This window comes from Astatotilapia calliptera, chromosome 20 (assembly GCF_964374335.1).
Source record: "Astatotilapia calliptera chromosome 20, fAstCal68.1, whole genome shotgun sequence".
Classification (NCBI taxonomy): Eukaryota; Metazoa; Chordata; class Actinopteri; order Cichliformes; family Cichlidae; genus Astatotilapia; species Astatotilapia calliptera.
In genome coordinates, this window is record NC_137441.1 from 34204872 (window position 1) to 34272309 (window position 67438).

General features: G+C 42.0%; 8 protein-coding genes across 15 annotated transcripts in view; 2 read left to right on the forward strand and 6 right to left on the reverse strand.

Annotated features, from left to right (window-relative positions):
• Positions 1-241: 241 nt before the first annotated feature.
• On the reverse strand, positions 242-3061 carry LOC113013546 (uncharacterized). 4 transcript variants are annotated; one of them, XM_026154546.2, is made up of 13 exons: positions 2864-3061; positions 2714-2777; positions 2569-2641; positions 2449-2476; positions 2050-2190; positions 1831-1962; positions 1548-1731; positions 1433-1473; positions 1282-1332; positions 1062-1195; positions 870-983; positions 531-641; positions 242-443 (listed from the first exon to the last, which is right to left on the reverse strand). In XM_026154546.2, the coding sequence occupies exons 1-13, from the start codon at positions 2873-2875 to the stop codon at positions 338-340; spliced, it is 1191 nt and encodes a 396-aa protein (XP_026010331.2). In that variant the 5' UTR covers positions 2876-3061; the 3' UTR covers positions 242-337. The 4 variants fall into 4 exon arrangements, with proteins under 4 accessions (XP_026010331.2, XP_026010332.2, XP_026010334.2 ...); XM_026154547.2 differs by having other exon boundaries at positions 1282-1329; positions 2864-3028; XM_026154549.2 differs by having other exon boundaries at positions 1282-1329; positions 1563-1731; positions 2864-3011.
• A 2430-nt stretch (positions 3062-5491) lies between these two features.
• On the reverse strand, positions 5492-7580 carry rpl10a (ribosomal protein L10a). Its single transcript, XM_026154870.2, has 6 exons — positions 7350-7580; positions 6848-6919; positions 6684-6764; positions 6057-6205; positions 5797-5969; positions 5492-5701 (listed from the first exon to the last, which is right to left on the reverse strand). Exons 1-6 carry the CDS (start codon positions 7352-7354, stop codon positions 5531-5533), a joined length of 651 nt encoding a protein of 216 aa, XP_026010655.1. The 5' UTR covers positions 7355-7580; the 3' UTR covers positions 5492-5530.
• Positions 7581-8863: 1283 nt separating this feature from the next.
• Positions 8864-18459, reverse strand: fance (FA complementation group E). 4 transcript variants are annotated; one of them, XM_080294278.1, is made up of 10 exons: positions 18050-18459; positions 17070-17631; positions 14180-14224; positions 14036-14092; positions 13416-13559; positions 13215-13338; positions 10252-10327; positions 10050-10125; positions 9834-9959; positions 8864-9135 (listed from the first exon to the last, which is right to left on the reverse strand). In XM_080294278.1, exons 1-10 carry the CDS (start codon positions 18397-18399, stop codon positions 9037-9039), a joined length of 1659 nt encoding a protein of 552 aa, XP_080150404.1. In that variant the 5' UTR covers positions 18400-18459; the 3' UTR covers positions 8864-9036. The 4 variants fall into 4 exon arrangements, with proteins under 4 accessions (XP_080150404.1, XP_080150405.1, XP_026010953.2 ...); XM_080294279.1 differs by having other exon boundaries at positions 10059-10125; positions 18050-18451; XM_026155168.2 differs by lacking the exon at positions 8864-9135 and adding an exon at positions 9559-9741 and having other exon boundaries at positions 18050-18445.
• A 372-nt stretch (positions 18460-18831) lies between these two features.
• On the reverse strand, positions 18832-23299 carry mkrn4 (makorin, ring finger protein, 4). 2 transcript variants are annotated; one of them, XM_026153967.2, is made up of 8 exons: positions 23112-23298; positions 22007-22135; positions 21680-21927; positions 21543-21610; positions 21201-21454; positions 21002-21109; positions 19730-19829; positions 18832-19627 (listed from the first exon to the last, which is right to left on the reverse strand). In XM_026153967.2, exons 1-8 carry the CDS (start codon positions 23183-23185, stop codon positions 19502-19504), a joined length of 1107 nt encoding a protein of 368 aa, XP_026009752.2. In that variant the 5' UTR covers positions 23186-23298; the 3' UTR covers positions 18832-19501. The 2 variants fall into 2 exon arrangements, with proteins under 2 accessions (XP_026009752.2, XP_026009754.2); XM_026153969.2 differs by having other exon boundaries at positions 19484-19627; positions 19712-19829; positions 23112-23299.
• An 880-nt stretch (positions 23300-24179) lies between these two features.
• On the reverse strand, positions 24180-32314 carry ppardb (peroxisome proliferator-activated receptor delta b). The gene is made up of 8 exons (XM_026153966.2): positions 31934-32314; positions 27894-28289; positions 27667-27818; positions 27439-27577; positions 26474-26676; positions 26168-26374; positions 25835-26078; positions 24180-25368 (listed from the first exon to the last, which is right to left on the reverse strand). Exons 2-8 carry the CDS (start codon positions 28228-28230, stop codon positions 25121-25123), a joined length of 1530 nt encoding a protein of 509 aa, XP_026009751.1. The 5' UTR covers positions 28231-28289; positions 31934-32314; the 3' UTR covers positions 24180-25120.
• A 2373-nt stretch (positions 32315-34687) lies between these two features.
• LOC113013851 (DEF6 guanine nucleotide exchange factor) lies at positions 34688-44275 on the reverse strand. The gene is made up of 11 exons (XM_026155054.2): positions 44083-44275; positions 42286-42426; positions 41986-42171; positions 40936-41163; positions 40697-40843; positions 37898-38006; positions 37508-37806; positions 37256-37422; positions 36749-36947; positions 35825-35915; positions 34688-35486 (listed from the first exon to the last, which is right to left on the reverse strand). The coding sequence occupies exons 1-11, from the start codon at positions 44176-44178 to the stop codon at positions 35296-35298; spliced, it is 1854 nt and encodes a 617-aa protein (XP_026010839.1). The 5' UTR covers positions 44179-44275; the 3' UTR covers positions 34688-35295.
• A 2045-nt stretch (positions 44276-46320) lies between these two features.
• Positions 46321-55780, forward strand: troap (trophinin associated protein). The gene is made up of 14 exons (XM_080294276.1): positions 46321-46341; positions 46583-46681; positions 46999-47236; positions 47329-47761; positions 47946-48064; positions 48185-48236; positions 48544-48689; positions 48796-48850; positions 48955-49043; positions 49139-49210; positions 51966-52061; positions 52162-52465; positions 52785-52987; positions 55371-55780. Exons 2-14 carry the CDS (start codon positions 46620-46622, stop codon positions 55431-55433), a joined length of 1932 nt encoding a protein of 643 aa, XP_080150402.1. The 5' UTR covers positions 46321-46341; positions 46583-46619; the 3' UTR covers positions 55434-55780.
• Positions 55781-58420: 2640 nt separating this feature from the next.
• The window catches only part of pfkma (phosphofructokinase, muscle a), a 17718-nt gene continuing 8700 nt past the window's right edge, over positions 58421-67438 (forward strand). The window contains exons 1-5 of the mRNA XM_080294282.1: positions 58421-58739; positions 60400-60520; positions 61480-61553; positions 61701-61778; positions 66823-67012. Coding sequence (XP_080150408.1) covers positions 60430-60520; positions 61480-61553; positions 61701-61778; positions 66823-67012 — 433 coding nt within the window. The 5' untranslated portion in view covers positions 58421-58739; positions 60400-60429. The remainder of the gene's footprint in view (positions 58740-60399; positions 60521-61479; positions 61554-61700; positions 61779-66822; positions 67013-67438) is intronic.

The window sequence follows — 67438 nt, forward strand, 5'->3', positions numbered from 1 at the left end:
TTGTAACTTGAAACTTGAGTGCAGAGTTTCATACGTACTTTTTGGCTAAGTCCACACACAAATCTTTTTTACGGACACACAAATTCTTTTTACACACACAAATCATGATTTACAAGTACAAGATTTATGACCACAATTTGAGCCCATATTTATGACAGCTGAACTGGATGAGCAGCAGAAAATGGATGGATGTTACCAAAATGTATGATTCCCTGTGACAAACACAATGAACGACCAAAAGCAGGGCATCAAAAACCATTTTATGTTTGTTTACAAATAGCCTTCAATTGTCGACGCACTAATTCACGTGAAGCACTGATGACTGTGTTTCATGAAACTACCACAAGAAGTAACTCAGTGTTACGACACAGAAAATCACAAACGTGCACAGGAGAACCAGCCGGCAGCGCTGCAGCCAGTGAGTCAGAGGATGTTGCCTCCACCTGAAGAGAGCAGTCGGTCAGTGTTTATCCAAAGTTATCAGAAATAATACACTTTTGAAAAAGAACAAACATGACGTGTCCACTTACATCCCCACTGTGGAGATCCGTCTGCAGATATTTGCCATCTTTTTCTCCCTTCCTTTGTTGGATAAGACTGCTTTGCCCCTGTGTCTGTGCCGCAAAGTATCCAGAGAGAAGCTGTAAATATAAAAGCACATTCCTCAGTTCCAACTTCTTGAAGCTTGTGATGCTTTTTTGTTGATAAAGTTGCTAATGCTGACTTTAGTAAGAGCTGTATTTGTCAAACTAGACACAGGCCCCAGGGCCAGCAGCAACCAATACTGACACGAAACGCTTCAGAAATTGGTCAATACTGCAGGCTGTTGTGCCTCTCAGTTAGTCCACCTCCTCTGAATAGTGCCATACTTTTTGTTCAGAGTCTTGCTGTTGTTCACTGGTTTTGATGGGGGGCTCTCTGGGGTTAGGATGGGAGCGGGTCCTGGAAGAGCTTCTGATGGAGTTTCATCTGGATTGTGCGGCCTGAAGTAAGACATGTTCGTGATAAATGTTACCATGTAGTTAGCATACCAAAAAATATGCCTGTTGGCTCTAGTTCACCTGTCCTCCACTGAGTATCTGTCGTCCTTGTTCATGAAAGAGCAGCTGGACTCTGAGCTCATGGGAGACGGGCAAAAAGGGACAGCCTTCTTGCTGGAAGAGAGACGCTTTCTGGAGTCTTGCTTTTTCCTATCCTGGAGACAAAGAAGACCCTCCCTGTGGTTTATGGCTGATAACATGAGAAAAAAGCAGGAAGGTTTATTCAGGAAACCTCCCTTACCTGAGTTTGGCTGGAAATTACTGATACACAGACCCTTCTACGGATGTGCTTCTTGTTAAAAAACAAACAAACACACAGATAAAAGGCAGATTCAAGTTCAAAAGATTGCTTAAACCTACATTAGACGTTACAAGTATCCAAATATGCATACCTGCTGAGTATCTTTCTTTATGTTGTCACTTTCCTCTTGATCTACAACAATAAATCCAGCAATTACTCAAACTTTGCACACAACTGCAGAAGAAAACAAGTGACAAGAAACACACCACTGATGCAGAAACCTGTGGAGGCTCTGGGATCTGTGATGTTTCTGCAGGAGCTCTGCTGCTGCTGCTGCTGCATCATCATCCTTCTGGCTTCTTCCAGCTCAGCTAGATTTCTGTCATATCGCTTCCTCAGGCGCTCCACGTGAGCCACCATGAGTTCCACTGCTCTACTCACTCGAGCCTCCTAAACAAAGCAGGAAATAAATAGAAAACTCCTACTCCCAGTGCTGGTCCCAATATAGCAGTGACACTTGTTTTTAACTGAGCCTGACCCATAGTGTACCTGATGCACGGCACCGAGCACCTCTGCTGTGTTAGAGATCCGTTCCACGGTGCCTCCGAGGATGTCCAGGGACAGCTCCAGCTTCTGCAGGATCTCGCTGCGCTTGTTGTCCAAACACAGGCTCTTCAGTATCTGAAATCCCACAGGATCACACTTGTATTTGCAGCCTGCTGGGACCAAAAGGACTCACTACAGATAATAGCCTGCTACGTACAGTACCTCCAGGGTCTCCCTGCCTCTGCTCAGCTCTAGCTGGATGTTCTCCTCAGCCAGGTTACGGGCGTGCTCCTCCGCCTGCAGCCTCTGCTTCAGGGTGTACTGATCACAGCGGAGAGACAAGGCGATCTGAGAGAAAGCTGTCTAGGAGAAGAAACAAAAATATAACAACTTCATTCAAGTTCTCAGCGTCCTCCTGCATTTCAGATACCAGTGGCTCTGCCTGCTGTTGAGATTTAAGGATAAATAAACTTTAATGAAACCGTAGCTGTTCAGAAATACAGAAATCTTGAACTTATAATCAAATAATCCTGTATGTAAATTTTCAAGTGCAGCACATTAAAAAACAAAGTTTAAAACCTACTGAATGGATTTAATGAAGGGGAAGTGTAGACTACTTACCTCCAAATCCTTCTCTGACATCTCTACACTGTTAGGAAACAAGAAGTCTGACAGTTTGATATCACTTCTAATTAAATCTGGCGGTTATCATTTGGTTGTATTTGTACGTATGAATGTCACCTATTGAGGCCGACGCGCTCTATGATGGGCAGCTCACTCCAGCTTGCGATTGGCGGCTCCTCTTGGCTAGTTTCTGTTAAAAAGTTCAAACTGATTTAGAAACTTTTTAGACCTTTTAAAAAAATTATTATTCTAAGCCATTAACCTTCTCCGCTGTCGTCACTGTCCGGCATGTTGGGCAGGTTGTAGCTGCTTATCTCTGCCTCTGGCTGAAAATATTTGAAAGACATTATCAGCCCTCCGAGGTGTTAAATGACTGATTAAAGGAACGGGTAGGACAGCTGGTTAGACTCACCTCAGCGCTCATTACTGCGTCAGCCTCTTTCACCAGAGTTAATCCAAATGTCAGAGAAAGCCTGATTACAGTATTCAGATTCACTTCAGAGTTCACAGTGGACTCTTCATCATTTGTGAAAGCACAAACATATTCTCACGGGTCAGTGTTTGGCTCATTTGCTCCTCAGCCTTTCTCCAGTCCTGAGAATAGATAATCCTATTAAGAGATCCACAATCAGACCAGAATAGGACGACTGGCCCAAGAGGCTCATGGGAAGCTGTGTTTTTGTATGTGGTAAATTAAAACTAGTGTTGTACCAGTTAATAAATCAAATGCACCAATTCCACAGTTCACCCTGCATCCATACTATATAATACACCATGTTATACTACACTCTATATTCTTGTAGGAGCAAAGGGAGTAGCTTGTTCACTTAATCTCATGAATAAATAATTAGGTTTTAAAGGTTTCAGCAGGACAGGACACAAGGGTACAGGGGTCCCATGAGGGGATTACATAGATCAGGAACCGTAGATCTTATTAACACTCCGCTTCCCTGCTCCTTGGCAGGTAGCTCCAAGCCCTCCTGGGTTTTAATTGCACCTTAGAACACATATGCATCAACACTACAATGAGCGGGTGGAGGGAGGTTTGGAGTCTTCTCCCACCCCCATTCTCTGCGGCCTGCTGGAGCGGGAGGGCTAGTAGGAGGAGTTGGCCGTCCGACTGCGGTCTGGGGTGTGGGGCCTCCCTGCTGCTGCGGAGTCGGGGTGGTCTGCCTCTCCCCACCGCAGGGAAAAGGGTAACACCACCTGGGTCTGGGTGCAATTCCCCCCTCCAGGGGCAAGGGTACCTAGACCCGGTTTGTAGAGTACGCTTGGGGAGTGTGATCGTGTGTACAACGTCTCTTTATGTCTGTCTCCACGTTGGTTGAGTGTGGAGTAAGTGCATATGAGAGCATGAGGGTGGGAATGGATGTTTGTATCTGTGTGTGCCTGTATGTCTGTGTCTATATGTCAGGTTGGGTATCAGACGCCACCTCTCTGGGGACACCTCAGGCCCTCCAAGGTTTGGAGGCCTATCTCCACCCACCACCACTTCCCCTGCCGGTGGCGGACTCCCTCAGGTGTCGGTGTGTTGGTGGTTCTTTGTATCTGGGGGTGGGCGTCCGGGTACACACCGGCTCACTCCTTGGCGGCCGCTTGTCGGGGCCTGGGGCCTGGGGCTCGCTCGGGCCCCTTTGGAGGTGGGGTGCCCCCGGCCTCTCGGCCTGGGGCTCGGTCACTCAGGCACAGCTGGGGGCCGGCGGAGCTCACGGGCGCGTCACTGCAACTCCCCCTGACTTCTGCTCCGCGGCTGCTGGGCGAGCCCTCATCTGGGACTCTCCTCAGCTCTTACTGGAACAGTGGCGCGGCTGCCCCTCTGTTGGTCTTCCATGGTCTCTTGTGTTCTGGGGGCCTCTGGATGTCTGGAGTTTTGATCTCCTCCATACCCGCTTCACACCCTGGAGGACGGGGCTGTGGCCCCCCCACACTCCCTAGCAGATCATTACATGGAGAAACCTTTGGAATGCAAGCATGCTGATCCACACAGGTATGCACACATGGGTATTCACAGACGCGGACTAAAGCTTTCTTGGCTGCTGCCTCAAAGCACACTGTGCGCTGTCTATCTTGCGTGCTGCACAATATCGTTTATTATTTAGTAAATATTGATATCTATGACTAGCTAGTTTATTGTGATGGTGCTTTGTTTTCTCTATTATTATGTTGCTCTTTGTTGTTTGCTGTCTCCTCTGTTTGTTTTTTTTTGTTTGTTTGTTTTTTTCTCCATACAGGTGACCCAGGAGTTCTTTTTTTTTTCTCTCTCTTCCCCCCCCTTCTCACCGTCTCTTCTCCCCTTTGGTTTTCTTTCTTTCTCTCCCCCTCTTTCTCTCATTCATTCCCCCTGTCCTATTTATTAAAAAAAAAAAAAAAAAAATGACAAAGGATGAACTGAAGCTCTGCCATCACATAATGTCGCATACTGCTGTTTCTGATGTCATTTAAAAAAAAAAAAAACAAAAAAAAAAAACACTCCGCTTCCCGTTTTTCACTCTACATACACATTTGTGATCTGCATCAGTCGAATATTAGACCTTTATTTACCCAAGGCCATTGGAGGACAGTTCAAGCTTTTTGCACTGTAGAGGCTGGTGAGAAAAAGTGTTTCATTTCAGGCTGTGTCCATACGAAATGACAAACATCTTGAGGTCCAGCTAATGCACGCCAAAGCAGACCAACAGAGACACCTAATGGCCATGCACCAAATATTTGGGATGAATACCCAGGCTCACTGGACTGGGTTGGTGGTTCAATCCCAGGGCACTCTGGTATTCCCGCTGAGCCCTGAGTTGGCCCTGATGTGTTCATAGAAGGGTGCATGTTGAGGGAAGAAGCTTAATGGTAGAATGAGGCATGAAAACCTGAGGCCCTTCCTGTAATTTCTCCCAAAACCTGAATTTCACTACATTATACAGACTAAAGTTAACAGAGTTATGTAACTATGTATTACACCGTTACACACAAGTGAATTTCAGATTATCAGTTAGTGATACAAGACCTCAGTAATGAAATCTAAAAAAATAAATCACTCAGAGCAGCCGACTTTGGAGAATCTCCACTTTTATTAATAGAAAAACTGTATTTAGTAGAGGCGCTGGGGTTTGCCCATGGTGCTCTTGACGTAGAGGGCACGCACGTTCTGCCAGTTCTTCTTCAGCAGCGACACCAGGAAGTTGACAGCCAGGTGGATGTTGTACACAAGTTCGTCTTCTGTCATCTTCACATGTCCTACGGCCACAGCCAGACAAAGCACCTACAACGAGCAGCAAGGTTACTCCACACTGATCAACTTCTTCAAACCAAGTGTTAGATAATGAAACCATAAAGCCAGGAAGCAGCAGAACACACCTTCTTCATCTGGAATTTGATGGTGGACTTGACTTCATCCACCTTTGTGTTCAGGTTCTCATTGTGGGTGAGCAGTGAGGGGAACTTGCCGGCCTTGTTCAGCCCAGGACCCAGGATACGAGGGATCTGCTTGATCAGAGACTCAGAGGCCAGGAAAGCATCATACTTCTTGGCTGGAAGAGGAAGAAACAAGCACGTTAGGAAGCCTTGACAGACTTTGGTCACAGATGAGGCAGTTTGTAATCTTGTGGACACCGTACCGAGCTTCTTGACCAGCTTCTTGTTCTTGTTGAGCTTCTTCAGAGCCTCGATGTCCATGTGTGGCATGTCGGCAGCTTTGGCCTCGTCGCAGTGCTGCTGGTCTCCCAGGATGCACACGGAGAACTTTGGCCTGGGGAGAGTCTTCAGCCTGCATGTCAACAAAACATTTTTAGTGACTGTGCTCACAACCACTTTTCAACCTCTGAGAAATAATCAACTCATTCAACATGTGATGATATAATTTGACCCTTTATGAGACCACCTGACTTTACTGTGGAGTAGAAAAAGTCTTACCCATACCACCACAGGGGCTGGCGTCCAGCTGACCTCTTAGGTGATACAAAGCAAAGTGGTCGGCATGAGGGCGTGAACTTAGCAGCTCAGCCACTCAAAGCCTCCCCTCATGTTTTAAGACCCAGGGTAGGGGTCCGCCTGCTTCGCCTTCCCCAGCAGAAAGCTGAGTAAGCTCAGTCAGACTACCCAGAGTACTTCTCCATGTCTGCTCCTGGCCTGTCTGGACTTTGATTTTTAATGTACTACATGGCCGTTAAACAGGCCGCTGTGATAATCAGACAGGGCTGGAGACGCACAGGGAAAAGGGTGGGTGAGACAGTAAAAGGTCGAACCTGACAGTGCCGGAGAAACGCTTGTCCTTCTGGGGATCATAGTTTTTCAGGCTGATCTGAAGCTCCACCGACTCCACAAACCTACAAAGAGATGACAGGTTACACACATGTCCGGTATTTTCAGTATTACACTTTGGTTATCACAGCTGTTCGGATCTGCTTACTTCCTCGGCTTGGCCACGGAGCCCTGCAGGACCTCCTTCACGGCTTCATATAAAGTATCCCTGGAGACCTTACTGTGATGTAGAAAACGTCAGGAAAAAAGTTAACGTCACTAGAAATGCCACCAAGACAAATAAGACGGCTAATGATGCTAAAGCACAGCGCTAAAAATTCACCAAGCAGCCACAAAAGTCGTGAAAAAAATATGTGCCGGTTATTTAAGAGCATTAAACTAAACAGCAGAGATTAGATGAAGACTGTAAATGTATTTTAAATACGCGGATGACGACGGATTACATTTGAGAAACTTAGCGCGCTGACGGTGCACCGGCGATGAACCGGTCCCATGCCGCACCTTTAACGTCAATAAACTACAACATACCATGAAATACAAACAAAGCCGGACAATATTACGACTCTACGTATCTAGAAGAATAACACAGTAGAGAAAAGCGCGTTTAAAATGAGGTTTTTAATCATTTATTGGGAAAAATGCGGCCTGACCTCATCTTGGTAGCTCGTCGCTCTCGTCGTGCTACGCTGGAAAAGGAAGTGACGTCGTACGTTACGCGACATAAAGGCGATCCGTGACGTCATCAGAAAGCGCGAGCTTTTTTCCCAATAGAAATCAACAAAATCTATATCATAAAACAGCAAGCATAAAAATATCTATTTAGTAGTAATTGAAAAATGTGTGCCTGTGAAGAAACATATACATAAAAATAAAATACCTGTAAAACTACATAAAGATTCTTACCTACTTATAAAGCTAAATAGTTACATAATAGCTACATAATTCAGCTGTCTTTGTCAAACTTTGTCATTACAGTTTTTATGCTGTTGTAAATTATAATATCAAAAGTTGAGCTCTGGCTGTTTCAGGTACTTTTTTTTGTTCCAAAATGATAGTCCTGTGAAAAATCCCTGACAATTTCTATAAGGATAAAGAGTGTAAATGACAACCAAGTGCTGTTAATCAGATGCATTTGCTTGAACTCCCTTATAAATCAGTTTTCTTGTGTGGAGCATTTAGGTATGTTAAACCAAACAACATATCGGCACAAACACCTCATACCAACTGGTGGAGTGATGATCTGTGCTTGTTTTGCAGCCACAGGAGCCTGGGCACCTTGCAGTCATTGAATCGACAATGAACTTCTCTGTATACCAAAGTATTCTAGAGTTAAATGCGAGGCCATTGATCTGACAGCTAAAGCTTGTCACAAATTGGGTCATGTGACAGAACAATGAGCCTAAACACATCAGCTAATCTGTAACAGAATGACTGAAAAAGAGTCAAGATGTTGCAATGGCCCAGTCAAAGTCCAAACTTCAACCTGATTGAGATGCTGTGGCAGGATTTTAAGAGAGCTCAATGAAGTGAAGCAACTTTAAAAAAACAAACAAAAAAACAGTGGGTCAGTATTCCTCCACAATATGAGATTCTGATAAAGCAAAACAAAGCAGAAAGACTTCAAGTTATTGCTGCTACAGGTGGTTCTAGAAGCTACTGAATTATGAGGTGTGTATTAATAGATTTTGAGGCGCTGTAAGACATTTTTTGGGAACCCCGAAATTTGAATAACTTTTTTTAACCTTTAAAAAAATGGAGGCTTTGAGACAGTGTGGTCACCCGAATGCCAATCACTCTCATATCTTTTGGACGTGTACACAATTGACCTCATTTTGGGACAGTATATCCAAGTTAACAGATGACATCATGTCCTATGCATCCCTAAGGATCTCAGGATCTTCCTACTGGGTTTGCTACCCAGTGATTTGATTCTAAAAAAGGAAAGATATATTTTTTAAATCCCGTTGATCGCATTTGAAAAGGCCATAACAAGGAAAATCCTTAAGAAGGATCCTTCCCGAGTAGAGCAAGTGCTAGAGATTATAGAGGAAATACATCTGATGGAGAGACTGACTTTCTTTGTACGACTTAAATGTCATCTTTTTCAACAACTTGGACTAAACGGCATAAATATAAGCACAGGCTTGAAGATTCTGTCACTTAATTCATGATGCTTGGAACAGTGCCCCAATTTGTTCCCCTTTTATTTTTGTTATATTCTTGTCACAATGAAAATTCAAAATAAAAAGTTGCAAAAAAACCCCTGAGGCTTTGAAAATGAATACAATTAATTGACATTATGATCTAATCCACCCATCCATTCAGCCTAGCTTCTGCTTATCCAAATTCAGGCTGTGGTGGCAGCAGGTTATGCAGGGCCCTTCTTCCCAGCAACACTTTCCACTTCCACACGGGGATTCTGAGGCATCCCCAGGTCTGAAGACAAGAAATACATGCAACAAATTTGAGGTCTACCCCAGGGTCTCCTTCTAGTTGAGTATGCCTGGAAACCATCCAATTGGAAGCCCCCATGAGGCATCCTCACCAGATGTATAAGCCAACTCAATGGAGCCAGTTATAATTTATAATAATTATAAAAATAAATACCATATAAGTAATAATAATGTTTGCTAAATGAGATATTGCAAAAAAAAATTGCAAATATTTGTAAAGACTGACCAATAAAAGTCTGCAGGTTACAGTAATTCAGTATCAACTTTGTCCTAATACTAGATTGAGTTAGATACATGGGTGTGTTGTATTCAGGAGTGCAAGGATTAGCATTTAGGAATCGTTATTGTAGGACCTGTGAACAGTCAGAGTAATAAAAAATAATATCAGCCCTGTCAGACTGGTGAATTAAGATTCTTCATTGTCAGTTTAATTTATTTATACAGGTTTTTTTTTTAATGTAAATTAGTTGAAAAGGTGGTGAGGTCATGTGTCTGCGATTCGTTTTAAAGCAGCTTGTAGAGACTTCTTCAGGAAGGTCTCATTTAACATCAGGCAGCTGGACAAGGAGTGTTTGTGTGCAGCAGTCACCTGGAAATGCAATCATTTATACACAGAAGGTTATCACACACCATTTCATCCACTGTACAGACGTTATCTGTGATCCCAATCTGCATACTTACATCAGTGCTGTATTTGGTGAGTACTGTGAGCATCATTTTTGCAAACTTCACAGACTTTGTGAAACGAGGAGCCTGACTGACGAGCTGTTCTGTGAACTGTGTGAAAAGTTCTTCATTCAAGACAGGCTGTTGGGGGGAAACAGGCAAAACAGGTGGCTCAGTGGCAGTGAGTATTATGACTAACAGCTCTTGCAGCTCTTTCCCATGAATAATCACCTGGATTACCTTTGAGTCTAGCAAGCTGTGGATAATAGACAGCACTGCCTCACTCCATGCAATCTTCAATGTCATTCTTTAAAAACAAAACATAAAAAAGCAGGAGTGTTAGTCATTTACTACTAACCATGTGTCCGTTATTATGCGAAGCTTCTTTGTCGCAGCAGTTACAAGTGAAAACAGAACGTAACTTTATACTTACTGAACCACCAGCAGTCTGTAGTGAGAATCCAGGCAGCTTTCTATCAGTCTGCTTAGCAGCTCAGCCTGTGGAGGCCCTGAAAACAAAACAATGTTCAAAAGGATTAATTCATGCTGGGAGCAAAGCCTGAGTAAAAGGAGCTCTATCACATCAAAGCATCTGTCCTGTTAATGTGTACTTAAACCAGAGCTCTGAATCCGTGCCTGCTCTGCTGCTCTGCAACTCTCCGATTTCCCTGAAGCAATCAGTGCACATACACGCTCACCAGCTGGGTCATGAGGTACATCTTTTCAACTGCTTGTTAGCATACATTATCAATCAGTATGAGCAATTGTATCCGTAGAGAGATGAACACATGACCCGCTGAAGTTATAACTGAGCATCGGAGTGAAGAAGAAAGGTTATTTTAGTGACTTTGAACGTGACATGGTAGTAGGTGCAAGCTGGTCTTGTCTGAGTATTTCAGAATCTGTTGATCCACTGAAACAGCTGGAATCAGAGGAGAATGGACAGACTGCTTCAAGCTGGGCACGGCAACAGTAATGTAAATAACCACTAATTGCAACCAAGGTATGCAGAAGAGCATCTCTGAATGCACACCACGATGAACTTTGAAGCAGATGGGCTACAGCAGCAGAAGACCACACTGGGTGTCACTCCTGTCAGTAATCTCCAAAAGTTGATTCTGTTCATCTGGACGTAGCGTTTTGTGGGAGAAACGTTTCGTCACTCATCCAAGTGACTTCTTCAGTCTCAGCTGACTGCAGGTTTCCCCAAATCTTATAAACAGTACATTTGCTGTCAGTAATAACAGGAAATGGGCTCAGCAACACTGGACAATAGGAGATTGGGAAAAATGTTGCCTGGTCTGATGAGTCTCGATTTCTGCTGCAACATTCAGATGGTAGGGGGAGAATTTGGTGTAAACAACATGAAAACACGGATCCATCCTGTCTCGTATCAACTGGTCAGGCTGGTGGAGATGGTGAAGTGATGCACTTTGCAGAAAAACTGATTGACATGTTGCATCACAGTATTAAGAAAAGTGCAGGACATATTTATCACTTTTGCACATGTCACACTGTTTTAACTGAGTGCTTGTAAATAGTGATGGGTCGTTCGCGAACGAAATGGCTCTTAGAGCCGGCTCTTTGACGTGAACGACGAGAGCCGGCTCCTTATCGCGAGCCGTGACGGCTCGTGGTTTTTTTTTTTTTTCTCTCAGCCTCTGTCTCGCACTTTTTTCCGCTTCACTCTGCACGCGAGCCTTGTGCTTTACGCTGGGCAGAGGGGGGAGGGGCGGTAGTTACACTCAGTAGCACAGGAACAGAGCCAGAGAGAGAGAAAGAGAGGCAGGGACAACAACATTAGAAAGGTATAGTAATCATCCACAACTATTTTCGGTTGCAGATGATAAAGGATTCAGAAAGTGCGGATTCATGCGGGCCCATATGACAGAATGTGCATGTTCTTTTTGTTTTCATATTATAATTTATATTTAATTGTGGTTTGCAGTGTTTTGTGTTGTTTTCACTTTAAATTTGTAAAAGGAAACAGCTGAAAATTTAAATAGTTAAAAGTTGAAATGTGAATAGTTGATTTTTGTATTATATGATTTATTTATTACATTTTATGTGGCGTGAATAAATAAAAGTATATTTACAGTGGTCCCTAGAGACAAAGCACATACAAACTTCAAATCACGTACGAACTCTGAAGCATGTACAAACTCCAAAACACGTAAAAACTCCAAAACACGTAAAAACACGTACAAACTCCGAAGCACGTAAAAACTCAAAACACTTACAAAAGACAACAGAAGTGCTCCAGGATGCTGGGCGCAGTGTTTAGCTTTTGTTATCTTGTGGCTACACAATCCAGCAAGTACCCAACGACCGGATTTGGTGTGTGATAGTAACAGGTAGATGAACTTTTTTTTAAATTATTTGAATATATTTGAGTGCCTGTGTATAAATACACAAACAATACACACATGCTTTCAATTGTGTAATTTAAGTGATCTAGTAGCTCTGCTTTGGAAGTTCAGTTCATGCTAGAAATGTGTTTTGGAGTTTGTACGTGTTTTCAGAATCAATCAGAATCAGAATACTTTATTGATCCCTGGGGGAAATTATTTTTTGTTACAGTGCTCCATTTTAAACCAACATTAAGACAAGACAGACAATACACTAAGAATAGTACAATATATACATATATATACATACATACATAAGTCACTCATAAATAAATAGTCGGAAAAGAAACATGTGTAGTTGTAGCAGCAAACAGTGTGTTAAGTGGATGCGTTGTACAGGGAGATGGCCACAGGCAGGAATGATTTCCTGTGTCGTTCAGTGGTGCTTTTCGGTAATCTCAGTCTCTCACTGAACGTGCTCCTGTGACTGACCAGCATGTCATGGAGAGGGTGGGAGGTGTTATCCAACATTGTCTTTATCTTGGACAGCATCCGCCTCTCCGACACCACCTTGAGGGTGTCCAGCTCCATCCCCACAACATTGCTGGCCTTACGGATTAGTTTATTAAGTCTGTTGGCATCTGCGACCCTCAGCCTGCTCCCCCAGCATGCAACAGCATAGAGGATTTTGTCTCTAGGGGCCACCGCATATATTTATATATAAACATATATAAATAAAACCACTTTTTTACGTTAGTAATTCCTTTTGTGCATAATTTTATATTATTGTGAATAATAAATTAATTAAAGCAACAAAACAACCTGAAGAGCCGGTTCGGAGCCGAAAGAGCCGGCTCTTTTTAGTGAGCCGAGCCGAAAGAGCCGGCTCTCTAAAAAGAGCCGGAAATCCCATCACTACTTGTAAACACCAGACCTTATTAAATCACATACCATCTTAGCATCTGACCAAGATCACAAACCCGAATGAAGGACATCATTAAGTCATTTCTGTAGTCACTTTCAGTGAAACGTTTTCCTTTCATCTCACCTATGTTCTCTTTCTCTAGTACTGGTCCGATTAGAGCCTGGCACACTGGTCTGGGATAGCGGCTACACAGTGATGTCACTGCGGTAACCAGACACCTGGAGGCCGGCTCTGACAGGGACAGCACCTGTAAGGTGAAACAATATTCTGTCAAGATGAAACACAGCAACACATGTTGCTTATTTTTCATATTCGGTGTTATACCTTCTCCAGCAGAAGGCTCTTGATGAGCGTTGCAGCAGTGCTGTAGCTGAGGTCAGGAGAGAGGGCCAAAACACTGCTGCACAGTTTAGGCAGCGCCTGGTCAGGTAAGCCCGGCAAATTCAGCATGCTGCATAACACCTCCACCTAAACAGGGCAGGTAAGGACCTGGGTTCAGTCCAATCACAACTGCAGATTATACATAAAATATTGATATATTCTCTGGAACCCAACAGAGACCAATAAGAAAATGCCTCTGATACTCACTTAATGGTCCCAACCACTGGTGTCAGTCCTATATTAAATATCTTTTATTCCTCCTATAAATATGATCTTGTTTATAGGAGTGTGTGCTTAAGATACACCCTCAGCTCAGCCCTAAGGATTTTAAATAGTATAACAGATTTAAAAGATTGCCCTGCACCTTCATTCTTTTTAATGAACAGCAGGGGGCGACTCTTCGGGTTGCAAAAAGCAACTCTGGTTTCATGGAAATGTGTGAAAACAGCTCTTTTGCACTTTAATCGACAGTTTCTATCTTGTTGAATAGTTTTATTTTGTAATTTAAGTCAAATCCACCCGTTTTCGAAGTAAAAGCGCAGGTTAAATTATTGAGGACATACTTGGTTTGAGTCACAGTTGTTCAGCACTTTGAACACATCTGTGGAGCTCTGGTCCCACTGAAACACACAAAAAGAATGACAGTGAGACTAAATGTCACTTACTGTCTGCACTGAATGAGCTAGAAGAAAATAAAATCTTCTTACCTCCGTCTGACTCTCCAACAACTCTTTTATCTGAGGAATACAGACCTAATAAACACAAAAACAGTAAATCAGCTCATCGTTTTACAACTTCTGCTTCTCTAAGGACAAAACAAACATTGGAATTTGCAGAAAAATTTCAGTGTGGAGAGGGTACCCTTCTTTGTATAGTGGTTTTTACCTTTTTTTTTTTTTAACTCTTTATTTTGTACTTTTTCCTTTGTATTACATACGGACAAGACAATAATAATAATAACACAACAACAAACACACAAAAAAAAACAAAACAAAAAAAAAAAAAAACGAGAGGTCCCGCCCTATAAGGCTGACTGAGACTTATAAATTATCCATTTTGTCCACTGTTTTCGGTGTTTGTCAGATTTCAGTCTCAGAGTGTAAGTCATTTTTTCCATTGTATATATGTCCTCGATTACGTCCATCCAGTCTTCCAGTTTTAAAGGATCGCTTTTCAGCCAATTCTTTGTTATCACCTTTTTGCTTGACAACAACATAATCTTAAACAAATACCAGTCCTCCTTTTTTACATTTTCCCATATTCCAAAATACATTACTCGTGCCTCACACAGTACTTCATACCCCAGCACCTTCGTCATTGTTGCCGCGATTCTTTCCCAATATGATTTAATATATTTACACTTCCAAAACACATGTGAGTGATTGGCGTTCCAGTCTCCACATAATCTCCAGCATTGTTGGGGTGTTTTCAACTGCTTGCTTTTGATATACGGAGTAATAAAAAACCTAATCACATTTTTCCAGCCATATTCTCTCCATCGTCTAGAGCTAGTGGAGTTATGCTGTGTGAGACATAAGGATCGCCAATCATCCTCTGACAACTCAATTTGTAGTTCCGATTCCCACTTTTGTTTAATATATAATGTTTCATTCCTATTCGAATTTTGTAGGCCATCATATAATTTCGACAGAATTCCTGATGGAAGATTTTTATATGCACCTGTTATTGTTCCTATTATACGATTTCTTTCTCTCGAGAGCTTCTTTCTAATTTCTGTATTGTAAAAGTGTCTTAATTGAAAGTACCTAAATAAATCTGATTTATCCAATCCGAATTGTTTCTGTAGATTCTCAAAAGATTTAAATGTTGTCCCATCTATTAATGTACACATTGCTGTAATTCCTTTATTGACCCATCTTAAAAATGTGCTATCCCATTGTCCACTTTGGAATTTTCGAGAGTATGCAGGCCAAATCAGCAATTTACAATCTTCTGTAATTCTATATTTCTTCATTATTGTCCACCAGAGTTTAATAGTAAATTCAGTGATGAGATTTTTGTTCGTGGGCTGGGTAGTTTCTTCTCCCAATCTTGCTTGTGGATGACATGATAGGCAATAATTTAACTCTATATGCTTCCATTTTGAAGTATATTCTGATGAACACCAGTAAACAGTATATCTCAGCTGGGCTGCATAGAAATATTCCTTGAAATTCGGGAGGGCAAGTCCTCCTTTTTCTTTTCCTGATTGGAGTATTTTAAATCTTATTCTTGGCTTTGTCCCTTTCCAAATAAATCTACTAACTAATTTATCCCATTTACCAAACTGTGCATCTGTTATTTGGACTGGTAATGAGGTGAATAGGTACAATAACCGGGGAAGCACATTCATTTTTATTACCTCTATTCTTGAGCTAAGGTCCTTGACAAGCGGAGCCCATTTAATCAGATCTTTTTGGATTGTGTTACTAAACTTCACATAGTTTGCCTCGTATAAAGTACTTGTATCACTAGTTAAATAGACACCTAAGTATTTGATCTTATTTGAATCCCATTTTAGTTTAAGTTCATTTTGTAATAATTCTTTGGGGAAATAATTCAGACAGAGTACTTGAGTCTTTACAATGTTTAGTTTATATCCTGCGTTTTTACCAAAATATTTTAATGCTTTAAACAGCCAAGGAAAGGTCGTATCAGGATCCTGTAGATATATAATTATATCATCTGCAAAAAGACCTATTCGTTGTTCAAGTTTGGAAACAAAAACCCCTTTTAAGTCTGTACTTTGCCGTATATACTGAGCCAAAGGCTCAATATACAAAGCAAAAAGAGCTGGACTCAAGCAGCAACCTTGCCTAGTTCCTCTAAAGAGCTCAAAGCTGTCTGTCAAGTCCCCATTTATTTTAACTCTAGCCATTGGCCTATGATACAGGGATTGTATACACTTGATGAAGATACTGTCAAAGCCCATTCTCTTCAAAACAGCAAAAAGAAATATCCAAGAGACTCTGTCAAAAGCCTTTTCAGCATCTAAACTCACTAAGGCTGTTGGGATTTTTTCTCTATTAACTTCATTAATTATATGCAATGTGCGTCGTATATTGTCTTGTGTCTGTCGCCCCTTAATGAACCCTGTCTGGTCTTCATCCACCAGGTCAGGAAGGAACAGCTCTAGGCGTCTTGTGATTATAGATGTAAATAGTTTATAATCAACATTTAAGATGGAGATTGGGCGATAAGAATCACAGTTTTCCTTGTTTTTACCTTCTTTCGGTAAGACTGAGATGATGGCCTCTTTCCAGGAAGGTGGAATTTTAGCGTGTTTTATTGTCCAATTAAAAGAATCTATCAAAATAGGGGCCAAAACCTCTTTGAAAGTCTTATACCACTCATTGGGGTACCCATCACTCCCTGGACTTTTATTCGTCTTCAATCTCCTTATTGCCTTATCCAGTTCTTCCTTTGTAATTGGTTTGGTTAATAGTTCATTTTGAGTTGTCCCTATTGAAGGGAGGTCTAACTGATCCAAAAACTCTACAATTTCTGGTCCATTTTTCTGATCCGGTTGACTATACAATGTTTTATAATATTCTTGAAAGGTGTTTTTTATCTGTGTTGGTTCATAGTGGTTTTTACCTTTATCTGTTCAGGCAGGCCACCACACGAACTGTCTGAGGCTGGAGTTTCTGCTGCAACATCACTTTCTGGCGCTCCCGACATTTCCTTGGGAACTCTCAGTTCTTCAGCTGTGACACACTCATTATCATCCATCTTTATCCGTTTACTCTGTGATCCTGTTTCTTCACCATCAGACCCCACGCTGACAAAACTGCCCTTTCTCTTCCTCTGTGTCCCCAGCTCAGATAAATCAGATGTACTCTGGGATTCAAATTCTGCCGTTTGACCACTGAAGCACTTGGTCCATCCTCCAGTTTCAGCAGATCCGATCAAACCCTGGGAGAGCTCCTTTAGTCTTTGGCTGCACGGTGTGGTGTACAGAGGCACCTCACGGTGGGTTTCCAGGTCTCTTTCGAGTTGTCTGCACAGAGCAGTCACCCACGGGTTTGGACGAGAGTCCTGGCTGAGACATTTGATCAGATGGAGTACAGCGGTCCGAGGAAGAACAGAATGCACCAGGTGGATGAATGACAGCAGGTTTTGTTTAAATAAAGGTGGAAACAGGCAGACTAGTGGTTTACTAGAAGAGGTAAGGAAAAACCAAAGAAACCGTCAGCTGGTCTCTGAAGTTGTGTAGACAAAGAAAAAGTTCATGTTTAAGAAAAAAGCAGGAGTTAGAAAAAAACATAAAACTGATTTGTGACTATCAGTATTTATGACACTTTTTTTCACAAATGTAAATCATTTTGGGGGAGATTTGTGCTTGCTAAATACTGATTAAAGGGACTTCTTAGAAAGGAATTTTGTGAATTTTTCTTAATCAGACTGCAATAAAAGCAAGGAAATGTGGCAAAGGACCCCAGATCTAAAACAAAAGAGGTTAGGAAACACTGATTTGATCTTCACCCTACTTTTCACACGTGTGTGTGTTTACCCTAGAATATCTATGTGAATACTAAACTAACTCTACACTGTTTTTTTCTGTGTACTTTACTCACACGGTTAGAAACTCAGTGTCAGCCTCGGTGTGGGTTATTTCGTCTCTGCACAGTGTTTCTATGAAGCCACACAGTGAGCTCTCGGGGTTAGCCCGTTGCTGCCTGTGGAAGACGCCCAGCGCTCTCGAGGCCCCGGAGGTTCCGGACATCAGTGACCGAAGCAGCAGCCTCGACTGCCCGTCAAATCCGCTAAGAAACATGCCGGAGTTCAGACAGCTGTGTGCCCCATCTCCGGGTTTGTCCTTGCCGTCTCGCCCAGACACCTGTGGCTTCATCCCAACCTCACTATACCGCCACTGCTGTTTACATTTCTTCTTCGACACCGGTAAAGGGCTAGATGAGTTCAACATCGCCACCTAGTGGTCAGATGTGCCACTGGCGACACAGCACGATTTATCCTGCGGCGTATACTAGTTAAACAAAAGCCAGAAATTCCTGAATAGAACGAGATTGCCATCATCTCTCAGTCGTTTCCACTTTAAGTCTTTATTTGGAGACCACAGTGGAGCTACTCAACAGCATAGATAAATGTATTTTTGTTTGCTTAAAGGTTAGACTCGTCCAACTAGCCCATACTTGCCTTTTTTTTTTTTTAAATGAAAATCCATTACGTGAATTCATTGTATGGTGTGATTTAGGCACATCCTGACCCCCAGGCCATGTGGGCATACCATTCAGGGAAATGCCCCGAATAGCACAGCACCAATGAAGAAAACAACACTTTAGTGAGACAAAGTGAATCAATGTTTTATTTTTTGTGTACAGGTACAATTTGGTTTAAAAAAAAAAAAAAAAAAAAAAAAAAGACATAAAATCATTTGTTCTTGCCAAAACTGGGAAGTGTGTGACAACTAATCATTTTTATACAGATATCAGACATTAGGACAGTACACTTTTTTTTTTTTTTAACCCTTGGGCAATTAAAACTACCATCGACATAACACTTTAAAAATATCTAAATGGCCCAAGCTACTAGGGAAATGTCTACATTGGCACGCTCAGAAGTTGGAAGAGAAGCTGACAGTTTGCTAAACACTTAACACATAACAGCTGTAGTATTTAAAAAAAAAAAAAAAAAAAAAATTATAAACCCCAACTAGAAACAAAGGTGTCTTACGCTGAGACCACTAGCCATGAGTTCTGGAGTGTCCAAGTGTGCACAGACTTGGAGACAGGTTCCTGTCTGAATTTAGGAGTCCTTTAAGTGAGATGTACTTTCCACTCGATGATCCTGAGTCAAAGCTACTCGTAGGCTGTTTCAGTAATAATTTCATGAAGACACAGGTGGTTTTTAAAAAGGAAAGAAGAAGAAGGAAAAAAAAAAAGGCAGCAGCCATGCATTTTCCAGGGACCAATGATGGTTATAGACCCCATTCAGTGGTTTCAAACACTGACCAAAAAAGGAAAAAAAAATAAAAGGGGGAGGGAGATGAGCACTCAAACTACACTGTTTTAGTAAGGTAAAAAAGTAAATTCAAGGTCGTCATCATCATCATCACCAAGAAGGGTCATGGCTATGAAGAAACTAATTAGATCCACTCCATCATCTTCATCCTCAAAGTCATCTTCTCCAAAATGCTGCAAGGACAAAGAGAGTGAGGGGAGAGTAAATACACCCTTATCTTAGACACACTAAGAGGGAGGAGAACGTAAAACACTCACGGATCACCATGTAGTTACCAGAAAGGACGCGCTGTGTCGACTTTTGTCATGTCGGTAAAGGCACTCGCTTTTGAAGGGGCAGCATTGGTATCGAGAATAGTAGGTGCAGGATTTCTTACTGGAATCAAACAAGAGGCAGCAGGGAGGGGTCAGTTAAATGTTTATACTGGCTTGAGATGACAAGCAATTTTAAAATCTAAAAAATAAAAAAATAGTGTGATTTAAGTGAAATATGCACAGGGCTTTGAGCAGTATATGCATATTTAATTTGTTGTGCATCAGCATTATAGATCTCCTTTCAATTAATACCTAGAGTTCTCCTTTGCTAAATTTTTCGTCATTACTTCTCTTCACACCGATTTCTGTTCCTTTTGCATAAATTTGATTCTAATTATCATGTTGTAAAAATCTGTGCTGAATCATTCACTCTGTAGCTCCCATTGTTAATTAGTTAGCAATGCTACACACCTGTGTTTCAGTACTCTTCCTTAGATATGACATCTGCTGCACACTCCATACTGTTAATATCAGAATGACCTATGACCTAATGAAAATCTTGAAAACTGGTGAACTGTGCTGAGTCGAGTACGTACTAATGGTAAAGGGACTTAAAGGCGCAATAAGCAAAAACAAAAGCAAGTTTTTGCTGAATGGGAGATCTGTAGCAGCTCAAGAGATTCAATTTATTGGGAGGAGTATATTTATTTAAAAAACAAAACAAACCTTTAGAAAGCAACTTTGGACCAAGTTACCATGGCCTAACCCATAGGTGTCAAACTCTGGCCCGCGGGCCAAATTTGGCCCACAGCCTAATTACATTTGGCCCGTGAAGCCATACCAAATTACTGTTAGAGCTGGCCTACTGGTATTATACAGCTAATATATATATATTGTTTAGTATTAAGCTTTGCTTGTTCCATATTCAGTTTTCCAGCAAAACTTATTTGAGTCCATAAGAAGAGATTCATTCTTATATCTGGAGGAAGATTTTTTTTTTCAATAAATATTAACATTAGCCCGCGACTTTGTTCCAGTTTTGAATTTTGGCCCACTGTGTATTTGAGTTTGACACCCCTGGCCTAACCAAAGGATTTAGATGAGTAGTTTAATTCAGGAACCTTAATCTACAGCAAGACTCACTATATAATTATTTTTTTTTTTAAAAATCTATCTATAGTAAGAAATCTGAAGAAAAGGCTGGACTATTGACACTAACATCCACACAACATACCCAGGAAGACAGACTCAAAGGATTTTCTAAACTCTGCGGACATGAGATCTATTCCTCACCTGAATTTTTGCTTGAACTCAGTAATTAGATCTTCCTTTTCTTGTCCTTCAACCCAGTATTTGTGCGGCACATAAAAGGCAGACCTCACGCGGCACTGTGGGCAGCGTCTGAGAAGAGGGAAAAAGTCAATCAGAATCACTTCGAGCCCTCTCTGGTTTTGTCAGATCCTGCTGCCTCCTAAATATTACAGAAACCTACTTTATCACATCCAGGCCGAGGTCTTTGGTCTTCCTCCAGGTCATTATGCATTGTAAACAGAAGGAGTGATTGCAGTTGGGCAAGATGCCAAAGACACCGCTTTTCAGATCAGTCTTTTCATACACTTTGTCCATGCAGATCCCACAGGTCACGTCTTTGCTCCTGAGGAAGGCCTCAGTTTCCTCCTCCCTTCCCTGAGAACCAGAAGCTGCAGCGGCAGCCCCATTCTCTGGGGTTTCAGATGGGGAGATCTCCTGAACATTAATAGAAGGCTTTGGGTTCAGCCAAGTTCTCCTGCTGAATGAGCATGCTTAAGATAACGCAGTCAAATTAAATGCAAACCTCATTTCTTCCATCGCAGGCACCTGCTTCAGCAGCTTCTGAGCTTTGAGACGATCCCAGACCAGATTCTGTAGAGGAAAAGCAAATTAATTAGATCAACTTCTACGTTCAGGTCCATCTACAAACTCATGCAATACCTTCTGACTGCTCCTCAGCGATATTCGCTGGCAGGTGCCCAGTGTCGCATTGAGGGTTTGAGGTATCAGCTGCCAACTCTGATCTGCTGCACTCTTGTTCAGATGTCACCTCAGCTTGCAGAACTGCAGGTTCTGACCCTCGCCTATCAGGTGACGCGTGAGCCACACTGGAGGAGGAGACCGTAGGTACTGAAGCCCTTCTTCCTACAACAGTTGTGCCAGCTTCAGACTGAAGAACATGGAAAAACCTAGCAGAGAAAAAATATAAGGGATTAAATGATGGATTTTCTTAAATAATAAACATGGGGGGAGGGGGGGGCAGCTTACCTGCAGCGCTCACCATACCAGCATCCACCTTTCTGATAATACCGACATATTTGGGATGAGTGTATGGTTGGCCATTCATGACGATAATTGCATCTTGAACCAAATCTGCAAGAGCCATTTATGAAACGCCTGCAATGAGGTGAAAACCACAAATCGCAAAGTAAATTTCTGCCACAAACCTTTTTTTTTTTTTTTTTTTTTTTAAGTAGCAAGATTGGTTTTACATGCCGCTCCAGTGATTTGAACTGTGATGACTGCTAGTGTTTATAGGGTTATTTAGAATGCAAGTTCATAACGATGAGCCGCTGGTATTTTATTCTTTATAAGTGAAGATGCTCAGATTTTTATTGAGTGTAACCAGAAAGTATAGGATTAGGAGTGGATCAGACAGCTCAGGCTGAGGTGTTTGGAGACAAAGTTTGAGAAGCAAGGATGAGATGTTTGGACATGTGAGTGAGCTGCTCTGGCCAAGCCTAAAGGAAGAAGCTGAAAAGAGTAGTCGAGCCGTTTTTATAGTTTAGTAAATTCTTACAGGTGGGAGAGAGACTGAAAGCCCTGCCTGACATTAACCAATTTTTTTTTTTTTTAATTTTTTTGACGTAGTAAAATTAATAATCTGACTTGAGCCTCAACTGCAGAACACATTACAAAGTAAAGAGCGAAAATTTTATACGTTGAAACAACATCGGTACTGTATATGCACATCATTAAACAGCTTCAAAAACCGTATTTGTCAATAATAATCATCGTGTACTGACGCGTTTCTGGATTAACTGACGGAGAAGGGCCAAATCCGACACAGAAGTGCGGTCGTAAATCCCACTTACCAACAGCCACTAACTCAGTTAGCTCAAGTTTTGGCTAACATTTCAACATTATATTTAGTCACCTAGCAACACAAAATTTGTACGAATGTACTCACACAGCAACATGGTCTACCACACTTTCTTCCTAAGTTGATGTAATCAAAAGTCACTATTTCACTTTAACGTGTATATTAGAACGCCACACGAAGGCATTAAACTCTGACAAGCTATTTCTCGGTGCTTGGTCCACACTTTCCTCATTTCTAACCCACTCTGTGGGACTGTGAGGGGCTGCTTACCGACAAATGTTTCTACTACGAGCCGAGTCCATCCTCCGTGTGTTTTGAACGAGCCGCCGCCAAGCCTTCACCATCCACGTTATCTAAATAGTTGACAGCTGGTTCCTCGTACCAATTAACCTGGCAACGAACCAATAGAAACGTGACGCTGACGTCAGCACGTTACGCACTCCATTCAGAGAGTTTATTGAAGGACGCCAATCACAGCAGGGAGCAACTTGAAAGAGTTGTATGATCCACCTCATGATAAAAAAAAATTCCAACAAAATAAAAAATAAAATAAAAATAAACCGAGAAAATCACCGTTGCCGCTTCTAATCAAGTTTATAAGTGAGAAATCACTAAACTAAACGTGCAGATAGGTTACATGTGACCATTAAGAAGAAATCATTTCAAGTTTTGAACAAATATGTCAGTCCATCACTTACACAGGCATAGAGGTAGCTTACATCAACTTCTTTTTTTTTCCTTTCTGTTTTTGGTGTAATTGCTCCTTTGCCAACTTGGCACACTGCACACCAGCCAGTAACATCAGGATTTCAATGTGTAGCAGGAATTTAAGGCAAAAATAATATATGTCAAGGATTAGATGAGACAGCGGAATAATGTCACAGATCATACATTAGAGGTAGATAGGGATCAAGACAGAATAAGAGCAAAAGAGGAGACCTGTGCTCACACCAGCAGGGACAGTAACAACAGAAAAGGGGAAGAAATGATTAGAAACGTCTGGATCCTGGCTACTGTATCGCAAGGCTTTTACACTCTATGCCTCACCTTTCAAGACACATCAGCCTGTACATAAAAAGAGCATTAATCTAGGACCGTGTCTATCTCCAATACAAAAGCACCCTACGATATTGGAAGATGTTCAATTTTCATCAAGTATCCCAGTAATAATGACATGGTTAAAAATGCTGGCTTAAGGTAATTCCTGCACATGAAACCATAAAATCCAAACTCCTCATTGGGGAGAGGTTTGATGGTATTCTTGGTGATATATTTGGTACAGTCTAAAACTAAAACAGGCAGGCATGTAATATGAAAGAACACATATGAACTAATATATGAAACAAGTTGATAAATTCATGTTTTGCCCTTAGAAATACAATCAAAAACTACAAATAATTTGTTACAGAATTACAAAGAATAACCTAACAAATATATTTAAATGGAAAATTCATTATATTTTGGATATCAAAAGGAAGAAAGAAAACATGCTGTCCCTTGTACTTCAATGGGTCATGTATGTATGCGTGTATAGTGTCAGATTCAGAAATAAAATCTTTGCAGCATAGTCCAACAGTTCACACTTGGCTAGATGGCTTTAAGACAAAACCTAAATAAACTGGATCTCACATTTATTGACAAATGGCAAAATGGTATTGCACACATTGCTGCATTAAGAGAGAGCTCTACACTGCTGGAGCCAGCCCAGTTTGTGTTCTTTATACCAAATGGCAAAGTGGTGGTCAGTGATAATGATGATGATGATGATGATGTAAACAAATACCAGCTGCTGCATCTCTCCCGTCAGTTAAGTCTGAAAACACAATACAATCACTTGTTTGTTTGAACGGTGCCACTGGTGTGAGAATGTGAAATGCTTTCCCTTTGCAGCACAAACACAGAGCTGAGGGGAGCGAGGATGAGCTCCCTCTGCACACTGCTCTGGGGTCAGCTTCGCTAACAGGATGAAACAGGAGCAGCCTCATTGAGAAAACATATCATTCTTCCTGTTACGTGACCGTTGTGGGAAACTGGGACTCGCAGCAAATGATTCCAGATGCTCGTCACATGCACGCGCACACAAACACACGCATAACTGTGCTGAGGGTTACGCTGACACTGCGAAGACTCTGCTGATTGTATTAGCACTACCAGGTGAATTTGCCTCATCTGCACCTTAGAAATCCATCCCGTACTACAGTGCTTGTACTGAATGCAGTGTTTCATTATAAAATTCAGTCTGTAACAGTATTGCTAAAAGCAGTTTGTGCTGGAGACTGCTAATACATGTCCTTGTAGATCTCCTGTAGTAGAGGGTGGAGCGAGGTCTCCGACTCAGTCTTTTTGATCTTTTGGACGAGCTGAGCGTTCTCTGTAACCAGCTGACGGAGGTCAGCCATCTTCTGAAGCAGTTTTGGGAAGAGGTAGACAGAGTCAGAGTGATTTGCGTGGAGGTGAAGGTCCAGGGCCTGAAGGATGTTGTCCTGACTCTGCTCCACCTGCTTCACGTTCATTAGCCCGGGACGATCTAGTGCAAAAAGAGGAAAAAGCCTGTGATGAGTCACAATTTATGCTGGGCAAACAAGACATGCAAAGACAAGTTAAAACCCGTTTTAGAATCTTACTGGCATGTAGCAACATGATAGATAACCAGTAGCTGTTATGTGGCTGGTTATAGACAATTTCTTTCTGGTGGAACCAGCCCCGAAAACAGACACCCTCTCTACTTTTAAGATTAGCCTTAAAACATTGCTGTAGGACAAAGCTTATAGTTACAACTGGATCAGCTGAACAACCCCTTAGTTGTGCTGCTACAGGCTCAGTGATTACTTTTAAATCACTGTCTTATCTTTTTCTGGATGCTATAAGACTCGAACCTTAATTGTACCTTCTAACAGTTTCAATGCAGCACTTTCAAAGAGGTTTCAAGAGCTACAGACACACTTCACAAGATTTGAATCTTCATACTTGATCAGAAAGCTGCTCAGGCTCACCTCCACAGAGAATAATGGCAGCAACAAACAAGGCCAGATCACTGTCATCCAGCTCCAGAGCATTGAACTTAACAGCAAACTCAAACTTTGGCTCCATGATCTCACTGAAGGGCTTCCGTAAGCTGCGCAGAAACTCCCGTGTCACAAAGCCTTTGCCATTGGCCACCAACAGTCCATCTTTGTTCATGAGAGATGGCAGCATGGCAAAAATAGCCTCGTGCACACCATACTTTAACAAAGTCACCTGCAGTAAGCACACAAACAGCTGTTTATTTGTGCTTTCCTAAACTTGGATATACTAATAATTCTTTGTTATATGAGACAGCGGCTTACCTGGTCATTAAGGAAGAGGTCCACAAACCCTGGAATGCACTTGGCAAACTCTGTAAGCTCTCGCACGGTCTCCACCGTGGTGCACTGACAGCGGTAGAACACATGAACCCCAATCTCCTTGGCCAGAGGCGCACCTGGAGTTAACTGGCTCCACACCAAACCACTCTCTGCTTTCCAGAGGGTGTCCACATCGTAGATCACAAATGGCTAAAAGGAAAATGTATTAAAGGGAGAAAGGTCTGAGGGAAAAATTCACATAACTGAGTTTTGCATAAAGCCAAGCACGGCTGAAAGACAGGAACATACTGAGGTGCTGCTGGTTTTGCCCATCAAGATGCTGCGGGCTCTCTTCTTGGTCATACTGAGGTTCTTCAGGTAGGCTGTATTGACTTGTTTGGCTAAAGTCTTCAGGTCTGAGCCACCTGGTTTGCTGACGTCCAGCTCCTCTGCGAGTATGCCTGCCACCAGCTTCTTCCTCTCCGCCTCAGGCATTCGTCCATATCTGATTGCTGAGCAAAAACACCCACAGAGACGGTGTTACTCTGAGAGGATATTTGCAACACTAATGAGTTCTGAAACCTCTTTGTGTTTTGGAACAACTCAGAGCATTAACAATGCAACACACCATCCATGTGCTACAAAAGATTGGAAAGGCTTTGACATGAAAACAGCGGATTTGTTTCCTCCTTTAGACACAATAAAACTCTTGGATCTCTCAGGCAGCCCATCTTCAGCTGGTCAAGAACGTAGAAGCTAGACTGGCTTCAGGTGAAATTCAAATTCATTTTAAGATTTTATTACTAGCATATAACGTCCTACATGGCCAGACTCATTCCTGTATAGCAGATATGATGACAGCTTATTCCAGCAGTTGGCCTTTCTGATCGTCTCATCCGGGTCTTTTAACTGATCCATGCTCTTATTTTAAAGCTAGTGATGACCACACTTTTGAGGCTGTCTCCCCTAAACTCTAGAACAGCCTTCGTCAGCACATCAGTTTGGCTGAATCTGTGGTTTGTTTTAAACAACTGCCCATTATTTTTGGCTCTTGTTCTTCTAATGCGTGTATAGAAGTGCACATGCAAGAATGAATGCATGACCACATGTTTGACTTTACATTTCTATGACTGGACATGCACAGTTATCTTTAATGTGCGGTTTTACTCAAACAGTGAAGCACTTTGTAACTGTGTTTTAAAAACTGCTATACAAATAAACTGATCATCATCTTAGTATTTTAAGTGAATCTCAGAAAACACTTAAGCCCTCACCATCGTGGGACATTCCCAAAGACAGGCACTTCTGGAAGCGACAATATTGGCACTTGTTACGATTTTTCTTCTGAATCTTGCAGGAACGCTCACAGCGCTCATATTCCAGTTTCATCCGCACAGTACGCCGGAAAAAGCCCTGCACAAAGCAAAGCACATCTAGTTAAGCAACTCACACAGAACTTCCCACTCAATAATCTGTTGTGGGTAAAAGAAAAAATGTTTTACCTTGCATCCTTCACAGGCATGTACGCCGTAGTGGAAGCCAGAGGCCTTGTCCCCGCAGACCTTACACTCCACACTGATCCCGGAGCTTGTGCTGTCCTCTTGGCCCAAACGCAGCTGTTCTGAGAGCGAAGGTGATGAGGTATGGGACAGGTCTGCATATAACAAAAAATAATAGCATTTCAGTTCAAGTACAGCTTCTGAAAATTTAAGAGAGTGGAAAGTCTTACCTGTGTAGCTCGATGATGCGCTGCTGTTTTTCTTGTTGCCACTGTTCTCCTGATCTTCCCCTTCTTTCCGTCTCTTCTTCTGGTCCCTTTTCGGGTATTTAGAAGCAGGGACTACCTCCTTCTCCTCCTTTTCCTCCTCATCTTCACTCTCCTTGCGCTTTAACTCTTTCAGATCTGCCACCTCGGAGACGCTTGTCGCACCACAACTGTCTGAGCCTACAGACTCTGCCTGCGGTGGCGTCCACCTGACGTCAGCTGCGTCCTGGGGGCACTTTGGCTCACAGTAGCCGTTCACCCCGTCATGCTCCTCTGGGGCAGTTTGTTGAAACCCGTCCATGGTTCCTGTTGCAGCTGATTCAGCAGCTCATCTCCTGTCACGTAGCCACCATAGTTGCACTATTTAAAAACAGAATCAATCTCCTTGAAATACACCTTACTAAAAAAATATATCTGTTAACATGAGGTTTATTTACACAACTAGAAAGAATAGCTAATCACACTTTAGAGCCCACATATCATCAAGGGTTCCATTTAATCCAGGATGCCAGCGGTTAAGAGTCCAGTTTCAGCTTGCCATAACAAACCAACAAAGCCAAAATAGAGCCCTATTTTTTTTAAATAAGCACACGGGTGAAACTCACATAAGTCTTGTATTCAGTTTAGTATAGCAATAATAAATGAGATGAATGCTGTTCAGTAATCTTCAATAGAGTTTGTTTAGGTGCCTTTCAGTCAGTTAGGTTTTGTTATAACAGCCAGGGAATGTCTTTTAAAGAAATAAGCTCATGACCTGAGACACAGATGTTATGGAATCACGCCTCAGTTACTTCAAAGCCAACGGAACAGACAGACAAGACAATAATAAGGATATATCTACATTTTCAATCCTGATTTAAAATATCACAGAGCACTTTACAGGAATATTAACACAGACACTGTTTGGGGTAACTGTTGCTAGGTTCGGTTAGATTTAAATACTTTATTATAAATGAAAGATTGATTTGCTTATTTGCAGCACTGTCCAGAAAAGCCTGTACATACATCCAGAGATGCCATCTCAGTATTACTCAGTAATTACGTATTAGTTAGCAGCATGTAGAACGAAGCCGTGTCTAACAGTCACACTTAAACAGGGGTTTTCCTGGCTCAAAAAGGGTGGACTGTGCACATAAGGACAAGTTAGAGCTGGGCGATATGAGATTTTTTCATATCACGATATGTTTTTTTCATTTCAGGCGATAACGATATCTATCACGATATAAGCCAAATAACTTGTAAGAATTTGTAAGATTTAAATGTGCTGTTGCTCACAAGTAAAATGTGAAATAATCAGCAGCTTGTTTTTATTTAAATATTTATTTCCCATAATAAGTTCAACAGGGTAGATGTACTTAAGGAACATGAGACTTTTTCAGATAAATAAAGGCAAATATTGCAAACTACACAAAAGGCAGCCGCTAAAGCGTTTAAGTTTCAAAATAGAACAAACGAAACAGACTAAATTGTCAATTCCACTTAGAAACAAAATATTAATTCTAAAAATAAATCTTAGTTTGTTTTACAGAAGAACAGACAAAACTGACTAACTTTTGTCAATATCAAATAAACTGAGAACTAAAAGGAAATTCTCAATCTCTCCTTGTTGTATAGCTGAGCTTTTCAAACAGTTTTAACAGTTACTTTAGTCTGACAAAAGCCGAATGACGAATTAGCGCTTCCAGTCAGAGACTGAGGCTACGTCCACACGTACACGGGTATTTTTGAAAACTGAGATTTTCCGTTTTCGTTTTAAAAAATAATCCCGTCCACACATAAAGGCAGAAATGAAGGAAAACGCTGCTATGAACATGCCAAAGCAGCAGGTGGCGCTAGATTCCTAACCGTGCAGAAATGTTGGCCAATCAGAAGTCTAGAAGCCTCGGTGGGAAAAAGTAAACAAAGCTGGGGCATAGAAGCAGAACCGAGTCGTATGTGTGGAGGGACAGTAACTGTGTGTATATGTAAGCATTTAAACACTGCAGAGAGTAGAATTAACAGTAACAGTATTGTAGAAATTCATTTCACTGAAACAATAACGTGGTGCACAGTGTGACGCATGCACCAGTTTATTGTATTTCCAGACTTGCTTTCGGCACAATTTACAGTGCATGCTACTCTGTTTTTGTCAGACTTGAAATAGCCGAAATACCTTCACACTACGGAACCTCTATGGCTCTTCCGTTCGACAATCTCTCCGGCATTGGAACCATCATCTGTTTTCTCTTCGGTCACACTCGGTTGATTTTTCTAGTCGGCACACTCATTTCCTCCATTACCCGCTGGCTGCTTCCCAAACAAACACACGTGCGGCTTGGCACTTTTGTGCTGTACGTAACAAGTCACGCGACGTGAGGCTGCGGCTGTGATTGGTTCAGCTCTGCGCTACTTAATTTGGATTGGCTGACCTTTTTTTTTTTTTTAAGAGGACAAGAGCGGCGAGGTCTATCGCGATAGCTTAATTTCTCTATCGAGTAAAAGTTATATCGCGATACATATAGTTATCGTTCTATCGCCCAGCTCTAGGACAAGTGGTCTGCAAATAGTTCAGACGAAAAGTTTTCTGTTACCTGCATTTTCCTGTTATCTTTTGGCCTTTTTATGAACCATAAATGTATTTTTAAATAAAGAAAAATCAAACACCACTTGAATAAACATGTTAAAAATCACAGTCCTGCGAGCTTTCCCTTTATTGGAAGGTCAAAACCTCTTTGGTAACCACTGTAAGTTCAAAGCAAAAAGCTACTTTCAGCTTCTCCCTTATTCATAATAAGTTGCCACAGCGGGTAGCCTCTTCAGCAGTTTTTTTCCTCCTCCAGATGGCAAAAGGACTGCCACTCATATAGTGCCTTTCTACTTAATTTGAGCCCTCAAAACACTTTCTACTGCAAGTATCATTTGCCTAATAACACACACACATATATGTATGTAAAATTTTGCATTACTTCACATAATAAGATGTTTAGTATATGCCTGTGGTACCTTTAACAAAGTTATTTTTTATAGTAGATTATATGGAGATTATCTATTCTTTATGCAGCTGCAACACAATGATTTTCATTGCGGGATACAGTATCTATCAATTTGTGCACCGGTGTGGAAAAAAAGAAGCTGAAATACTACTTTCAAAATCTTCAGTTTCATAATGAATATTCATTTATTTTGCCCCTGGAACATAACAAAAGCAAGAATTTCACAACCGCTGCATCACTTTTAATCAAAATAAGGGCCCACCGCATTTCCAGCACAGTTCAGCCAGTAGATCGTAATAGTAAGGGCACTAACTTTATTTCTAACCGAGCTTGAAGACATCTGTATTATTGTTTGCCTCACTTGCGATGGGGTGCGGGGGGTATTTGGCGGCTGCTTTTAAAGGAACAGGGTGCATGCACTATGTACACACTGAGCAGTGCAGCTTGCTGATGGAGGCGGTGGGGGAGAGGGCTTTGGGTTGAGGGTTACAATTTTTTTTTCTACCCCGGGGCCCTCTAGCGGATTAAAAAGTCCTTGTTTGTAGCTGTGCCTTAACAAACAGCTACAGTGTTGATATATTAGAAATAAATGTTGTTGTTTTTTTCCATAAAGGACACACTCATTGTAATTCAAAGGCTACGCGCTGTTTTCATAATGCTTAACACCAAATTAGGGGTGTTAGGACTTGTCCAGTAGACAACCTGTCACACTGGTTCTCGGAAGTCTCTGCTAACATTACCGTGTAACTGCATGAGTCACTGACAGGACTGTAACTGGATACAAGCGTTTGAAAAATGAAAGGACAACCGAGTTACAGACATGGCTGCCGCCAAACTTTCTTATCTCACTTAAAGTTTAAACTGTATAGGCTTTAAAACTGAGCTCGTTCAGCCGTCGGCTCGGTTAGCAGCTAGTTAGCCACTACCTTGAATTGTGACTGAGTCCTACTATCAGCTAGCCGTTAGCACGGCTGACCCAAATTCCCGTTTGTGCCTTTAAATCACGTTAGCTATCCTACCAGGTTAACTTACCTCTCCCGGTTGTGCTGCTGCTTCAGAAGATGTTTATGCCTCCCGGCTGAGGTAAACAAGCCACAAAAGCAGTCCCGAGTCCCGTCCCGGATCGATCGGCTGTTGACAAGTTTGTTTGCTTGAAGCTGGAGTTAGCGATCTGACGTTAGCTCTTGCTGTAAGCTAACTACTATAAACTTAGACCGAGTCAGGCCTCCGTCCATGTAGAAACCGGGCTGACGAGACGGGAAAAACAATGTGGAAATCTTTGTGGGCTACCATGTCACATGCAAATAAGTGGAGTTAACTAGTAATCCCTCCCCGAGTCTATCCCTGGCTTTGCTTTTACTCTGCTTTGGTTTGGTTTGCTTCACTCCCCTCTCTCCTCCCCCTCCTTCTCCCTCGTCACATGCCACAGCACAGCGCCCCCGCTGCACACATACACACAGAGCGCACAACCGACTGGATGTAACTACTGCAAACAGAAGAGTCAAGGTCTCGGTTGAGTTGTTTTTGACATGGACATATATTCAGCTTTGACTGACATTGACCGCATCTGCCTTAATGGAGACACACAAAGAGCACGTGGCTGAAATCCGTATGGGAAAATGTGCGATTTATAACTGTAGAGACTGAACTGGGCTGCACGCTTTTGAATCTGAATGAAATGGCTATTGTTACTCTCCACTACCAATCAAAGAGCCTTTGAGGAAATAAACATGCCTTACAACTAGTTTATACATATATAATCAACTTTACGCGAAACCGTAAGTGACCATGTATCGAAGAAGAGGTTTTATTTTTCGTTGGTTTATATTTCTAAATTAATTTCTGTTCAAATAAACATTAAGGCAACATCTAATATTAAGAACGACATAATATAGAAGGAGGGAGGGTAGCAGCTTATTTCTCCTCTCAGCTGACACTGCTTAAAAATGTAACACTCATAAGAAAAATAGGTCGTCTCATCAGCTGTCTCGGAAGCTTGTTTCTGCCACAGATTTATTTTATTCATTATTTATTTATTTATTTTATTTTATTTTTGTCAGTTTGGGGGGTTATGAATTCAAAATGTCGAGTTTGGGGTTACTATCTGAAAAAAATGAGTGAGAAATCACAAAATATGTAAGGAATAACTCCAAATTTTGCCCCAAAAAGCAAAAACAGAAAACAAAGCAGTCTTTTATGCAGAAACAAGCTTCCATTTAGCACTGTATGCCAAATGAGAGACACAGCTTAGATTTTGCTCTGCTGCACCAGAAACTGCAGTGAAGAGAGATTTTATATAGATGATATCTCTAAATTAACTGTTGTTTAAATAAACAACTATCAGGCAAATCTAATATTAGGGAAATATTAGAGTGATTATTCAAAAATTGAAAAAAAAAAACCCCATAAAATAGTCATCAATTGCTCTCACTGTGCAACCTTTTGGCAACATTTTACTTTAACTTCCTACATTTTTAAACCATTATCGGTACTTTCTACTTGTTACTTTTGGTTTAAGGCATTTGAAGAGAGTTATTATTTTGTCAGCGTGGGCCTTTAAACATCAAACCGAGTCTAAACAGTAACACATGAAAGGCAGTCCTGTTCGTGTAATAATCACCAGGGTATGTGGCACAAAAAGAGAGGAAACAAGCAAAACTGTGTGCCAAAGTCGGAGGTTAAACTGGGCTGGTATTTTTAGTTATTTATTTATTTTTTGGCACAACACGACTGAGGCTGTCCATAAGTTGCGGTTGTGGTACTTCCGGCCCTGCAAAAAAGGAGCGAACATAAAACGAGTAATTTTTTTTTTAAGTGGCAGGTAATTTCAAATGCAATTTTTCTATCCGATTAACAAACAACAGCAAACACACAAGCTCAGTGGTGTTTGATAAACTGGAAGATTAAACAGTGTACTGTCAGTAGAGGATGGAAATCAGCCAGGACAACTCATGAAACATCAGCTAAATTCAGGTGTGTAAATCCACAAGGCGCAGTAAACCTCAGAGCAGCTGCAGCAGCACAGGTAAGCAGATCACAGCCTCATTTTTTCTCTGCTTGTGTTCTTCTTAACTGATTCAAGCCGAGCCTTTATTAGAAATAAAATTTTAACAGAAATCAAGCTGGTTTTCCTATCTACTAATATTATTTAATTATTACATTAATATAGCACAGGGTTCAGTAAGATTTGCACAAAAGTAGGTGGAAGAAATGTTCTTCAAAGAGCTGCTTTTTACTCTCTTACTTTGAGAATATTTCAGAGCCAATACTTTTCCACTTTTACTTGAGTAAAGAAGTGGAAACAGTACTTCAGCTTTTACTGGAGTATGTTTCAAAACTACTATCTGTGCTTCTACTTGTTGCCACCTCTGCTTAAAACTGTGCATTAGTACACTGGCACATACAGCAGTTGGCATGCAGTTTGCATTACCTGTCAGGGGATGTCTCTGTTTGCTCATGTGAGCCAGCTGAAGGTTTTGTCCCCGGAAGGCGTCAGATTAGTCGGAGATGACACATTTAAGGCCTCAGAAGTGAAGCAGACTCCAACTCAAACCGAAGCGGATGTGCAGTGTGCAACTTCAGCAGTGTCTGCGACTCTTACTTCCACACCGTGTGGTCTTTTGCATTTCTGTCACGTCTGCGTCACTACAACTCGTTTTGCAAACTCTTATTTAGCTTTTCCACTGTGTGAAGCACCAGGTTAAGATTTGAAACAAAAAGTTGCCTTAAAGTTTCTTTGAATTGCACAATGCACTAAGTTTAACACAGTAAAGATGCAGGTACGGCTTCAAACTTCACTCTCTTTATTTACAGTAATGTTAAATGACATTAAAAACAGGAAGGTCATGACAGTTTTTTTTTTTCTTTCACGCCTCTTCTTTCTCTTTCCTGTTTATCAGGAGTGAAATTGTGGTAAACTTTAATACTGAACCAAGTTTCTAGATCAAAAAAACCTAAGCCACCTCCCACAACCTCGAAAATTGTACCAATAGAAATGAAACATTGGTATCCGTCTAAGTTACAGAGCTGCACAAAAATGAGCTTCCTGTGTGCATGTAGGCTTTTCTCTTTGAACACCAGAGCTAACCTTGTACTTTCAGGATCTTTCTTACCGCTCATTTTCTTTCCGCTGAGGTATCAGTTATGTTCACGTCAGGCCTCACACAGGCGGCAGAAAAGGATTATTTGAGAAGGGGAGATATTGGAAAACGCACTCTCGTTAAAATGTTTTTAAACTGTTGCTGTCTGTGATACGAGGTCAGTAATATTTCAGCATTTAGTAGACGTGGTAGTACGGTAAATTCAGCTATATCCCCGCCGCTTTCATATTGTTCACAAACATGACAACCATCTCTTGCCCTTCCTGTGACGAGGCAGTCTCTATGACTCATAATTTAGGGGATATCCATGTCGCCATTAGATGCATGAGAGTGACGTTTGTCTAAATCACATCCAGCTCTGCTGTCAACATTTTCTTTGCTCTCCTCCCGATCCCCCGATCCCGAACTCCTGAGACGCAGCCCGGGGTCTCGCTGCGTTGGGATCTGGAAGCTCGTGAAGGAGCTTCCCAGCGATGGTCTCTTCTCTGAAAATGAAAGCAACAAAACGGACAATTGAAATCAGACTTAGGCTGAAACAAAAACCAAAAATAAAAACAGAATTCACAGTTAAAATAAAGTATAGTATCAAATTTAAGGAAGTATATTTGCAGAAGTTCAAAATGAAATATATGAACCACCTATTTTGACCTAAACTTCACAGCCCCTGAGCTAAGCAAATGGTCACATCAGTCCTGGCTGCAACACAACAGGGCTAGAAGTGGTTAACACTTCTCTGCTGGTATAATGCAGCAAGAAACATTTGAAAATCTGGTCTTGAAACGGTGCATGTCTGTCATGTCTCTGAGCAGGCAAGGACACATACCGCCAGGTCCGATCGGCCGCATCAGTCTGTTCATCTGGACATTCCAGTGTTTGACGTTGGTGCTCGCCTGCCGAAGTTTCCTCTGGGCGGCCTGCCGGAGAAGAAGAGCTTAGCGGCTACTGATAAACAAGTGAACTGACAAACGCTTCCCAAAAACCTCGATCTGTTGAAAAGTATCCAGAAGAGCCACTAAGACGTGAACTCGCTTCCTTTTTGCTCTTTGTCTGTGACCTGATAAATAAACAAAGTGCTGCTGGTATTTTAACCACTAAAACTGGTCAATTTATTAAAAAGTTAAACTTTGCATCTCAATAAGGTTAAGGTTCACTACTGCCACTCTCAAGGCCAGATTTTGTCAAATAAAATCAAATATAATGAAAGTAATAAAAAGACAGAGTAGCCACCACTCAACAAGAGAAAAAAAATGGTGTCCTGTTTGAATCCTGTTCATAACTCATGTGCTTTTGAGGGACTGATCACGATGGCAGTCTGTTTAGTCTCATTAAAGTCTCTGCCATCTGGCATCCTGTCTTATCATTATGAATTTCAAAGTTATACTTGCAGCACTTCCTGGTTATCTAACTTTATCTGATGACTAGGGACTGTGATGGGTGGGTGGTTGTTTTTTTTGTAGCTCGTGAGATGCTTTCGTGTGTTGTTTTAAGCGCCTATTTTGAACTTAACTTCTGTTTATTGGTTTGGTGTCAGATTGTCAGTGACTCTTGCGACAGGACAGCCTCTCGCTGATCTCATCAACACATTCTGTGGTGATTTATTTAAAAACGACAAGCAGCAGAAGCTCACTTATTTTTTTCCATGTTCAGGGGGTCTGCAGTGGTATTAGGGGCCTGAGGCCTGAGGGGTATTAGCTTCGATAACATGCTGTAACTGAGTCACACGGTCAGTGTCAGGGTTTCTACCTACCACAACGTCCTGGTCAACTCTGTGCCGGTTGGCTCGAACCTCCTCCAGCTGTCTCTGCGCCTCCTCCAGGGCCCGGGATTTGGCCTCCATTTCCTGCTTCAGCTCCTGCTTCTCCCTCTGTGTCTTCGCAATGTACTCCTCCTGTTCCTCCTGCAGGTTCATCAGAGCCTTCATTTTATCCTCCTCCTCAGCCAACAACCTGAGCATGATGTAGAATGCAAAGAAGTTAGACTTTGAATAGATCATTTGTGATAAATGCAGGGGGCTCATCAGCGAGGTACTTTGGACCTGGGATGGGATAAATCGAGAGTGCAATGACAATGGTCTAGGTGGCTGCAGCGTTAAACAACTTCCTCTTTGCAGCTCAACTTCCTCAGGAACATAACGCAATGTGAACTAATTCAGCAACAGAGTTTATTAAATGCTGCTTGTACACAACACAACCTCCACCACCCTGCGCTAAGCTTTTTGCACTGCACACCTGGCTAGCTGCTTAAACAACTTTACCCTGCTTGAGCATAGCGGAAGGCCTCCTCATCAAGCCTGGCTTTAATCTCTTGCTGCAGCGCCTCCTCCAAACGTTTCTGCATCTCCTCCAACTCCAGGATCCTCTTCCTCTGCCTCTCTGCTTCCTCCTCTTTCAAAGCCATCTCTGCCTGCATACTGACTCGGGCCTTGTAACACACAGAAAGAAGCAAGTTAAAGTCGATCTGCATCTTTATGCTTTTAAAATCTTTCATTCTTTGTTTCCATGCTCACCTCCTCAGCCTCACGGAGCTGAATCTCCAGGGCACGCTGAAGCTGTTCGTGTTGCTGGCGCCTCCTCTGCTCATCCTGCTCCAGGAGGGCCTGAGCCTGCTTCTGCGCCTCCTTCAGGAGCTCCAGCTCCGCCAGCTTGCGCTCCCGTTCCTCCTGCAAGGCCCGCAGCCTCTGCAGCTCCTCCTCCTTGGCCTGTCGCCTTTTTTCCCGAAGCTCACGCTGTTCACGTCGCTTAAGCTTCAGATCTTTGTGGAGGGATTTCTTCCCCTCCACATGCAGCCTGATTGCCGTTTGAATAGCTGCAAAGAAGACACTGATGTTTAACATCTAAATAAATAATTAAAGCTTTTAAAAATTGATGTGAATTGATGAATGAGAGTCTCTTTTAACCTGTAGTCCACTCCTGTCGCTGTTTGGTGTCTGACGCACTCATTTCATACGTCTTGGAGAGGGTTTTAAGACAAAACATGCATCTCTTCCCATCTCGGTCTGGCAGCACCTGTTCAAAAAAGGGACACCCAGTTTATCTCTTAATACTGAGTAGTTAACTGTGAATGGTTTTGCAGTTTTTGAGTCTATTTTGTAAAAATAAAGGAGAAAAACATCAATTACAGGAAAAGGACATTTTTCTAACAACTCTGAAAGCTCAAAAAACATCTGCTTCCTACAATATAACACAATTTCAGCAGCTTCCTTTGAAGTATCACATGCTGGGTGAAGTGATGAACTTGTGACTCAATTAGTTATTCATGCAAGAATTTATATTGCCAGGATTTTTGCAATATTGTGGTCTACACTTATTCCAAGTCACCATTGTAATGATCATAATCTGAGCTGTACTTTAAATGTCTTTTATGAACACAATGAGTCATCAGTCACGTTCCAGGCTGGAAACAATATGCAAAACTTTTTGCTCGAGATTTTTCTTAAAAGAATCCTCTTGCAATAAGATGTTCCAGTTAAAGGTGTGACCCATGCTTCGATCACAGTAAATTCCTTAGGGATTTATAAGAAGCATAAAGAGAAGCAAGAAAATGTTACAACAGCTTTGCTAGAGGCCTCAGTATTTAATCAGTCCACAATAAAATACAAGGCATGGATATTAAGAGTGTTGCTAGTTCCCTGGGGCCTGGCGTGCTGCGGTGATCACAACAAGAGAACAAACCTGAGTATTCAAAGAGGTAAGAAGAGCAGCTAACAGCAAAGCACCTGCACAACTCTCATTGCCTTAGTTAATGTGTCCAATGCAGCATTTACACAAAACCGAAGTAGTGTTAACCCTCTGAGGTCTACATCATCTACACAGGTGATAACCTTAACCGTACCATAACCTTAAATATTAGAGAAGGCCAAAATGGAAATCAATATTTTAAGATAATGACCCTGTATCAGGTAGGCCATCAAGTTTTTGCCAAATCAAGCATGTGGTTCATCAAGAAGAAGAAAGAAATAGTTAAAGGACTCTATAAAGAAACAAGTGCTAAAACAAATCAAGTCATCGTAATGAGACTTTGTCATGATTACGTTTTGGCTTCATTCATGCTTAATAAAGTTTTTCATGCTTTATTGTATTATTCTGTGAAATAAACCCTCATTAGTCCTCATATGAGGAAATACCTTTTGTTTACAGCTGATTCTTACTGTGTACTCATCAAGTCCAACTAATCTCAAAAACCATCGTAAAGACGAGCTCATGTTTCTTGAGGACCACCTGTGTATTCTGTAATAAACCTGGGGTGACGCTGTGTGGACTGCCGAGACAAACGTGAACTTTCATGCAATGCGGGGGGGAAAGGGCACTGCACACCCACGATGAAACCTCCTCCTAATTGCAAAGCACGGTAGGTGGAGTATCGCTCATCATAGTCATAGTTTGGGGCTGTTCGGCATGCGTACTTCGCCATGATTAACGCCACAATGACTTGCACGCGTGGAAGTCCAGACACCGAATGCGACCAGTCAACAAATGGTCTGTGGCATGAGCTGAAGAGGGCTGATCAATCAAGACATCCCAGAAATGTTGCAATATTTCACGAACAGCCACAGGAAGCATGTGATGGATGTTGTGACTGCTAAGGAGGGGATCTACAAGTTACTACACTCGGGAATTCACTTACTGCTCTGCGATTAATTACTCAGAGCTGATACAAGAATAGATCTCATTGCGCTTTTAGTCATCTTTGACTGTAACTGGGATGAATTTCAGACCACATTTTATGGGCAATAAATGCAGAGAACCTAATAACAGTTTCCAATTTCCTTCTTGCAAGTGTATTACGCAGTATGATAACTGAGGCTGTGTCCACACGAAAAGTGACCAAGACACCTTAAATAGCAACCGCTGCACTCTTACTTCTGCTTCACTTTCAGCTAGGAGTGAGGCTAGCACACTAATCACCTCAGTTCCCTTGAGCTCTGCGAGATTTGTGAGGAAATCTTGTTTTTAATATGACCCATGGCAAGCTTCAGTTTTCAGTCTTACCTTGTTTCATTATGACACCCAAAATATGAAGCAGTGCCAACACAAGTCAAAGCACTGGAGTAGAAAGATTTTGGATTTTGCAGTTATTTACTTCCTTTTATGAAAGGTAGTTTAGTCATTTGAGAGAGGCTCGGTGTCACCTTTGCTCATCCCGCATCTTAAAAGAAAATCATGAGCCACCGAGTAAAAGTGACATTTCACGTTTAAATTTCTTCTCTTTATAGCATGTTTATTAATGTCGACATGACTTGTGCTGATTTAACTGTGAGGGCGGTCTCATTTTCTCTCAGACTCCAAAAAAAATTCTTTGCTCTTGTAAACGTGAAGCAATAATTTTGACTTAAAAGAAACTGAATTATATAAAATTAAAGGTATAAACTGAATGTATGAATTACATTTAATCTGACCAGATTCCAGGGTCTTGCTGGATTTTGTACTTGCTCCCCTTTTTTTGTCTTGTTTAACCTTTGGAGGGACAGGATTTCAAATTTTGTAGTAAGTTACAAGTTAAATCAAAGATGAGGGGCGTGATAAAAAATAAAACTACAAAAAAACCTTAGTGTAGCACCTTGGGGAAGTCCCCGCCCTACACTGAGAACCACTGCCTGAATGTCATTTAAACGCCTGCTTTAGTATTTCTGCTGTGGAGATTTTGTTATTAAGAGTTTCTCTAGCTGTCACAGATGATTATCTCTCCAGCTGTTTACCTCCACGCAGCAGTTCTCATCCAGGGCTATATTGCCTTGGCAGTCCTTGCGGTCCTCTCCAGTGTAGTAGGACAGGTTGCTCGGCTTTAAGGTGAACCACCGTTCCTTCCAGTTTCTCCTCAGCTGGCCTTTTTTCCATAGATAGCCCTGAACGCAGCCAAACCGACACACAGATCACTGAAATAAATCTCACCGGGGAGGAACAAAAACAGCATTCTGGAGGCACATCAGTTTCCTACCTCTTTGAGGACGTCACCAACTATTTCCCTGTACACTTCCTCTATAGCCATGCTGATGATGCTCGCATCAATTCCTCTGGTTACCTTCCCGGAGTTCATCATCTCTAGAAACGTCCAAACAGTAATTCCACTCTGCTGCACTGAGTCTTGAGAGAAGAAGTCCTCTAACTCGACACAGTTGAACTCAATACTCATAGCCATACATATTTTCTTGAGGAGGTACTCCACCTGCATGGAAAGAGACAGGATTAATAACTCAGCTGGACTGTCCCTGCATGCTGTGCTGCACTCAAGCAAGCTATATATTACACCAATCACCTTTGTGTGCAGTTTTAAGGAGTATTTAAAACTGAATTTACCATTTTTAGTGACCATCACCTGCTTATTAAGGACTAATTCACAGTAATGCTTTAATATTACTTTGTTACTACACTTTTATTTGTAGTTTGAATCCTTCTGCTTAAAACACAACTGCAAAAATTGTATCTAATAGTGTAGCTGAAAGCAGCTTTTGCTATTTCCCAATAAGGCTTTCTCTAGTAACAGTATAACCTCACAGTAGCCCTGGCTACACCACAGAGTGCTTTGCACAGTGGCTGATGTGTGAAACACGCTCCAAAATACAACTGGATAATGCTTTCTTAAACCGAGGGCGACAGAAACGACCCTGCCCTTGAAAAATTGGGGCTTTCTCTTGGCAGCGGCTGTGAAGAATACACGACAGGAAACCAAAATGAGACTTTGCAAGTGAGAAACAAGCCCACACTGCTGCGTGACATGAGCACCATGTTCCATGGTGGCAAGAAACAAACTTTCAGCTGGTGTACTCGGTGTTTGTAAAAGATCCAACAGCATTTTTAGGTCAGAGATTACTGAGTGCAATCTCAGACTCAACAACAGAGCGCGGAAATGTTGAGTAGCTTAGGGTCTAAGTTTGGAAACGGGTTTCTTTTGCCACACACACTTGTGATTTTTTTTCTCTTTCGGTTACATTTTCAATACGATAAACAATGCATCGTACTAATGATAAGAGTTAAGAGTTAAACCCACCTCGTCGGGAACCATAACCAAAGGGTACTTGTCCTCAGAGAGAAAATTAAAAAGGCACCAGAGACGAAAAGCATCTTTGTCTGGTAAAATGGTGCTGCTGCTTCGGTCTGGCTGGTAGTTTTTCTTCGCAGTAAGAGTCCAGCAGAGCTCGTCTACGTTTTCCTTAATAAAAGAACCTTCCACAACCTACAAAGACACAAGACCAGGGGTTTAAAAAAAGCTGTCTGAATTATGAAACACATGAGGCTCGCAATATGCTGAAATAAACTGAGCACACTTGTTTGGGTTTTTTTTAATCACCTTATCCAGGATGTATTTATTGAGGTAAGGCATATAACCCTGACTGGAAACTGGGCCATCATCGTCATCCCTGAAGTGCTCCTCCAAAGCCACGGGGTCATGTGGAATACACAAGACTGTGCACAGGTTGTGAGACAATACCTGAAGGATCACAATATGAGGATGTTTAAAAAAGAAAAACACTGAAGCAGAAAGTCATTTCAGTTCTCGTTGTCCAACACAGGACTGTGCAAACTGTTTTATTTGTTGTCCTGTGAGGCTGCTAACCGCATCCGCCTACAAATTAATAATTAAGTGTCTAAAAAAAGAGATTACACGTCATGAGTTAGGAAGGATGAAACTTTCTGTAGAATATAAAAGGTAAGTGACATGATGTATAAATATATTTATATAGCTGGCTGCTCAATCAGAGAATGAAGGCCAGGGAAGTGTTTGAGGAACTGAACTTTTAAATTTCTGCTGCATCGTTTTTTCTATTTTAAAAAATGTGTTTGCTCAAACATGGAAAAAAAGAGTCACCAGAGTCAGCAAAAAGCTTTAATTTTCTAGGAAAGCTGCCTGGAAAACCGTTCAGACGCACTAGTTTAAGAGTGGAACGACATCAGTAAAGCAATATGACCGTTTTAAAGTTTAAAAAGATGAAAATCGAGCTCAGGAAAACATCTCCAAGTTCTATTAGAAACTTCAAGTGTTACACTTTACTCTTTGTGAGCAGTGGCATCACTGACAGCATGTGAAAAACAGTTAGATTAAAAAACGCTTTTCCTTCTTGTTCTGTTTCTTCAGCTGAAACCATGCAACATCTTGAGGTATCGTGCATTTTATCAGACAGCTAGGTTCTCTGTGTGTTGAGCCATAACCACATCCTGTCGCCAGTCTCCAACGCTACAACATCTGTCAGTTTTGAGGCCAAAGCATGCAAAGTGTTTGCCTGCGAGTGCCTCTGAGCAGCGCGGCGCCTCAGAGAAGGCTGAAGGCACGAGGGGGGATAAGCCCAGTCATGAGGCTGACTCGCTGAGAGCCAGGAGCGCCGGGCGGCACATTCGCAGGAGCGTGGAGGTGGCTGGAAATGGAGTCTGAGCCACAGCGAGACCGAGTGACATAACAATGAGATCAACGCAACATACAGTAGCCTCGTTTAGGCTCTGTGGAAAGAGACAACGGTCACCAACATGTGTCCACTTTATCCCTGCTCTCCCTGTGACAATGTCCTTTTTGACATGTTCGGCCTCATGTTGTGAACCTACTCTATTCAACAGGCTGCTCTCTGGCCCGGTGCTGTGCCAGAGGGTCCCTTTGCACTACAAGCTGGTACATGGAGGCCCAATGTGAGCACAGCTTGGAGATGAGGGCTCCCATTCATGTACAGACTGAGAGCAAACTGTTACTCTCGTGCTCGCGCCGGACAGAGGTGCATATTGTGCCCTCTTTCAGCAGCTGAAAGCATTTTATTCAAAATAGGGGGAACAAATTTGTTCCTTGTTGGGCAGTACACGGCTGAAAAAAACGGAGTTTTACACAGGAAATGTTAATGATGATGATGTTTTCTGATAAGTAGTATCAGACGTTGCACACCATTATTTCCTGACACATAAACACATAGTAAAAGTAGTAAACCTTGAGATTTAATTTGCTTTGTTGCTGAAATTGCTTTCACCTCCTTCACAACCAACCCGCATGATGTAAAATGCAACGAGGTAGGAAACGAGGGTAAACGGTAAGAGATGAGTAAGTTCTCGGGCAGGAAAAAAAAAGTTTCTCTAGTTCCATCTTCCAGGTAGACGATCCCTCACTCACCTTCAGCTGAGACTTGGACACTTTCCCGCTCTTCTCCAGATCCAGGGCTGTGAAACCATACCAGATGGATTTAAGCAGCTCAGACCGCAAGTCCATGTCTGCTGCAGCGTTATTTTCTGGTTTCCTCCTCTACGTCTCTTCTTCTTCCCTCTACTGTTGACACGGGTGACAGGCATACACCCACGCTGTGCTGCTGCTTTCAGGCAGGCATGGGGCTTTACTGTTCTGCTGGCAGCGGCACCTGCTGGATTACAGTGGTCAGTGATGAAGAGGGAGGGTCTCGCTGTTTACCGCAGCGTCAGATCTTGCCCTGCAGTGGCAGAAGCGTTTTAATCCTTAGAAAATTTTAAAAGAAAAAACTCCATTATGCATTGCCTAGAAATCTACAAGTGTCTTGCTAGGTTTAGTTATGCGCCTGTGCAAAAAGTGTTGTTATTACAGTTTTATATTTTTAATGTTCTAAAGTTATATCACTGATTTACTGAAAATCTCCATCCCCTTCCTGTGCACCTTGGACAGAAAGTAATTTGCCATTCATTATAAAGGTTTATTATTTAAGTTAGTAATTAGATGGGCTCCTGGCAGTGCTGCTTTTACTTTCATTTCTCTGTGAAGTAATCTTTCAGTTTGTTTTCAAGGTCCTCCTTATTTGGGTGATACCTGCACTGATGTGTGAACATAAATAAGGCATAAAGAGCCAATTAAGTGACAGTGAATGATAATTGGCCTTGCATGTGTATAGCACCTTTCTGTACAGTTGAGCACTCAAAATACCTTTTACTACAAGTCTCATTCACCCAATCACACACCTTGTTACAGTACTTGTATCAATGTCCAAAGGCTTTCTAACATTCACAGCACGCTCACACTGGGATTACACTGGTGGAAACTCGGGGTACCTTCCCCCAAGTGTACTTTGCCACATGGATTGATCCACTGACCTTCCAACTGGTAGAGGACCCACTTTGTTACCTGAGGCCACAGAGCATCTGCAAAACAAGCCCAAATCATCACCCCTCCACTGGTGATGTTACCCGCTGTTCTAGAAATCTTCTGGTTTGTTCAGATATGATTTTGCAATCAAAGCTGTGCTCCCATGTTCTTTTGAGAGGGAAGAGGCCTGGCACCCCTACCAAACAAGCCATACTTGTTCAGTCTTTTTCTAATCGTACTGTGACGAACTTTAATCTTTAACATGCTGACTTAGGCCTGCAGAGTCTGAAATGCAGCTCTTAGGGTTTTTTTTGCAGTTTCTCTAACCTTAGGGTGAATTTTCAGGGATGATTAAAAGATTTTTTGGGCAGCACAAATTGTTTCTCTAAGATCACTGCATTAGCTTTATGTTAAGTTAGCTTGTCTCATCGCTACTTTAGCAGCTGTCTGTTAAATGTAGACTTCTTGTTAGCTAAGTTTACCGTATATTGTTTATATTTGCATATAAAATACTAACAAATGCAGAATGGCTTGGTAGCTTGACTTTACCTTAGTGCTGTCCAATGAATTTAAGAACCTCTGACATCAATATTCAAATATGTAAATTAAAAACAACAACAAAACAAAACCATTACGTCAGTAACTGACGTGATCCCATTGATTTAAACAATGTTTATATTAAAATATCTGAAAATAAAATAAAAATAACAAAAAATCTAAAATTCTTCTAATATTCCTCATGATTTGTCAAATAAATCAAACTCCACTTACTTTAGCTCTGGAAGTCTATATCCTTGAAATGGCTCCGCTTTATGTAGATTGTATTATTATTATTATTATTATTATTATTATTATTATTATTATTATTATTATTATTATTATTATAGGTTTCTCTGAATGTCTGTACTTTGCACATAGGGGGAAGCCGCGGCGACACGCTGTCACGTGGTAAAACAACTTTCGCGTCGTTACCATGGAGTTGTTTATGAAACTCCATTTCTCATTGGTCGAAGACGTTATCCTGACTAAAGCGCACGCGGCCATTGGCTGATACGGATTCTTATTTCGACCAATGGCAAAGCGCGCTTTTTACAAACTCATATGAGTCCAGGAAGTTGACAGCCCACTGTGGTGAGAATAGACGGGGCTAGTGGTTTTTAAATCTGCACAAAACACCCGATAAACCAAAACATTTGGAGCTGTTCCGGTCTGAAATACTTTACTGGATGATCGGAAGGAAGAAACGGATACTCTGTTGAATTATAAGAACACAGAAGGTCCGTATGTAGCCAGGCTTGTGATCGGGGTAAAGCTAGCTTCTCTGGGGTAATTTTCACAAGTCAGCACGATGGTTTGTACTGTGTTACTAACAGGCATGCGCTTTTACGATTAGACAGATTGTTTGAGAACTTTAAATTAGCTCATGTTAACGTTTTAAAGTCTTGTGTTTCTTTTTTGTTGTTGTTTTCATTGCATGCTTGGTGTCTTTTGCCCATCTCCATACTACCCTTGTTAGAAGCCTGTTTGGTATTTTGGTTGCTCAGCTTTAATTTCTTTCTGTCTTTAGTTGCTTCAGTTGCTCCTCACAGCTTTATCTCCTCATCATGGACTCTTCTCCAATCCTTCGTCAACAGAGTCAGAATAAAATCCGCAGTGACTTTATGAGGTGAGACTGATGATTTGAGCCGCAGTTACTGATATAGAATTTCAGAGCTGGGACTTATTTGGTCTGTCTACAGAAGCGTGTTTATTTGTTTGTCTCATAGTAAAATATACCTTTCTAGATCTCAGGTATCAAATCAGTACTGGTATTAAAAATGTCAGGCAGCTTGTTCCTCTCCTGTATCTGCCTCCCATCTTGTCTGGTTTTCTTTGTCCTTGAATCAGTTTCCCCCCCTTTTTTCCCCTTTGCATGCTGCCTCTGGTGATTTCCCAGCCTCGAGCTGGGTTGTGTGACAAAGCTGACCGTTTTTCTTTTTTCAGAATGAAGAATGAACAAAACAAAAAGGTAGCAGACCCAAAGCCTTCCAAACCCATGTCAGGATCTCACCTTTCCAACAAAGATATTGAGAACAAAGATCCAGGAAGCTCAGCCACTGGTAAAAAGGCACCTCTGCAAGCAGGTATAAGCAGGCTTCCGGTGCTTGCAAAGTCCCTCCATCTTCAGACTCCCTCAGACTTCAGTCAGTCCCACTGCAGGTGGGAGGAGAAACCTCTGGCTGTAAGCATCTCCTTTTGATCCTGTAGATTTCCATATTTTTATTTACTCGGGTTAGTCTGATGTGTTTAATAAGCATTTTCCTTTTTCTGCAGCGAAAAGCGCCGAAGAAAAAGCCACTCACTCGGCCTGTACCTTTTAATCTGTCACAGCCCAAAAGCACAAGAACGGCTGCTGAAAACCAACCTCTGGCTGTCCCAAAGCTTTGGACTCATGCAAACACAAAACCGTCTAAACATCCAACCGCTTTAAAGGGCAACAAGGACTCAACCAAAGCTGCAGGGAAGCCTCTCGGAAAGACAACAGAAGATGCTTCCCACCTATCGGGACCAACTGGGCCTTCCAGCACATTTCAGACTTCATCTTTGTCCACCGCTATGTCATCCCGTCCTGATAGTGCTGCTACTTCTGCACAGTCTGCTCCCAGTGCAGAGGTCTATTTGAATAGCATGAACCTGCTCAGTCTAAAAGACCATTCAAAAACAGCACATGCTAGTCGGACCACGCAGTGCAATTCTTCAAAAGGTGGTAAGCTTGTTTATTTATCGCATCTAAGGCACAAACTTCCACCTATATTTTGTGGATAATCACTTAAAGCTTGCAGGCCGTATTTCCCTCACTCCTTTAAATCCATGGAAATCCATTTATTTTGTTTAGTGAAAATGAAGATATTAAGAGAGTTTCTCTTGGGCTTTTTTCTTTTGCATTATAGAAAAGGGGGAGAACTTCCAGCCTGACCATGCGGCTTTGCTTAGCATCCTCCGGAACGAAGGAGTGGGCGTCACAGGTCCGGCGCCTACGACTCCACAGTCCAAACCGTACAACTATTTGGTGAGTTGGATTCACAGCGGTGCATTCTTTATCATGCTTTTTTTTGTTTGCTTGTTTTTAATGCCTATAGTTGCAGCAGGTAAACATTTTTTTAAAGGTGTCCAATGATCATGTGTGCAGCCCCAGCGAGTGTCCATCATGACGAGCCGACAGAAAGCTGGAGCCCCTGCAGGTCAGTGTAAGATGGAGAACACAACATGTGCTTGGCACATACATGTGAACATTGTAAAAGACTTATTTTATAGTAGATGGCCGAGCAGTCCCTTTGAAATACTATATAAATATATCTCACTATACGTGTGTGTTCTCTCGTCCTGTGTAAAATCCCCAATAAAAATGCCACAATTATGAGTCTCATTAACTGGAAGCCAATTTTATTCAAACTAAACATCAGGCAGTGTTAGTTGGGTGTTCATAATGTTCAGTATTACACTCATGTCATATTATTTAAATGATTGTTGTCTGTACTTTTCTCACAGGATCAGTGAAGTCTGTGCAGTTCTCTCCAGACCCCGCTGCGCTGCAAAGCATCCTCCAGAACGAGGGAGTGAAAGCCGGAGGGCCCGTGGGCACAACACCCCGAAGTTCAGTCTGTCCACCAAGCAGGGCGACTTCAATCTACACAGTAAATTTGTGTTCACTTCTGTACTTCCTCATACTTGTTACATTGTTGTTATTGCTTTTTTTTGCTTTTTAAGTGCTGCCTTTGAAATAATTTCTTCTGTCTTCAGGCTCAGAGAGTGCCGGTTAGAAAAAATCGTCCAGAAGCGACTGCTGTGCCAGCAAGTAAGACGCAGCATTGCTCCACTCGTTATCTTTATAAAACCCAAAGCACTCTTATCTCGTTGTCCTTTTAATCTGATGTGACGTGGCTTTTTTCTCCTGAGCAGCAGCATCAGCAGCACTCAAAGAGACGGCGCTGAACAAATGGACCCCACAGAGAGTCCGCAACACCAGACATCAGCCCCTGTCTGCTATGGTCAGTATGTATTTATTGTATGTTGGCACTCTGTCCAGGTAGTCTGTTGTGTTGTGCACAATCACCGCGTTAACTCATAATGCTTCTGTTTGCAGAAATGGCATCAGTCGCCATACGGCACTCCTGGATTCAAGAGTTGCAAAACCAACCTTCAGCCCCAACAGGAGGTGAGATGGGAAACCCTGACTTAACCTATTATTTTATACCACTCATTTGTGTGTGTGTGTGTGTGTGTGTGTGTGTGTGTGTGTGTGTGTGTGTGTGTGTGTGGGGCAGTGCCAAAAGATGTTCTTAAGTACGTAAATATTGTTTAACTAGTCACCATAAAAGGGAATCAGGAACTAATCTAAGTGAACACATAAAAAGTTTTAACCAAAAAAGCTTTTTGGTTTTAAAATATTAAGCTACAATGTCAGTATCCCAACTTTGGGAGTGATGAGCGGTGGGGAAGGAGCGAGACATCCTTCATTGCGAACAGGCCTCACTAAGCATCTCTTTATACCTTCTAGTATAACTCTGTTGAACAAATCCAGGTAGGGATGGGTATTGATAAGATTTTCACGATTCCGATTCCATTTTTGATTCTGTTTAACGATTCAATTCTTTATTGATTCTTTTTAAAAAAGGAGAACACTAAGGTCGAATAGCTTAGAACTTTGTTTTATATCTTCTCTTTGAACAAGATAGAAATTTAGGAGTAACATGGCCTCACAAACCCAGCAGTGACATCTTAAGAGATCCACAGCATACGGCTCTTCCAAGGGGTGTCACAGGGTCCCCAGGAAAAAAATTGTAAATGTAAAATAAATATTCTTCTGTAGCAATAACAAAGTTTTAACTAGAAAAAAACTGTCTAAAATTTATGCTTAAATGAAGAAAATTTGACTTATTACAAGGAAAGAGACTGAATTGTTTCTTTCTTGATTGAGTTAAATATAAGAATTAAATCTCAACTCTGAGAACAATAATTAGAAAAAAGTGCTGAGAATAAGACACCATCAAACATACATTTTGCTCTTATTTCACATTTTAATATTTTTAATGATAACATTATTAGGTTTTTAATGTCCCTTACTGCAGAATAAAGATTTCTTATGAAAGTTTTGTTTTGTTTTGGTTTTATCTTTAGCTCCATTCTAAGAAAATGACCAGCTTCAAGTGTCCTCAGTGTAGGACATATACAGGATGCCATGCTGAAATGTAAAGCACTTACAATAGAAGCCACTAGAAACAAATTATTCCAGCCTAATTGATGACATTTATGGCACTTGTTTTCTGTGCTGACTGATATGCTGCTCAGTGCTTTGCTGCCTGCTTTTAAATCAGATGTCACTCTGAACATAAACACAAGCTACGTGTGATGTCTCTGATGTGCATCTGTTTCTACTCGTGCTGATGCTACCGTGACTAAAGCTAGCCAAGCAGCAGTAAATATGTGAAGCAAGGCAGAAGGATTTACTCATCAAATAAACAGGATCATAAGAATATAAGACCACGAGCACCACAAATGTAACAGAAATATGTTGACATAAAATGGCATGTTATTTGAAATCTACATGAAACAATGACACAACTACTTTTTTTTTTATTTTTCTAATTTATTTATTTATTTTTTTACCAATTGTCCAAATTAGTCTGTGATTGGCCTTAGTGTGACAGAAATCATATTTATGTACAACTAAATATGCCTCAGCAAACATGTTTTAAATGGATGATTCCTCACTTGATGACGAATGATCCTTTTCCATATTTGCTGAGTCTTAAATTTGATGTCAGTGAACTTATCAGTGGTTGGTGTTTTTAAAAAAAAAAAAAAAAAAGCCCCCAAATCCCCTATGAGCAAGCACTTGGCGACAGTGGAGAGGAAAAACTCCCTCTTAATGGGGAGAAACCTCTGACAGAACCGGGCTCAGGAAGGAGTGGCCTTCTGTCTCGACCGAGAGGGGTTCAAATGTTCACTGACAATTTAGTTGTATATAAATATGATTTTTAGGACTTGATGTTGAGACCAATTAGGTGAAATTGGGGACGCGCACAGTTCCGCTTCTTCTTGTTCTTCTTCTTACTTGGCGGAGTCTCTGGCAGGCTCTTAACTTCAGCCTCGAGTTCAGCCACCTTGACATTGAGCATTTTCTGTTTGTCTTGTAGACTTTGCAAAGATTCTGTACAGAGAATGCAGCTGACTCTTCTTTTTCTATCTTCTGTTGTTCTGTGGTGTCTTTTTCTTTCTGAGGCTCCTGCAGAGACATTGCAGTGGATGGCAGTGAGTCCTCTTTTTCCATCTTCTCCTGTTCTCCAGTCTCGTTTTCTTTCAGAGGCTCACGTTTGTGCATTTCATTTGCAGCAGTGGAATTTTGTTCTTTGTGCTGCTGTGGGATTTTAAGTGAGGAAGCTTTGGGCTCTTTCAATCTACCTTCAAATCATGAAGGGCCTTGTTGGGGCAGAGCTGGGATTTCAGGTCACTGATTTCCAGGTTGAGTGTCTCCTGCTCCTGCCTATGTTTAACGGCCTGCTCTTCAAGCTGATTTTGAGCTGCTAGGAGCTGTTTCTGGAGCATCTCAATCTGCTCTTGCTGAATCCTACATTTGAGCTCAAATTCAGCCTCCTTAGAGGACTTCAGTCCTACAGAGTCAATGTGTGAAGCCTCTGTGGTTGGAGTGGCAGACTCCACACACTGCTCTGTGGTAGGGTGGCTGATTTGGTCCTGCAGGGTAACCATGTTGTAAGTTGTAAGAGTAATTTCTAACAGTTTGTTTTTTAACATGGAATAATGACAGATGCGCTATAGATTTAAAGATAATAATAATAATAATAATAATTTTAAAAATTATTACTTTAAAAAAATCCTGTAACTACAATATATTTTGGGGACAAATGCACATTTTATTTTGTGTCAGTTACAGTTCCTTTAACCTTTCGCAGGAGGTGGTCCAGAGACTGTTTGATGAAGAAGAAGAAGAGCAGAGCGCAAATGTGACAGAAAAAGATTGCGAGCAGCGACCAGTTCAAGCCTCAGCTGTGAGAATTTGAAGCGACCGATCCACATTAAATTAAGTTCTTCTGATTAATGTAGTAGCTTAACAATCAGTGTATTTTTGTTTTCTATTCATGTCTCCAGAGTAAATCTCACTGTGACAAAGAGGAGGAGAAGAGCAGGAGCAACGATGATGATGATGAGGAGAAGTTAGTGGGAGAACAGATGTTCTTGCAGGCCCAGCACAGAGAGTCTGTTATCTTTTTCTCGACTGGCAAAAAGTTGTTCAGAGTGCCGCGTTTAGAGAAGCTGGGGGACTCCGCTCTGCAGGACCAGCGCGCTCCAGTTTCACCAGAAGAGAGAAAGGGGCTGCCAGTGCACGGCGAGGTGCTGGCTGTGCCAGAACCGAGCTGTAAGATCACCCCTGCTGTTCAGCGCCCGCACAGAGGTAACTCTGATCGATCACACTCCCCTTAACCTCTTAAAAGCTGACTCGGAGTAACCATTGAAGCTGTTTTCTGAACCGAGTGGTTTCGTGGTGTGAAAACCACAAGTGTCGTCTTTATGGGGGAAAGGGTTAACAATGTTGTGTGCCTGTTGTGACATTTATTAAAGTGTAGACTAAAAGTGAGTGCCAGGAGAAAAAGAACCACAATATTTGATTTTAAAAGTGACAAAAATTGACACAATTTTCCTGCTATTAAATAATTAGATTCTTTAATTAATTTTTACGAAGGCTGCAGATTATTTTTTTTTTCCTGTCGCAGATCTCGTTGGTCAGAAGACTTGCTCTGTGAGTTCTGCAGTGTTGATGTTGCGCAAGCGTTTTCCTCCCCTGGAGGAGCTGCGTTTGGACGAGGAGGTGGCCACCTACACATCAGCGTCTGTCGGGGCTCCCCCTGGGTTTGCTCCCCTTCGACCTTCCTGTGGAAATCCTCTGGCCTCCATTTTGCACTTCGAAGAGTCCACTGTAAGTGTAGCTCTGACAATCTGCAGTGTAACAAACTTTATATCACTGCTTTATGGTTTCTTTTCTTTTTTTTTTTATTGAATTGAAAATACCAGCATGCTGTCGCTCTGCCTGAGTGGGTTCTCTCCAGGTTCTCTGGCTTTCTCCCACAGTCCAAAGACTTGTGTGTTAGGTTAAGTGGCAACTTTAAACTGGCCGTAGGTGTGATAGTGAGTGTGTGTGTTTCTCTATCCATGTCAGCTCTGTGATGGACTGGTCACCTGTCCAGGGTGGACCTCATGTTTTGCTCTATGACAGCTGGACTAGAGCAAAAGTGCAACCCTGAACTGGATCAAGGTTGAGTGGATGGATGGAAGTATTCAGTTCAGAGTGTGCTTCTAGAGAAAATGATAGTTGGCAGAACAACACAGGTTCAGATTTTTGATTAATTGTGACTTTTATTCAAATTATTCCATTTTGAAAAGCCAAGAAAAGGGAAACCATGATGGTACAAACATAAAAGAAATAGACCCTGCACAACACAGGTGATGTTGCAGCAGGGATCTGAAGGTGTCATAGGGGATCATCTTATTGTTAGGGTTGTCTGCAGGCTCTTTACCTCACTATCTCAGTATATATTTCAGCTTAACAGTCAGTTTAATAGACCGACAGCGCGCATGTTTTGGAAATGTGGTGGCACAGAAAAGCTCAAATGAAGACCATCTGGAACATGAATAAAAGTTTTAAAGCAATGTTAATGATCAGTTATAGAAATATATAATATTTGGCGGTTTGATTATTGGGTGTGATAATTATGCACAAATCAGTTGGAGATTTCACCCTCGGTGTACAAATAACTGTTGCAGCAGTGTATGAAGCTCAAGATATCTTAAACGAAGATCAATCCATCTTTATTTCACACTCAGTGGTCCAGGAAAAAACAAAGGTACATTAAACACGTCATTATTTTCTCACAAACAGACAGCTGTACCAGTGCGTCCATATTAAAGATGGTATCATTATTACCATTAGTTTCCACATGAAGAGTGGCGTAAGAAGATGTTTGCTTGTGCATTTGTATCATTTTCCCGTAAACATCTTCATCATCTGTCGTTTGATCTGTAATGACGTGTCTAAGATATGCGAGCTAATTACAGACACTAAAATCAGGTAATCTGATGAGCATGTGTCCTCTGTGGTTTTACACATCATTATAAAACCCCAATTCCCAAAAAATTGGCACGCTGTATAAAATGTAAATAACAACAAAATGCACTGGTTTCCAAGCACAGGCGATGTCAAACATTTAAATTGAGATAATGTCTCTTTTTAAGAAAAATCTTTGCTCATTTTGAATTTGAAGGCAGCAAAACGTCCTAAAAGTTGTGACGAGGCAACAAAAGGCTGGAAAAGTTAGTGGTGTTTAAAAGAAACAGACGTTTAGGTTAATGTGCAACAGGTCAATGACTTGATTGGGTTTAAAAATAGCATCTCAGAGAGGCAGAAGTTCAAACTGCATCGACAAATTGTGGAACAAATTCAGAAAAATGTTCATTAGCATAAAATGATGAAGACTTTGAATATCTCATCATGTACAGAACTTAATATCATTAAAGGATTCAATGAACCCAGAGAAATCGAGGCTGAAAATCTGTTATTGGATGCCTGCGATCTTCGAACCCTCGGTGCTGTCAAATTTAATAATAAGCTAATATGTTCCTTAAAATGTTGAGTTTTCTTGAGAAATGGAGAGCACCTACTTTGTTGTTCCCTCATAGAAACTTGTGTAGAAACAAATACGAGTCCAATTTATAAGCTTCAGAAGAAAGCTATAAGAATTATAAATGGATTAAGGTTATTATTCACCAATTACACATTACTATTTATTTATTAAACTACATTAATTCACACTTTCTCACCCTGCACACGTGATGTACAAAATGATCTACCTCCAAACTGTATTCACGGGTTGTTTAAACCATATTTGAAAAAAATACAGTTCAGGACGATTTATAGGTGTACGTCTGCAGTACGGACACAGCAATAAATAAATATTAAACTGTCGACATTTGCTTTATTTTTATCTTGTTTGGTTTTGCTTTAAAGGTGTATAAAGTATGCTGTGTAAATGGAATAAGGTGTAATTTTCTATAGCACGAATTGAACCTTTTAGTCAGTTTGTGCTACTAATTTCAGTTCTATTTGTCTGTTGTTGTTTTTTCCTTCTGTAGCTGATGTAAGATTTAAAGCACTTAACACTGACCACAATAAGACTCTGTGTGATCCGAGTGCTGCACAGAACACTCGGACATCAGGACAGCAGCTTAAATATTCTCTGTGGTCGGATGTGTTTGATGTGCACAACACAGTCAGAATAAATATTTGTCTTGATTTTGTTTTTCAGAGATTTGTCCCAATTGGCTCCGATCTCTCGTCTGGTCCGCCTTCTCCGCTGCAGGACAGTTGACTTGCACCACAGCTGCAGTGTTTGCTTTCACTGTGAAACGCCGCTGACTTCACTTTACAAATATTTGTCGAACACTGACGCCGCCAGGTCAATGGCTGCTCCAAAAAGAAAAAGGGTATATCTAAATTATACTGTTTTTCTTTCATAACTACAGACACTTGTATGTTTTTAATAAAGTAGATTAAAAGTTATCTTTTTGGGACCTAGGTCCAATGTATGTGTTGAAAAAAATATTTTTTTAAAAGGTCAATGAAGAGATCAGTGCTGTTGGCTGTAGTGTACATGTGGATCAATGGTTAGGATCTCTGTGATGTACAGTGTTTATAATAAATAGTTGTTACTGTCTGGCCATGTGTGGTTTGTTTGTTTGTTTTAAGCACATACACACTTTAAGATTTGTTGATTTGGGAAGTAATTTCAGGATTTGACCCCATGATAAAAACGAACTTTGAATAGTGTCAGACAAATATTTGTTTCATGTCTTTACCTTCAGTTATTTCATGTTTGTGAAGATGATGCTTTAAGTTTGGTTAAGATTGACAGTTTGCTATATTTTAGAGAATTAAGTAGTGGCGCTATGGTGTAGAGGTTTGCACATTCGTTTAATGCCACAAAGATCCTTAGTTTGGTCCCGGGAGGAGACACAAATCCCTTTGAAGTTGTGTCAGGTAGAATGTAAAAGTCTCCCAAATCACACATCCGGAGCTACCTGCTGTGCTCCTGTGAATAAGAGAGCTGCTGAAATCATCATTGCCTCACTCACATGTAGCACTGAGATATGGAAACGACACTTCAGTGATGCAAAATCTCATACCGTCTTGCATTCTGCACTTTGTTTCTTGGCCAGATATAAAGGTCAACCATTTTTCTTGAAACATGCAAAGCATCCTGTTCAGTTATGTGATGAGGTGTCCTGTTAGGAGTTATGGAGTAATATATGAGAAATGTAGCCAGCTGCTGAATCACCTCTGCTCCCATGGGCTGATTTCATCCCCGTCCAGAGGTTTGCATGAAGCAAGATTTGGTGCTTAGTGAGGTAACATCAAGATTAAAAGCGGTTTTCATGGAGGTACATCTCATGCTGAACTAGACTGCAGACCTAACCTGCACAGGAGCAACAGGAGAAACATTATGGAGGTTATATGTACCTTGTGTAAATTATGCAAAGAAAAATCTACTTAAAGTTGTTTTGTTTTTTTACTTTTCCCCACTTTACTCTCACACCACTGAACACTGCCAGAGTTAAAGCTGAAACCACCCAGCACACATTAACTTAAATTTAATTAGTCCAATCTTTTATTGATCATGAATAAGTCTTGATTGATTCATTACTTGCCAGTTTCCTTGGTGACTTTCAGCTCTTCTGATAAATGCCTAAAGCACAAATACAGGTTCATACAGACCTAATTTGTAGGGCACCGCAAGTGCCAAAATTAAATAAATAAATACACGATTAAATAATTATTAAATTATTTATTTATTTAAATGTTAAATAAATAAATAATGTATTAAAAACATAATTAATTTCTTATATATGCCATTAAATGTGTGTAATGTGAAAGCCATAAATTATTTATTAAATACATAATTATAATAATAACAATAAATGATGAAATTTGTCATTATTGCATAACATATAAATTCATTTTTCCTAAAAAGAACAATTGATTTATTTCACTATTTAATTACTTTAGGCTCACGAAATTACTTTAACTTTCAGAGCATGTGATTGGTTAGCCAGTACAGTCAAGACAGAAAGAGCCCTGATAATGAGTCAATGCAGTGTCACAGTCAGTTGAATAGGTGGTGTGGACTCTTTGCATTTGAAATGAAATTACCAACAGCAAAGGCAGAGGAAAGCAGCCCAAACTGTAAGTAACATTGGGAAATACTGTTCCTGTTTCACCAAATACACAAGATTTTTTGGGGTAAGAGTGTAGTGGGATCATTTTTAAATATCTTGTTGATTTGTTGAGGTAAAGCTTATTTATTAAAGTGCTCCAATATTTTCCATTACTCCAGAATTAATGTTTTTAATATCGATCCAGCTTAATTCTAAACTCTAGCTGTGAGAATTATGTGTAAATGTATAATGCTTTACAGAGAAATCTACAGAACATTCTGTTGATGAAACAATATTATTTGATATACTGGTGTACCATATTTTTTAATGCCTTTTTCATAATTAGTCCAGTGTTTATGTCCTTTCCAAATCATTACACATTAATGGACCTTTTATTCTTAAACATCTTGCCAGATACATGATATATGTTTTAAAAAGACAAATAAGTAGGTCTGTTCTCTGCTAGTTTCATTTCATTCAAATATTATTAAATATTTATTCATGCGTACAGTGATTTTTGTGTATTTTGAGGGCTCACGCGCTCATGCTTCACAAGTAAAACTATTTTACAAATGTACATCCAAACCTGAAAAAATCTATGCACAATGTATTCAGTTCAGCTCATGAATCTGATCATTTCTCATTTCAAAATTCTTTCTGTGTGTACAACTGTCTAAAACCACACCTAACATCTTTCACTCAGTTACAAAGCCTTAAATATATGTGGACGAATCGCTTTATACGCACTTACAGGCACGTTGCATGACCACATGGGGTTTTGAGACAAATTTAAAGCAGTACAATCTACAAATGTAAGATGCATTCAAGTCACAGTGTAAATAATTATTTAAATAATTATTTAAAAATAATTTCAATAATTATTTAAATGAATGTTTTCTACGATGTATTTTTGTTATTTCATTTTGGCACTCTTGCCACTCCATACCAATTGAGGGTCATCGCTCCACGCAGCTAATATAATTATGCTTTTAAATCATGCTGCATAAATAAATAAGAGCATATTTGAAACGTTTTGCTAAAAGAGAACTTTTTTTTATATAAGTTAAAAATAAATAAATAAATAAATAAAATCTTTGTTTACCTGAAAGCAAATTCTAACCCGTGCGCTTTTATTTGAGGTATAGACTTCTACTTCCGGGTCACGTTCCTTACATTTTTTTCTTCTTTCCATTCTTCTAAGCGAAACACAAATACCCCCAAAGCACAAATTGGTCCTTTTTGATAATTTTGATTTCTTGTTTTCGGTTTGTCGTTATTGACGACAAAGACAAAAGCCGGCCCTGAATTTTCCTTCTCGCTTTAAAACGAAAAAAAAAACTCTCTCTCTCTCTCTCTCTTTTTTTTTTTTTTTTTTTTTTCATTTTTGGCTCTCAGGAAACAAAAAGCGAGCTGCGCGAACATCGGACCAAACCGCTTTTATTCTGAAACTAACTTCTCCACAGGTATTCTGATTAAAGTTTTGTCGGGTTTGGGGAAAAGTTTTTGTGCCTTTACAGTTTAGCGAGGCTTTATTTGAAGAGCTTTTCTGTTATATAGATGCTTTTGAGAAAACTGATGAGAAATGAATGATGTGCGTATTTTTTATTTATTTAGTTTTCGTTTTTTAAAGCAAAAACTAAAGTCATCAAAAATCAAGTAGTTTAATAAGCATCAGGTGCAACTAAGCATAATGTGAGATGAGATCTGTGACCATGCTGTCTCACTGTGCAGAAAAGCTGTTTGGAGAATTTGCAAGCATGAGCTACTTCTTGTGTGTGTTTCATGTCCACACTTGTATTGGACCAGTCAGAAACTCTGATTTTATTCCTAAACAGTTTAATCTCTGAGGCATTTATTCATGGGGTTGGGTCTATTGTCTCGCTTGACGACCCACATGTTTCCCTCAACGTGGCATGTTGAATAGAAGCAGCAAAGCACCCCCACGACGGATAACCTCCACCTCCATGCATGTTTTCTTTTGGGGGATTCTGTGTTTGGTGGGGGTCGGGACCCCCCACGTCCTCCAAACACTCAAAAGTGTACTGAGTCATAAAGTCAGATAGCTGGCAGTGGTTTTCTTCTTGCTGCAGATAGTAGAGTCATAAACACTGACCTTCGCTAAGGTGAGAGAGGCCTGAGGGACCCTTTGATGGTCACTTGTTGTTGTCTTGCTTTTGGGGGAACTTTGGTAACTTTGCCTGCTGTTTGTAGACAATGGGTTGGTCTGTCTCAAATATTCCGATTTTTAGGTCATTTTCTGCTCACACACCTATGATTTGTCTTAAAATGATTTTTTTTCTCATAAATTTGAACCTTTATAATATTTCCGTTTAAGGTTTAGCTTTGTATACATTTCAGAACTCCTTTTGTTTTTGCACGATTAAATCTGAGGTAATGTTTGAACATGAATCCTGATTCACTTTTATTATACAAATCAGTAAAAATTTCAGGCTTTCATCTTAAATGATTTTTGAGATATTTATGTTTAAACATTGAGTGATATATACATTCAAACTTTGGACCATAACGTTTTAGGCTTATCAGAGATGGGCGAGCAGGAGGCCCATGATGATCTTAGATGGAGGGGCCCTAATGCCTCTTACTGTGGGCATGTGGAGGGTCTCAGTGCCTTACAAATGTCTTTGTAACCTTTCATAGACTGATTATTTTAAATAAAGCTTCCCCCAGTCACTCAGAAATCCCTGTGATTTTTGTCACAATGTGCTTCTGGTGAGAACTTCTCACCAGAAGTTGTCTAAAGGGCGTCCTTTTGAAAAAAGTCTGTTTACTGAACAGGGCTGTTACCAGTCAGGCCTGGGTGTGTCTTCTAGTCAAATTAAAACAGGTTGGTAGTATTTTGGATTGAGCAGCTAAGTAGGTGTGTGGGTACTTTTTTATTTTTTGTAGTCAAACCGTTTCCTGCCACGTGCAGTGTTTTTCTCTCTTGCTGTTTATTGCAGGTGATCCCTGCACCCGATTATATTTAGTCGAGCTGTGTGAGTGAGCGGTGGAAGGGGGCAGGATCAGGAACAGTAGTCTATAAAACCAGTGGATTTACTCGGGCTCCCATGAGAAGACAGTGAAGGAAGAGCACTCTACTTTTCTTTCCCCCCTCTCATCAAGGCCACCTGTCTGCCCGGTCCCTCTGGAAACATGTCTGAGGACCTCCAACCAACCGTGGACCCCACAAAGATGGGGGTCGGACGATCCATCGCCGTGCTGACGTCAGGAGGAGACGCTCAGGGTAAGCAGAGGAATGAGGCTTTGCTTTATTTTGAGCATAAAATGATTCTCAGTGGAGGGTAGAAGAACGATCAGACAGCATCTTCTCCTGATGTGTCTGATCTCTGAATCCCAGCAAGCTGTTGAAGTCCTAGTTTCTCTTTGTCTCGTGGATGCTAATAGAGTATCATTTTATGCTCTCACTGCACAGCATTTTAAATAAGATCAGAAGCCAGAGAATATAAAGGGCTAGCAACATTTTTTCCAGTGCTGAATGACAGCTGTCAGAGGCCGACGGAGTTTTGGCTGCAAGTGCCATTTGAAGTCCAGAACATGATAGGAGGATTACATCTTGGATTAACTCCACCATCAATGCCTAATGTTACACTGCTCGTAATGTCTCAGAGTAGAAGTGTGGTGGGGGTTAAAACTGGATGAACTCCGATTGTTTAAAGGTTCAAGTCCAAGGTGTTATTATCATTGCTTTTATTCAAGTAGAATAATGTGGACTACGTGAGGATCACAGTGAATATGAAACACTAATTAAAAACTTTTCTCTTTCTCTCTATTTTTTGTTTTGCTTCTCCTGTGAATCCTTCTGGAGCTTTATCTGCCTCTTCTTCCCCTTGTGTGTTCCCTTATTTTACATATTTGGAGCTAATCTTAGTGGCAGTGACCTTTTTCTGGTATGGACAAGAGAAACACCCCCAACCACAGCTGCTGTCTATTGAAACAAGAGCTGCAACATGCCAACAGCCACAACACAAAGTCCCACAGTGGCCTTTAGTGTGCCGGACTTCAAGGGCCAAGATTATGCACAAGATGCACTTTTCCCTTATGGCTATTCTTGGCTTGACATGTGCCTGTGTGCACACTAAGTCACTTAAAGGTTAAGATAAGGCCCGACAGTGTTCGGGTGATATTTGATAGAAAGTTTGAAATGTTCAGTCATCACAGATCAGATCATTTGTGTGTTTTTAGGCATGAATGCAGCCGTGAGAGCCACAGTCAGAGTCGGCATCTACACTGGAGCCAAAGTCTACTTTGTCCATGAGGTATTTGAGCGGCATACAGGTGACATGTTGGCATCAGAATACAGCAATTAAATATAAGATGGAGACACATAGGAGAGAGTTTCCTGTTAAAGTCATGACAGAGGCCATCAGCTCAGGCCTGACGGTGTATGTTGTCATGTGTTGTAGGGCTACCAGGGCCTGGTGGATGGAGGAGAAAACATTTGTCTCGCTACATGGGAGAGTGTGTCTATGATGCTTCAGCTGGTGAGTGATATACAGCTGAATAAAGACCCGTATTTATTGTACCATGGACAAGACTATTAAAAATGCCTTTTTTAATATATATTGTAGGCTCATTTCTATGTTAAGGATTAATATTTAAAGAGTCACCCTTGACAAAGAAATCAACAATTAACAGGCCAAAATTCATTCTGATCGGTTCATCTTTTGTCAGTTTTTAGGATCCTAAGTCCATCCATCCATCCATCTTCATCCGCTTTGTCCGGGGCCGGGTCGCGGGGGCAGCAGCCTAAGCAAAGAGGCCCAGACCTCCCTCTCCCCAGCCACCTCCTCCAGCTTATCCGGGGGAATACCAAGGCGTTCCCAGGCCAGCCGAGAGATATAATCTCTCCAGCGTGTCCTGGGTCTGCCCCGGGGCCTCCTCCCGGTGGGACATGCCTGGAACACCTCACCCAGGAGGCGCCCAGGGGGCATCCTTGTCAGATGCCCGAACCACCTCAGCTGGCTCCTTTCGATGTGGAGCAGCAGCTGCTCTACTCTGAGCCCCTCCCGGATGGCCGAACTTCTCACCCTATCTCCAAGGGAGAGGCCAGCCACCCTTCGGAGGAAGCTCATTTCTGCCGCTTGTATCCGCGATCTCGTTCTTTCGGTCACTACCCACAGCTCGTGGCCATAGGTGAGGGTAGGGACGTAGATCGACCGGTAAATTGAGAGCTTCGCTTTTACACTCAGCTCCCTCTTCACCACGACGGACCGGTGCAGCGTCCGCATTACTGCAGCTGCAGCCCCAATCCGTCTGTCGATCTCCGGCTCCCTTCTCCCATCACTCGCGAACAAGACCCCGAGATACTTGAACTCCTCCACTTGGGGCAGGAACTCATCCCCGACCCGGAGTGGGCACTCCACCCTTTTCCGGCTGAGAACCATGGCCTCAGATTTGGAGGTGCTGATCATCATTCCCGCTGCTTCACACTCGGCTGTGAACCGTTCCAGTGCGAGCTGGAGGCCTTCACCCGATGAAGCCAACAGAACCACATCATCTGCAAAAATCAGAGATGAGATTCTGAGGCCACCAAAGCGAAAGCCCTCCGCCACTTGGCTGCGCCTAGAAATCCTGTCCATAAAAATTATGAACAGAACCGGAGACAAAGGGCAGCCCTGGCGGAGCCCATCACCCACCGGGAACGAGTCCGACTTATTGCCGGCAATGCGAACCAAGCTCTTGCAACGGTTGTATAGGGATCGAATGGCCCGTAGCAATGGGCCAGACACCCCATATTCCCGCAACACCTCCCACAGGACACCCCGAGGGACACGGTCGAATGCCTTCTCCAAGTCCACAAAATACATGTAGACTGGTTGGGCAAACTCCCATGCACCCTCAAGTATCCTGGAGAGGATAAAGAGCTGGTCCAGTGTTCCGCGACCAGGACGAAAACCGCATTGTTCCTCCTGTATCCGAGGTTCGACTAACGGACGAACTCTCCTTTCCAGCACCCTGGCATAGACTTTCCCAGGGAGGCTGAGGAGTGTGATCCCCCTGTAGTTGGAACACACCCTCCGGTCCCCTTTCTTAAAGATGGGGACCACCACCCCGGTCTGCCAGTCCACAGGTACTGCCCCTGATCTCCACGCAACATTGCAGAGGCGTGTCAACCAGGACAGCCCTACAACGTCCAGAACCTTCAGGAACTCGGGGCGGACCTCATCAACACCAGGGGCTCTGCCACCAAGGAGTTGTTTAACTGCCTCAGTGACCTCGCCCCCGGAAATTGGCGGGTCATTCCCCTCATCCCCAGACTCTGCTTCCTCCTCGGAAGACGTGTCAGTGGGATTAAGGAGGTCCTCGAAGTATTCCTTCCACCGCCTGACAATTTTCTCAGTCGACGTCAGCAGCGCTCCGCCAGCACTATACACAGTGCAGGTAGAGCACCGCTTTCCCCTCCTGAGACGTCTGACGGTTTGCCAGAATCTCTTCGAGGCAGTCCGAAAGTCTTTTTCCATGGCCTCTCCGAACTCCTCCCACATCCGAGTTTTTGCTTCAGCCACTGCCCGAGCCGCATTCCGCTTGGCCTGTCGATACCTGTCGGCTGCCTCCGGAGTCCCACAGGCTAACCAAGCCCGATAGGACTCCTTCTTCAGCCTGGTGGCTCCCTTCACCTCTGGTGTCCACCATTTGGTTCGGGGATTACCACCACGGCAGGCACCAACCACCTTGCGGCCGCAGCTCAATGCAGCAGCTTCGGCAATGGAGACGCTGAACATGGTCCATTCGGACTCAATGTCCCCAGTCTCCCTCGGAATGCTGTTGAAGCTCTGCCGGAGGTGTGCGTTGAAGATCTCGCGGACTGGGGCCTCTGCTAGACGTTCCCAGTACACCCTCACTACGCGTTTAGGTGCACCAGGTCTGTCCAGCGTCTTCCCCCGCCACCTGATCCAACTCACCACCAGGTGGTGATCAGTTGACAGCTCAGCCCCTCTCTTTACCCGAGTGTCCAGAACATATGGTCGCAGGTCTGCTGATACGATTACAAAATCGATCATCGACCTACGGCCTAGAGCGTCCTGGTGCCACGTGCACTTATGGACACTCTTATGTTCGAACAGGGTGTTCGTTATGGCCAAACTGTGATTAGCACAGAAGTCCAATAACAAAGCACCGCTCGGGTTCAGATCAGGGAGGCCGTTCCTCCCAATCACGCCCCTCCAGGTCTCGCTGTCGTTACCCACGTGAGCATTGAAGTCTCCCAGCAGGACAACAGAGTCTCCAGGTGGAGCACCCTCCAGCACCCCGCCCAGGGACTCTAAGAAGGCTGGGTACTCTGAACTGCCACTTGGCGCATACGCGCAGATGACAGTCAGGACCCGTTCCCCGACCCTAAGGCGCAGGGAACAAACCCTCTCGTCCACCGGGAAAAACCCCAACGTACCAGCAGCAAGCCGAGGGGATACTAGGATACCCACCCCAGTCCGCCGCCTCTCACCAGGGGCAACTCCAGACTGAGACAGAGTCCAGCCCCTCTCCAGGAGACTGGTTCCAGAGCCCGAGCCATGTGTAGAGGTAAGCCCGACTATATCTAGCCGGTACCTCTCAACCTCACGCACTAACTCAGGCTCCTTCCCCACCAGAGAGGTGACATTCCATGTCCCTATTGCCAGTCTTGGCAGCCAGGGGTCAGTCCGCCAGGGCCTCCGCTCCTGGCCGCCACCCGGCACACAATGCACCCGACCCCTATGGCGCCTCCTGCGGGTGGTGGGCCTGCGGGAGGATGGGCCCATGTCTCCTCTTCGGGCTGTGCCCGGCCGGGCCCCATGGACTAAGGCCCGGCCACCAGACGCTCGCCCTCGGGCACCCTCCCCGGGCCTGGCTCCAGGGCGGGGCCCCGGTAACCCTATCCCGGGCAGGGTAAACTGTTCCCTCGGTGTCTTTTTCATAAGGGTCTTATGAATCGCTCTTTGTCTGGTCCCTCACCCAGGGCCAATTTGCCATGGGAGACCCTACCAGGGGGCAAAAGCCCCCAGACAACATAGCCCCTGGGATCCCTGTGACACACAAACCCCTCCACCACGATAAGGTAGCGATTCCAGGAGGGGAGGATCCTAAGTTGAGTTTCTAATTACAATCAATGTTTATGCTGATAACAAAAGGAAGCAGATACATACCTAAAAAATGAAGGAGGGAGTTTGTCAGCCTCAGTCTGACTAATCTGCAAAACACTGCATCTACAAATTGTGGAAAAATGTTCCAGCAGCTACAATCCTATGTCAGACAAGAGCGGGACAACTTTCCTCTCCCAGAGGTTCCCCAGCTGGTCTCAGTTCCCAGATGTTTGCAGACTGTTGTTAAAAGAAGAGGGAATGCCACACAGTGGTAAACTTGATCCTGTCCCAACTTTTCTGACATGCTTTGCTGTCATCAAATTCAAAATGAGCTAATATTTTTCTTAAAATATAAAATTTTCCCACTTTAAACATCTGATATATTTTCTGATATAACCGGTACCAAACGGAGAGAGCATATAACCCCAATTTTAGCCTCTTTACACTGGCTCCCTGTCCCCTACAGGATCCAATTTAAACTCTTACTTTTTGTTTTTAAGTCACTCAACGCCCGAGCCCCCCCCTACTTGTCAGAGCTCCTCTCTGCCTATGCTCCAGGAAAACCCACGAGATCTAGTTCAAAACTATTGTTGTCCATTCCACGGACTAACCTCAAATCTCGTGGTGATAGATCCTTCTCTGTGGCAGGTCCCAGACTTTGGAATAGTCTCCCCTTTAATATTAGATCTGCTCAAACTCTTGAGCAATTTAAATCTTTACTAAAGACACACTTTTACACTCTGGCTTTTAACACATTATGACCCAAGCATTTTGGATTTATCTGAATTAGTTAGTATTGTTTCAATTCTTCTATTTTATTGTTTCTATTGTTATTATTGTATTACACTGTAGTTTTTAATTTTATTGTTATTGTTAAGCACTTTGTGCAGCATCGGCTGTTGGAAATGTGCTATATAAATAAATCTGACCTTGACCTTGACCTTGACCTCTGACCTTCTGTGTTCTATTGTGAATAAAATATGCATTTATGAGATTTTCTAATCAGTGGATTCTGTTTTTATTTACCTTTTTTTGCAGCATCGCAACTTCTATGGAAGTGGGTTTGTGGTAACAAATGGATGCTTCTGTAAATGCTTCTGATATCACAACAAGCTGAGTGATGACATTAAACAAGTGACTCTGCCCTGTGATTTAAGGATCGTGGTAATACTGAACGGCATCATTCATAGTTATTTGTCTAAATACAGCAGTCTGGCAAGGAGTGACACACTGACATTTATGAAGTGTGTGTGAATGGCAGCAGAGGCTGCGGCAGATTTCTAAGATATCGTCTTTACTCGTGATGCAACCTCACTCCATGGGAATCCAGGCCACCCTAATGAGCTGTTATAAAGCTGACCCGATGATATCTAACTGTTATGGAAAACACTGTTGGGTTAATTGTCTGTCAATGCTGCATTAACGTTTTCAAAGCCAGTTATAAAAGCTTCTCCTCTTCCTGTGTTAGGGTGGTACTGTCATCGGCAGCGCTCGCTGCAAGGACTTCAGAACCAGAGACGGTCGTATGAAGGCCGCCTGCAACCTGGTGAAGCTGGGCATCACCAACCTGTGTGTAATCGGTGGAGACGGCAGTCTGACGGGAGCCAACGAGTTCAGGACCGAGTGGAGGGGGCTGCTGGTTGATCTGGTCCGAGCAGGTAAAGAGACAAACGAGGCTGCGAGAATCGTGAATGTGTCAAATCTTTCAGCCTCGTCTTTTTGTGTCTGACTAAATCTGTCTGTCCTCGTCTCTCTTCCAAGATTAGCTTCTAATTCATCACAAAAAGACGGGGTGGGGGAAAATAATGAAAAGCATGTGCATTCACTAGGAATATACAGTGGTGTGCTTTGTTTTGACCACTAAAAACTAAATTTGGGGACGTTTCCAAAATGCTGCATAAAGTTTAAATTTATAAGTTAAAGCCTCAGTTACACAACTCATACAAGCTCCAGTAAGGGCTAAATAACTGAATTTTACATTTTTTTCCACTCACTATGTGGTTGGCAATAAGCATTTTACCCTAGCAACCAGTAGATACCAAGGGGTTGACAACCAGTCTCTAGGCCTGTGCGTCTGAGGCTGC

What these genes read in the sequence shown, in the direction of transcription:
- LOC113013851 (XM_026155054.2), bottom strand. Translation starts at nt 44,178, where the DNA reads ATGGACTTGCGGTCTGAGCTGCTTAAATCCATCTGGTATGGTTTCACA. An exon ending in TGTCCAAGTCTCAGCTGAAG is followed by an intron (nt 42,427 to 44,082) that starts GTGAGTGAGGGA and finishes GTGATCCTTCAG; the next exon opens with GTATTGTCTCACAACCTGTG. An exon ending in GAGTTGACCAGGACGTTGTG is followed by an intron (nt 35,916 to 36,748) that starts GTAGGTAGAAAC and finishes CTTCTCCGGCAG; the next exon opens with GCCGCCCAGAGGAAACTTCG.
- ppardb (XM_026153966.2), bottom strand. Translation starts at nt 28,230, where the DNA reads ATGGACGGGTTTCAACAAACTGCCCCAGAGGAGCATGACGGGGTGAAC. An exon ending in GCAAAACCAGCAGCACCTCA is followed by an intron (nt 26,375 to 26,473) that starts GTATGTTCCTGT and finishes TTTTCCTTTTAG; the next exon opens with CCATTTGTGATCTACGATGT. An exon ending in TGCCATTATTCTCTGTGGAG is followed by an intron (nt 25,369 to 25,834) that starts GTGAGCCTGAGC and finishes TTTTTGCACTAG; the next exon opens with ATCGTCCCGGGCTAATGAAC.
- mkrn4 (XM_026153967.2), bottom strand. Translation starts at nt 23,185, where the DNA reads ATGGTGAAGGCTTGGCGGCGGCTCGTTCAAAACACACGGAGGATGGAC. An exon ending in CCTGCGATGGAAGAAATGAG is followed by an intron (nt 21,455 to 21,542) that starts GTTTGCATTTAA and finishes ATTAATGTTCAG; the next exon opens with GAGATCTCCCCATCTGAAAC. An exon ending in GACACAGCGCGTCCTTTCTG is followed by an intron (nt 19,628 to 19,729) that starts GTAACTACATGG and finishes TTGTCCTTGCAG; the next exon opens with CATTTTGGAGAAGATGACTT.
- fance (XM_026155168.2), bottom strand. Translation starts at nt 18,399, where the DNA reads ATGTTGAACTCATCTAGCCCTTTACCGGTGTCGAAGAAGAAATGTAAA. An exon ending in GACACTGAGTTTCTAACCGT is followed by an intron (nt 17,632 to 18,049) that starts GTGAGTAAAGTA and finishes TACCTCTTCTAG; the next exon opens with TAAACCACTAGTCTGCCTGT. An exon ending in GCCTGCCTGAACAGATAAAG is followed by an intron (nt 14,225 to 17,069) that starts GTAAAAACCACT and finishes TGTGTTTATTAG; the next exon opens with GTCTGTATTCCTCAGATAAA.
- LOC113013546 (XM_026154546.2), bottom strand. An exon ending in GAGCGCGTCGGCCTCAATAG is followed by an intron (nt 2,477 to 2,568) that starts GTGACATTCATA and finishes GTTTCCTAACAG; the next exon opens with TGTAGAGATGTCAGAGAAGG. An exon ending in AGATACTCAGTGGAGGACAG is followed by an intron (nt 984 to 1,061) that starts GTGAACTAGAGC and finishes GTCTTACTTCAG; the next exon opens with GCCGCACAATCCAGATGAAA.
- rpl10a (XM_026154870.2), bottom strand. An exon ending in TCCGTGGCCAAGCCGAGGAA is followed by an intron (nt 6,765 to 6,847) that starts GTAAGCAGATCC and finishes ATCTCTTTGTAG; the next exon opens with GTTTGTGGAGTCGGTGGAGC. An exon ending in GAAGCTGGTCAAGAAGCTCG is followed by an intron (nt 5,970 to 6,056) that starts GTACGGTGTCCA and finishes TTCCTCTTCCAG; the next exon opens with CCAAGAAGTATGATGCTTTC.
- troap (XM_080294276.1), top strand. Translation starts at nt 46,620, where the DNA reads ATGGACTCTTCTCCAATCCTTCGTCAACAGAGTCAGAATAAAATCCGC. An exon ending in GTGCAATTCTTCAAAAGGTG is followed by an intron (nt 47,762 to 47,945) that starts GTAAGCTTGTTT and finishes TTTGCATTATAG; the next exon opens with AAAAGGGGGAGAACTTCCAG. An exon ending in TGCACTTCGAAGAGTCCACT is followed by an intron (nt 52,988 to 55,370) that starts GTAAGTGTAGCT and finishes TTTGTTTTTCAG; the next exon opens with AGATTTGTCCCAATTGGCTC.